The sequence below is a fragment of the Primulina huaijiensis genome, chromosome 4, assembly GCF_012295235.1.
Source record: "Primulina huaijiensis isolate GDHJ02 chromosome 4, ASM1229523v2, whole genome shotgun sequence".
Lineage (NCBI taxonomy): Eukaryota > Viridiplantae > Streptophyta > Magnoliopsida > Lamiales > Gesneriaceae > Primulina > Primulina huaijiensis.
In genome coordinates, this window is record NC_133309.1 from 3,249,540 (window position 1) to 3,309,045 (window position 59,506).

The 59,506-nt window shown below is 37.8% G+C and overlaps 2 protein-coding genes across 2 annotated transcripts; both read left to right on the forward strand.

Moving 5' to 3' along the window:
* The first annotated feature begins 17,833 nt into the window (after nt 1-17,833).
* LOC140975881 (uncharacterized) lies at nt 17,834-19,777 on the forward strand. The gene has a single exon (XM_073439806.1). The coding sequence runs from the start codon at nt 17,834-17,836 to the stop codon at nt 19,775-19,777; it is 1,944 nt and encodes a 647-aa protein (XP_073295907.1).
* A 13,370-nt stretch (nt 19,778-33,147) lies between these two features.
* Nucleotides 33,148-37,612, forward strand: LOC140975244 (uncharacterized). Its single transcript, XM_073438840.1, has 11 exons — nt 33,148-33,794; nt 33,885-33,939; nt 34,064-34,163; nt 34,260-34,467; nt 34,712-34,765; nt 34,861-35,000; nt 35,237-35,807; nt 35,980-36,094; nt 36,180-36,229; nt 36,414-36,557; nt 37,130-37,612. The coding sequence occupies exons 1-11, from the start codon at nt 33,291-33,293 to the stop codon at nt 37,364-37,366; spliced, it is 2,178 nt and encodes a 725-aa protein (XP_073294941.1). The 5' UTR covers nt 33,148-33,290; the 3' UTR covers nt 37,367-37,612.
* Nucleotides 37,613-59,506: the final 21,894 nt, after the last annotated feature.

The window sequence follows — 59,506 nt, forward strand, 5'->3', positions numbered from 1 at the left end:
TTTATGATATGTTGGAACATTTCATGTTCGCAATCTTGATTTTGATGATAAAGAACTTGTTATTTTGTTTCTAATGATTTACTTTAGTGCACAGGAAGCTAAAACTGATCAGGCTTCTAACTAATCAGTTACCGAGCCTAAACTGAAGCTTTCAAAGAACGAACTGAAGGTGCCAACTGATTGCCCAAACTGAATCAGTCCATGATGTATCAATGACCAGTTCCACTGATTGATCAGTTGATAAGTGATTCAGCTGAAGACCTTCAGAAGCCCGGCCAGCTGATGAAAAGCTCAACTGACCAGTTCAATTGAATCAGTGAAATCCGTTCAGCTGACGAGCCAACTGATTTCATCGAACCAGTTCAGAGCATTAGTTAGGAATCAATCAGTTTGCAGAACACGACAAGCTTATTCAATGGAATTCAGCTATGCATACTGGGTAAAGCATCTGTACTATGGATAGTGCAATAATGGACGTTGCAGCAAAGATTAAAGTCGATAGGTTCCTGAATGAGTGTCGGAAAAGTCGAGACACAAATTTTAAGGAACACGTTCAAGCTGCAACAGATACAATAATTGAGTCTCGCTGTACGATCAAGCCTTCATGCCTATAAATAGAAGATCAGTGAAGACCAAAGAATAATTGAGAAAAAGAAGATATGGCACGTTTACTGCTTACCAACTTACAAGAAGCAATCAGCCCAGAGGAAATACACAAGTCATATTAGCTTAGTTTAGAAGCACTTTTCCCTCAGTGTGTGAGAACTCTTTTCTGGTGTATTCATTGTTCAGTTCTTACACACACTCACTCACCTCCACCACCCAAAATACAGTCTGGCACAAAGACATTAAACTTGTGTATGTAGTCGTTGACACACAGACGTTAAAGAAATGTTGGCGGAAAGGCGCTGCATTCAGTCTAGGCTAGGAGGTCAGATTAGGCAGTAGCGGAAGTCTTAAGCTGGATGGGTTAGTACAAGGTGTTGTATAAATCAAAAACTTCTATCCTACTCGAGGACGTAGAAAAGATGACGTAGGAGCAATTGAAGTATCCAAACATCCATAAACATATCTTGTGTATTTTAATTTTTAACTATTGTTTTCAAATTATTTTGATCAGTTAAAGCATCCGTCAGTTCAGCTTTCACTATAACTGAACTGATATATGGTAGAACTGATCTCTTGCTTTTCAGTTATTTAGATTACACAAGTTAAGGCTTCCAAATATAGCAGCTTTCTTCAAGAATGATTACTTCAACTATTTTCCGCTTGGTACTTTAACCAAACTCGATTTAATCATCGGTGTTAACATTCTTAGAAGACGAGATATTGCTGCTCTTGAAGATATTGTGTTTGAAGCACCTTTGATGCCCAACACACGATCCGTCGTGATATTTAAAATTTGGAGATAATAAATTCAAGGAGTTGAATTTATAAAATTTGAGAATTTAAATTATTAAACTCAAAATTTGAGTTTATTAAATATTAAATTAAATATAGTGGGAAGTATGTTTAATGGGCTTGTAGGTGTACAAGTCCAACATACTAAATAATTAAAGTTCATTAACTAGTCCAATTAATTAATCAAGCTCTTTAATATTAATTATGGAACCTAAATCTACTTTTATGTAAATTAGATCATGGTTTGATAATTAAGTAAAAATGCCACAAACCCTAGCCTCCAAGCTTCAAATTTTCGAAATTATCTCTGCTCTCTTCTCTCAAATTTTCGGCCATCCCTTGAATAAAATTAAGGGTTTGAGCCGCCTCTTGATTTTTCATATCCAACGCAAAACTTCTTCAAAATATCTAGTGCAATTTAGAAGATGAACAAATATTCTAGTCATGGATCAGATTAAGAGATCGAAGAAAGGAGTTCTTGAAGAAAGCTCGTAGGAAAATTCTACAAGAGCTATATATGCTAATACCGGAATAGTTGGAGTCGAGTAAATTATTCACTAAAGGTACATTACTAAACATCCTATGTATATTTATTTAATTTAAACCATACTAGTGTCCGAAGAAAATTTAGAATATCAAAATAAAAATTTTAAAACTTCCGCTGCGATTTGGACACGAGAAAATCGATAACCCAACAATGGTATCAGAGTCGGGTTCTAATTATCGTATGGTTTATTTCATGTTGAAGAATTAATTTCTAAACACACAAGAAAGTTTTTTAGAAAATTAAAGCACCATACAAATTTTCCTTTTAATCAATATAAAAAAATTTATTAGATTACCTGAATAGTTCCAGGCAGTGCGCGCACACAGTGTGCGCACAGCGACCGCTCGCGATGTGTGGAACGTCCGCACATCGCGCGGCGGCTATGCGCGCATGGAGTGCGTAACATCCGCACGATGCGCACAAGGTATTTTACTGTTTTAATTAGTTTTGTTGATATTCGATATTATTAAAGTAGGCTTGATTTATGGCCCGTTTCCACCCCATGAGATGTATTACTTATGTGTCATGACTATTTAAATGTAATTATTAGAAATAATGGGAGATCAAGACTGGAATATTGTGGGCCGATGCACAAGATGAAGACATGTAAATATTGGAAGCTCTTATAATAAGTTGCATTTGCTTCTCTGCATTCACCTAGGTTACGGACATTAATCCATGTCTGGCTCAAATGGATCTGATAGTGTTGGTGATCGACCATCCTTATTTATTGTTGAATGTCATATTATGATATGTATGCGATATATAGTAGTATGCATGTATGCATATTATTAAATAATATAGTTGCAGGAATCTGACAAACAAACAAACTCACGGCACATGATTTTAAATTAAAATGATGAGACAATTTTAAAATTAAAATCTCTCATTTTGAATAAGATTCAAAATTTATATCAAAACGCAAAAATAAAAATTAAAAGAATTTAATTTATTCTTGCCTTCCATCAACCGTGGCTGCATGATGAACGCTACCTGCGGCCAGTGTCTGGCTCATATTATTGGGGATGCCTGGACGACGGAAATCTGTGATTTCCACCGGACATATGATTGAATTGAGTGGAACTCCCATGACTTCAGCTCATATTATTGGGGGAACTCATGGCGACCGTCCACCACAATTCGATATTGATGGGTTGGTTTGACACGTGAAAATAAACAGCGTCATATTATTGGGTCCTTATTAAATGTGATGCGAAACACGGAGAGGATGCATAGGGATCCAATTGGATTCTACTTTTTAGAAATTATAATTGGCTAATATTATTCGGGATCATAATTGTTTAATTAGACTCTACGTGCCCATTAAAAAAATACGATTCTCTTTTCATCATAAGGTGGTGGAGATGTCAAAATAGTGGGATGAAAATTTATAAAATAAAAATCCATATTTTATATCTTAAAATTATTTTAAAATAATCAGTAACCATTATCTGTTTTCGTTTTCAGTATATTTACGATGATGACTCGTAACCCGCTTTCAATCGATCTCGATCAAAACAAGTTGACTGGCCCTACCTATAATAACTGGTTTCGACATTTATAGATTGTTCTGTACTCGGAAAAGATTTTTGATGTGTTTGATAAGAAGCCACCGAGAGAAGAACCTACGGACGTCAATGAGACTGAGTTGGCTAAGTTTTAGAAATGGTGAGACCATGATCTTCAAGCTACAAGCTACATGTTGGCTTCTATGTCGAATGAACTTCAAAGGAGGTTCGAGGAGGTGGTGCATGCTGCTGACATTCACCTTCATCTAAAAACTTTGTATGGTGTACAAACTCGCACAAAGAGACATGATACTGTTAAAGAACTCATGACTAGACGCTTGCGAGATGGGACTTCGGTCCATGAACATGGTGTTAAGATGATTGAGATCATTGAGAAGTTGGTGGGACTCGACATTGATATTCCTAGTGAGCTCTCTACTGATACTCTCTTGCTATCATTGCCCCCCTCGTTCGATGGATTTGTGGTGAATTTTAATATGAACAAGCTTGAGGCCACCCTTTAAGAGTTGGTCAACATGCTTACTACTTATGAGGCAACAATCAAGAAAGAAAAGCATGTTCTTCTAATAGGCTCATCGTCTGGTACGAAAAAGGAAGCCCAAAATAAAGACAAGAAGCATCCTTCCCCTCTGAAGAAGAACGAGCCGAACATGAATCCGTACAAGAAACCAACTCCGGGGTCCATAAAGTCCGACAAGTCAGAACTTGTCTGTTTCCAATGCAACAAGCCGGAACATTGGAGGCGTAACGGCACAGAGTATCTTGCCCATAAACGTTCTGGTCATGGTATGTTTTACATAGAAGTAAATATCTAAATTAATTCATCTTCTTGGGTATTGGATACCGAATGTGGTTCTCATCTATGCAATGATTTGTAGGTGATGGTAAGAAGCAGGAGACTTAGAGATGGCAAGACATTTCTAAGATTATGGAATGGAGCAAGGGTTGCTGCAACTACCATTGGAGACATTACTTTGATTTTGAACAATGGTTTCAAGTTACTTTTGAGAGACGTTTTATATGTTCTTGAATTGGTTTAAAACATTATTTCTATTTCTATGCTTAATAGAGATGATTATTCTTGTATTTTTGCTAAAGGTGTTTGCAATATTTACAAGACTGAATGTTTGATAGGAACCGATGAATTAATGAACGATCTCTGTAACTTACAATTAAAAGATATTCCGTTGAACAATATCCAAGCACAAAAGAAAACAACAACAAACAAAAGAAAATTAGATGATCCAAATCCCGCACAAATATGGCACGCTAGACTATGTCACATTTCTCAAATAAAGATGCACAAATTAGTGGGAGAAAGTATGTTTGACTTTTCAGACATAAATTCTCTGCCTACTTGTGAGTCATGTCTAAAAGGAAAAAATGACCAAGGCGCCCTTTAAAGAAAATGTGGAACAACACATGGTCTATTGGATTTGATCCACATAGATATTTGTGGCCCGCTAAGTGTTAGCACAAAATATGGACAATCCTACTTCATTACCTTTACTGATGACTATTCAAGGTATGAGTATGTCTATTTGATGAGACACAAATCTGAAGCATTTGAAAAGTTCAAAGAATTCGGATCAAAAGTGGAAAACCAACTAGAAAGAAGTATTAAGACACTTTGATATGATAGAGGTGGAGAATACTTGAGTACTGAATTATTGGATATCTAAAATAGAATGAGATTCTCTCACAGTGGACTCCACCAACAATACCACAATAGAATGGTGTTTCTGAACGTCGTAATCGTACTTTGATGGACATGGTTCAATCTATGATGGAATTAACATAATTGGCTACATCATTTTGGGGCTTTGCGCTTGAAACTGCGGCAATGTTGTTGAATAATGTCTATACAAAAACAGTTGATAAAACACTATATGAGATATGGATGGAAAAAACTCCCAAATATTCTTACTTAAGAATATAGGGATGTCCTGCTTAAAGCAAACAGTGGGAGACAAACTCGATAGTCGATCAATTTTGTGTTATTTTTGGGGTATTCAAAGAATTTTGTTGGATACTATCTCTATCATCTCAATAAAGCAAAAGTGTTTGTTTCAAGAAATGTCACCTTCCTAGAGAATGAGTTTCTATTAGATAAAAAGGGTGTGATGATAGAACTTGAAAAAATTCAAGATACTCCCTCAACTGTAGAAGTTGGACCTAATCTCCAACAGCCATTAGTTGAAGTACACGCACCTAGAAGGTCTGATAGTATTATTAGACCACCTTATTGGAATCAGAATTTCGGAGTTTGACAAATTGAGCGTTTAAAGATTCCCGAACTGATCAACTCAACTAAACATAACTGAACTAAAATGTCTTGAACTGAAGTTGCCTAATTGATAATTAATGCGCTAAACAATCAAAGGCAATTGAACTTATTAAAGCTAACTGAAACTGTGTAGCGAACTGAACCATCAGTTATAACTAATCACTTACATAGTCAGTTCATCGAATCGACTAAGAGTCAACTGAGAAACCAGTTTGACACGTCATCAGTTAAGGAGCGTAACCAACAACCGACAATTTGTACAAGAGTAGACTGAAACTTGTAGTGAGAGCACCGCATATCAGATACCACAGTATACGATTGTCAGAAGAATGATGACGTGTCTACTCAGGACAAATCAATGGATATATGACATTTAAACGCATTCAATATTACCGTTGGGAGCAAAGCCTATAAATAGCCGAAAAGATCCGTTGAGAACCAGTTCTAGCAAGTTACAACAATTATAGACAATAAGCAAGTGAGAAACAACAAGAAAATTCTCAGTTACAAAAAGCTCACGCCTTATCAGATATATTCATAGCTTTCAGGCTATATTTCGAGCACTAGCACAAACATTTTTGTTATTATATACGATCTTTTAAGATTAGTTGTGCTTATCAAACATATCAGTTGCGTACTGATAAAATTGTAAGGATACTAAGATTTTCAGTTTAGCAGTGTTTAAAACCAAACTGAAGTGGGTTATTACATTTTCTGTAATCAATCAAAGTCTTTTAGTAAATATCATATCCTTGAGATAGAAGGGGTGACGTAGGAGTATTTGAAGACTCCGAACATGCCTAAATCTTTGTGTTGTTTATCTTTCAAGTATTCAATCTGTCCTTCAGCCGCACTTTAAAGTTAATTGATTGACATTGACAACAAGATTATCGAATTCAGTTTATCACTAAACTAATTCACCCCATCGAAAAACTTCAAAAATCGCAAAGTGTTTATTCAACCCCCCTTCTAAACACTTTCACTTACCCAACCGATTCTAACAAGTGGTATCAGAGCTTGAATCCATCTTGTTTCTGAATACTTTCTATCTTTACAATATGATTACCATGTCTACTTTTAATAAGATACCCATGTTTTCCAGAGAAGAATTTGATGACTAGAAGATAAGAATACAGGCTCACTTAGCTGCACAGGATGATAACATGTGGTACGTCATAACTGACAGACCAATGAAGATATTAAAGGCAAATACAGCAGTTGCCGTAACTGATGGGGCACCCCATCGTATCGAGAAACCACGTGAAGAGTGGACAAATAAAGATAAAAGGAAAGCCAACCTGGATAATGTGGCTAAAGATATTCTGTACAAAACCTTGGATAAGGTTACTTTCAGTAAAATCAAAATGTGTAGAACTGCAAAAGAAATCTAGGAGAAACTAATCTAGTTATGCGAAGGAAATGAGCAAACTAAAGAAAACAAACTCTTAGTAGCGGTACAGAAATTTGACAATATCAAAATGAAAACTGGAGAGTCAATGAATGAGTACGACGAACGAGTAAGCAGCATTATCAATGAACTGAATACACTTTTCCAAGTGTATTCAAACAAAGAAGTTGCGCTAAAAGTGGTTCGGGATTTTCCCAAAGAAAGGTAGAATTACATGACTTATTTGCTGATCTCAAAGCTTATGAGTTCAAACTGCAGACAAGAGAAGGAGAACCTTCAACTCCAACAGTCACAGCTGCTCTAAGTGCCATCAAACTGGAACCAACTGGTTCAGTTGAGAAGACTGCTGACAAATGAGTAATGACGTGATGTCATCATTTGTCAAGAAATTTGGAAAATTTATGAGAAGAAATCAAAGATCTTCCCAGCGACAATATCAGAAGAACAATTCAAAGGAAGTGCGAAATGCTTGCTACATCTGTGGCAAGACATGACACTTTATTGCTGACTGTCCTAAACCAAAGAAGGATAGTCGACATTCAGATTTTATTCAGGCGAAATATTAGCTTAGTGCATTTGGAAAAGAAATCAGCTTGACATGAGCAGTTACGGTGTTTTAGTTATATCTCTCAAATATATAATAGAAATGGAATCATTCAATATGTTTACAAAGATACGACAATGTTCTACAAATATATTCAAAAGTCAAAGGCTGAATCAGAACCTAAGCATGAGAATAATCATGATGAAGTTGCGGGTTGTGCACTGGTTCTGTACAAAATGAAGAACAAGTTACAACTTGTATACAATTTGATATTTCCAACGTCTTTCTTCGATTTTTCGAATTAGGTCCACAATCGAAAAATGGATTTCTCATCTAATTCGCACTAAAAACTAGATGGAGTTTTGCGTTGAGAATTGGTCACCGGAAGTTGGCATAACCACGACGGCAGCGCGGTGACGCGACGATGGTGTGTTGGTGTTGCGGATCTCGGCATTGTGCTTCACCAAGAATGGTGGTGTTCGAGATTATGGAGAGGAGATAGAAGAGAGATTGTGTGGAGCATTTAACTCCTAATCATTATTACAATGCAATTTGATTAAAGTTAATTAATTACAACGAAAAACGAGTAAAAATTTTATTTACAANATACATATATATACTGGGATAGACCACTCAACCTCAACTCAGATGTGACTCACTTCAGAAGTACCTTCTCCGGTCTCCTGATAACCTTGAGTACCTGTCATTGTCCACACACAAAGACAACAACAGCCCCCTTTGGAAGTGAGCAAAAGCTCCGTATGGAACAACCATAATATATACATGTATCTACACAATGATATATGATATGCAATACATGCATGTCGTGGAGATATCAGGTCAAATTCCCATCCACTAAGCAAGTATCGGAACCAATAGAATCACTGTCAAATCAATGCTCGAGCTGCCACACCGGCCTCAGTCAAGTATAAGGGATGATCCGTATGATAGCAACGGCAAAGTGCCATCAAATCCCAAATCTCAACCAATCAATCAGAGAGACAACAAATGGCTATGTTTTATGGGTCACATAATGCCAAACATAGTATCGTGCTCAAAACCACATAATCAAAATCAAATGATATCAAGGTATCCAATGATCATAGCTCAACGTGCATGTCATGTATCGATGTATGTATAAAATGATGTGTGTTAACAAAATATTTATTTTATACATCGATCTACTAATCATGAATGTCGTGTATGACACATCAACTCAACAAATAAGGCATATATACACATATTTTCACTCAAATCAATCAAGCATATATTATATGACACAAATACCTGTCGTATGTTACTCGGCTGCAATAGCTCGTGTTCTAAAAATGTTAACATCGATAAATTAAATCGAGTTTGGTTTAAAACAAAGCGTAAGAAACTCGAACTAATCCTTCGTGAAGAAAGCTGCTTATATTTGAAAACATCTTAACTTATGTAAACTGAATAACTGAAAAACAAATGATCACTTGTCGCATATATCAATTCAGTTATAGTAAGAACTGAACTGACGGATGATCTAACTGATCAAGTCAATTTGAAAACAATAGTTAAATAGTTAAGTACACAAGATATGTTTATGGATGTTCGGAGACTTCAACTGCTCTTACGTCACCCCTTCTACCACCTCTCGTAGGATCCACTAGAAGACTTTGATTTATACAACTACTTGTACAAACCCACCCGACTTAGAACTTACACTACTGCCTAACTGAACTCCTAATCTAGACCGAAGGCAGCACCTTCCAGCCAACACTTCTTTAATGTCTATGTGTCAAAGACTACATACACAAGTTTAATGTCTTTGTGTAAGACTGTAATTTGAGTGGTGGTGGTGTTCGTGTGTGAGAAATGAACAATGAATACACCAGAAAGGTGTTCTCACATACTGAGAGAAATGAGCTTCTAAACTAAACTGATAATACGATGAAGTATCCCTCTAGGCTGAATGTTTCTTGAAAGCAGATAGGCAAATAAGCGTGCCCTTTTCTTTTTACCACACTCTCTCTGGTTCTCTCTTCTACTTCGTCTCCACTGATCTTCTCTTTATATAAGCGGGAAACTGAACGTACGGTGAGACTCAATAATTGTATCCGTTGCATCTTGAATTTGTTCCTTGGACTTTGTGTCTCGACTTTTCGACTGCCCTTCTGGAACGTTTGTCTTTAATTCTCTGATGCAATGTTTATTATTGTCCTTTGACTGGACAATTGCTTTGTACCTTTGTGCATAGCTGAAATCCACTTGAATGAGTTTGTCTTGTTCTTCAACTGAAAGATTCTAACTGATGCTCCGAACTAGTCAGCTGAACTGATATTCAGTTGGGCTAGCGAAATCAGTTGACTCTTCAGTTGAACTGATTTCGCTCTTGTTCAGTTGAACTGATCAGCTGGGCTCTTCATCAGTTGAACACTGTTTCGGCTGGCCAGGCTTCTAAGTTTCTCCTGCTGAACCACCTATCAGCTGAACAATCAGCTGAACTGCTCATTTGACATATTAGTTTGTCTGATTCAGTTTGTGCGATCGTTGGGTCTTCAGTTTGTGATTTAGACAACTCGTAACTGATCCTAGCTTCTGCACAATAAGATAAATCATTAGTAACAAAAATAACAAGTTTTGTTTGCATCAAAATCAAGATTACGAAATTGTCGAAAAGTTCTAACAAATGTATCAATTCGTTTTACGCTATTTAGTTTAACCTTTACGTTATTAGGATACTTATATCGTATTATAAATCCTAATAACTTATTATTATACAATCATTTACAATCAAAATTTCAAGTTTCACAATTGTTTTGAAACTTTGAAAATTCATATAAAATAGAAATCATAACATAATTCAATTCCGACTTTGAAAGTTAATTTCTCGTCGGTTATTATATTGCATATAGTGAGCTCGAATTCAAACACAGCTATTCCAACGATTTAATAAATAAAAATTCTGAATCGAGAAGAAAATTACCTCAAAAGAACGCTCTTAACACGAGGATTCCGAATATATAATTTGTTTCGAATTTCGACAATGTTTCGAGGTAGATTCGAACGATAGAATTTGGTTTTCTTGTTTTTCCTTCGTAATTTCAGGCAGAATGAAGAAATTTTTTGAAGGAAACCCATCCTTATCGACCTCAAATGTTGTGTAGCTAAGCAGTGCGCGCATAGGGACGAGAACTGGCGCAGCCATGTGCCTAGTTCTGTCCGGAAGTAGTTTTACAAACCTGTGCGCGGGATCCTGCACGGGTACGCACATTTTTCTGTCCGAAACGCTATTTTAAGTTTTGAATTAGCAAAATTGGTCAACATAAAAGTTGTAGATCTATGTCTTGAATTTCATTTTCCACCAACCTCACTCAATTTGGATATTGGACACGAGAGTTTTGCTCATTATCTCAAACCGTGTCATTGCAGAAACTTCAATGCACACGATATACTTTTGGATACTTTTGCCCCTATTTTCAAATGGATTTGGACAAAACTCGAAACATAAAAGTTTTAGTACTATGTATGATCTTTGTAATGAATTTGGTTTTATTTCATTTGAACTAATACTCAGATAATTACGTTGAAAACCGTAACATGTGTCACTTCTCTATTGCGGTTCAGCACACCATTTAAACACAAATCAATTACTACTACAATATTTCATTATCACAACATATTTTCTTACTTTCATTGTCAATTATATACTTCATACACTTAATAATATGACAATTTCATGAATTATCGAGAATCAAAATATGATTTACGATAATACGATGCGAAGTCCTTACAGATTGAGAGAGTCTAGACTTAGATTTTCTCGCGTCTGTTATCAACTTTTGATCACATGAATATATTGATTCTTAAAATCCGATTAATGATGTTACTAGAACTCTTATAGATCAAGTGTTTATCTCTTGTTAAATATCTCATGTAGTATCTTCAACTTTTGACAATGATTATATAATTAAATACATATTATTTAATTATAAACCCTTCTAGAATATTCAAAGTGAATTTTATATAGTAGTCAAAATTACTTAATTAATATTTAATTAGCATATTCTAAATTTAATAATTAAATAATTGTGATTTTATCATAATCTCGATCGACGATCAGACAACATTGATATGACGAGAGTACACATCTCATTATTATAATGAAAAATGATTTTTTGTAGTTGCCTATTTTGTTTTTGTTTTGGGCAACTTGAGTATCAGTACCCAAAGTTTTTTAACTTTGGATTTAATACCTAGTTTTCAAAATTTTCCAAAAATACCCTTCAGCCTTAATTTTTAATTAAATTGATTTTTCTTTTTGAATTAAAGGTCCATCATGCTTCCGTAAAATAAATTAAATCTTTTACCTTTTTGACCAGAATGCCGCCGGGTTATATCCATCGTAATTTACGAACTGCTCCTCACAGTCCAACCACGCGATCGCAACCGATGGTTTCCGATGCAGATTCCTTCAGCAACACTTGGCACAACCCTAATTTGTTTCCTATCTTAGGGTGTACAATAAAAGATAAAATTTTGAAAGTAATACATGAGAGGGACTGAGAGCAAAGATCTCTTTATTCAAACACAAACATTTATTATTACATTGAAAACTCCTGCAGAGGAGGAGAAACTTGTTTAGCTACTTATAGTAGCCGAACTTGAAAAACACATAAAGATAAAATATTACAATTGGTTTTGAAAGAAATGAGGAAAATGTTCGATGATCTTCACTTCCTTCTTCCTGCCTTATTTATAGAAGGCTTCTTCGGATTTGAAACTCGAATTCCAAATATTGATAAGCCTTTACAGCTTGCATATGGACCATGTAGTGGTTGAGTGGTCCATTGAGATGGTCCTTCCATTTGAAATGTCTTTTTCTAGATCATTAATCTAGAAATCAACTTCTCTTCCTCTTTTATTTCTCTACAATACTAGTAGAGATGAGCTTGTAAGATATCTACTGAAATCTCATCTCCTTTTTCTTCGTAATGTTTAATTATATATCGGAGAGGTTCCAGCTGTTCTCTATATTTCTTGATTCTTCTTTTCGAAACTTTTAGATATGTGAAATACATCCTTAAGTTTCGTTCTGATGTGGTTTCACTGGTTCCATTTACCCTTATTTATAGTTGGGATTGGGTACAGTTTTCTTGTTTTATTGGATTTTCTTTATTAAAGATAAGATATCCAATGTTACTTTGTCCTTTACCACCTATTATTGGTGGTACTCGTGTCTTTTTACTACTCATTAGTGGTGGTCCTTGTTATTCCACTCACATGGTGGTCCTTCTTTTCTTAGTGGGTTTGGTCACCTGTCTTTTTTAATTTTGTCGAGGCATCTTTGGCTTTTTGTTTCCTCGAGGAAAATGTGATTGTGGTCCTTCCCCACTTGTCCTTGTTTCGGTAAAATGTTTACGATCAGATCTCGGTTTGAATCCTTTACCGAACTCCGGTTTTTTCTGATTCTGGCATTCAGGACAGATGTTTTCTGACCCTCTTCCTATATGTGCCATATTACAGAATTTTCGGCGAGTCTCTTTACTGGCCGGCAGCTTACTGTTCCATAGAAGATTTCTTTTCTTCTCAAATAAATCTTCTGCAAAACTTGTTGTCTTTCCTGTCGTAGTATTTAACAGGAATGATCCATTTAAAGAATTTTGATAAAACTTAATGAAAACTTGATTTTGTCCATCTCTGTGAGACAGACCCATATACCCCAAGCTCTTTTGGTAGAAATATCATCATTGAAGCGACCAGGGGTGTTTCTTCTGTTGGAGGATCCTTGATAAATTTCTGAATATTTGTATCTTGCCTCCTTAACTTGATGAAATGAAAGGCTTCATGTGAACCTTTCCCTGCAGGTTCTGGTGCTGCACTGAAAAAGTATAGCTCCAAAACATCTCCTCTGGACAAATAATCATTATTCGCTCAAGTTTCATGAACAGCTTCCTGAATCCATTTGGGTAGTCCTGAAATTTCTGGAAAGCTGGGTGATGTGGTATAAACTGAGGCAAGGGCCCTGAATTCGTACCAGGCTTTGACCTCCTTGGGATATGAATTAGGTTTCATCCATATCTTAGGATATTTTCCTGAAACATCAACCCGGTTGGTAGCTGGGTTAATGCCAATTCTTGTTTTAAATTTCTCCCAATTCTGTTGGTAAACATGAAATGGAGAAATTACAGTTTAATTAGTACCAACCTTAGTTTTGCCTTTATCAGTACGAGGCCTAAGGTTGATCTCTCTCTCTTAAATCTCCGAGGTGAAGGGTTGACTTGAGGACTCAAGATAAAGATCTGGGGTCTCAATTTTTGTTTCAGCCTACTCATCTGGAGATGATCCCGACTTAACACTTGTGCTAGGGATACTTGAATCCCCTGCTCCAGGTATAGAGTCCTGTACTCGAAAACTCTCCATTTGAGAAACCAATGGCTTATCAATGCCTTGGAAGATAGACCTTTGCATTACAAACCATAATTGAGTATATGCCTGTAAACATCCTGTAATTCGATCAGAGACAATTCTCTTATCAGCTTGTTGAAGCCTTCCCGCAACTTCTGCGTTCAGTGCTAACTTGTTGAACTCGGTTTGAAGCATTTCAAGGTGTTCCCTCAAATACCTCTGCATCTTGATGATAGCATCAATGTCAATGCTGTCCATCAAAAGTAAAAAAAATCTGCAAGAATGTTTTCATGAGATTTAATTATCATAATATCAAAATTTTAATTTTGACATAATGCTTGCCATCTTAATAATCGGGCCTTCTCAGGTTTAGACTCAATTCTATTCCTTAAGAAACCTTTTACCTGTGTGTTATCAAAATGAATTTCTTTGCAAGTAAAAATAATGGTCATTTCTCAAAAGCCCTTTTTACTGCATAAAATTCCTTTTCGTTGATATGCCATCTGATGGCTTCTGCATCTGAGAATAAACCACTACAATAGCTGCATGGTTGTTCTCCATCTGGTGTGAGCTTAGTAAGAACTGCTGCCCACCAATGATATGCCACTAAAATTCCTTTTCGTTGATATGCCATCTGATGGCTTCTGCATCTGAGAATAAACCACTACAATATCTGCATGGTCGGTATACAATACCAGATCATCCTCATCTTGAGGAATATCCATCTTTGGAAGATTCTTACAAATCTCATTTAATTGGCATAGTCCTTTTGTGTGTTCATCCGTCCATATAAATCTAGCATCTTTTTTCAATAATGGACTGAACACTTTCCTGTGTTTTGCTAGGTTCTTGATAAACATCCCAGCAAAATTAACAACTCCTAAGAAACTTTGAAGTTGCTTCTTGTCTTTGAGACTTTCTGGAAAATTCTTCACTTTTTCCACTATGTGTTCTTGCAGAATAATTCTTGACTCATCGATTTCAATTCCAAGGAATTCAATCTTTCTTGTGGCAATGACTGCTTTCTTTTCAGATAAAACCAGTCTTTCTTTTTTACAAACATTAGAGAAAATCTCCAAATGTTTCACATGTTCATTCATATCTTTAGACGCTATTAAAACATCGTCAATATAAACAAACATAAATTTAAAATAATCTTTAAAAGGATTATCCATCTTCCTTTGAAATATCTGGGGTGAATTAGCCAATCTCATTGGTAATACTTCCCAAATATAATGTCCCTGAGGTGTGGAGAAAGCTGTGAATTTCTTGCTTTCTTCCTGCATCCGAATCTGATAAAATCCGGACGTACAATCGAACTTAGAGAATATCTTAGCATTGCGTATGCAACTTATTAGATGTTCTATACTAGGTATAAAATACCCATCAAACTCCAGAATCTTATTAATTTCTTGATAATTAATAACTAATCTGGGTTTTCCTCGTTTTATCTCACCATGATTTCTTACCAGAAAACCTGGACTGCTATATGGTGACATTCCTGATTTGATTAAACCAATGTCCAAATGTTCCTTGATTATAATCTGCATATCCCTTTGATCAATGATATTCATTGGGATAGGCTTACAACGGACAAATTCATACTCTTTGCCTTCCTTAATTTTAAGGCAAGCTTTGAGTTGATTTCTGTCCCACCATGCCAAATGATCTTCATTGTAATTTTCTTTGATCCTTTTCTTGACATCTTCTAAAGATACCTTAGATTCAAACTCTACTTCATTCTGATGCAGAGTTATCTTCAGGTATTCCATATCTTCTGGTTGGAGCGTTTTATCTGCTCTCAACTGGAGCATTGTTTCTCCAAACCTTCTTGAATCTTTCATTTTTGGGTTCAGAAGTTGTCCTGAATCAACACGCTTGCTGCGAAACTGGATTGGCAATTTTCTGTAAAATGCCTCTCTTAGTCTCTGGACTATAATTTTGTGGTTACAAGGAATTGTAAAAATTAATCTTCTAGTCTCATTTTCTTGAGTATATGACTTGAACATTTGTAGGAAATTGTTTCCTAAAAAAATATCAGCTCTTGTATCATGAAAAATAAATTGGTGGTGTCTTCACCTTGTACCAAGGTGTTTGCCCAGCACCTCCAATCATTATTTCAGTCATCTTAATTCCTTTACATAGGATTAAGATTCTTCTAGAAAAATCTCGTCCAGCAATCTTAGGTAATTCTTCTTCCAAATTATTTGGAAAAACTCCTCGTTTTGCTATACAGATTCCAGCACCTGAATCAATATAAGCAGCAAAATATTCTGCCTTATATTGTTCGTATAACATTCCTACTGGAATGTATATGGAGAATGGACTTGTGGTCATTGGATTTTCCACATCTTATCTTCTGCCATAAACTACATTCCATACTCTAGTCGTTTCCAAGGTTTATGTTCCTCGAGAAACTCTAGTCCCAGAACCAATTGATCTGATTCTTTTCCTGGAATTCCTGTGATATGAACTTCCAATTTTCCAACTTGGATCATTCCTTGGTAAGTTCTTATCATATGTTGTTCTAAATAGTAGATGGTATTACAAGGAAATTGATTCCTTTGTTTCGTAATATTAAATACTATTTCGACTTCCTTCCACCCTTCTGGGCATCTAAGCTTTCTTATTGTTGAAAAACTTTTTAGCTCCTGTTGGGTTTCTTGGACAGGGGTTTTTTCCCATCTGTAGCTTGTAATTCTATCTCCTTGAAAAGATAGTCTTCTTGATTCCAATCTAAAACTCTGATTCCTTTGTAGAATCGGTTGGTCTTGTATTTGGATATCTGTTTCCTGTATTACAGGAAATTCTATTCTTTCTGGATAAATTGCCTGAGCAACTTTTCCAAATATCTCAGGTATTTCAATGAACTCATTTCTAATAAACAATTCTGAATGATGTGTGATACCCCGGGAAGGTCCGGGGGTCATGGATAGTGCCCGGGTCAGGGAGGGTGATTATTCATGAGACGTAGTAAAGTCGGTATGGGGGAATAGGTCGGCAAGGAAGCCCGGTCCCTGGAGGGCCTGGGACGATGCAAGATGAGCTCGACAGAGACATTCCAACGAGTTCAGAAATGTGCCGAGCCATTGGAATAACCGGGACATAACCTCCTCGGGACATTATATGCCCGGGTCTCCTCGATATAAGTGCCACATTAATTACGCCGGCATAATAGGGTGTGAACAGCCGACCTATCTCTGACAATGATATAAATGGTTGACAAAATTAAGTGGGCTGGATGTGACTAGTATACGATTTAACATGTCAGAATATAGGGTATAATCAGCCGTCCTACTATAATTAATGATCAGCACAAAGAACGAGGTCGTCATTACGTTCTCTTACTATAAATATCAGGGTCTTCTTTGCATTTATGATCCATTGACACATTAAATACTCTCATTTATTACTCATTTACACCCTATCTCCCACACCAATCACACAGCCCTCACGGGGTTACGTTGGTTTTCTTGCTTGAGTTCATCACTGACTTAAGCATCGGAGTGGTCACGCCGGATACCCCTCCGGCGCCCATTCACGTGGTTACTTTCTTTGTTGCAGATCCTGATATTATTGTCCAGGAAGCAAGCTTTTGATCCCGATGTCTTGTTCTCATTTTCCTCCATTATTTCGATAGTAGATCCGGCATAGCACCCGACCCGGCTCATCCATTTTACCCGGATCACATCATTGGCGCCGTCTGTGGGAAATAGAGTTCTAAGACGTTGATATGGCTCCTACCAGAAGGACGAACCAAGACACCTCTCGAATCCAGGAAAAAAATAACACTCATCTTTCTGGTGCAGGTGGCCCGCCACCCACTGGTCCCCGGCCTACTATTAACTTGACACCGGAGGACTTGGCTAAAATTGTATCCGATGCCGTGGAAGCAGCCTTGGCAAAAAAGCCCCTTGTTAATCATTCTACTCGGCCCGAACAAGAACAGGGGCATGCACAAAAGGAGCAGGAGGAAGCAAGAAGGGGGGAGGAGAGGGAGTCAAGTGCAGGCTCTAAGTCTCCCACTGTGGCAGAAGAATTGGAAGAGTTGAGAAAGAAGGTGAGAGTGTTGGAAGGGCAAGTTGTTTCTAAGTGCAATGCTCAAATTGTCAAGGGTTGCCCATTCTCTGATGCCATCATCCGGGAACCACTTCCCGGGCATTTCAAGTCAGCCAAGATTAAGGACTATGATGGAAGTTCAGACCCTGAAGAACATCTTGCCAGATTCGAAAACATGGCCATGCTACACTGTTATGGGGATCAAATTAAATGCAAAGTATTTCTGACAACCTTGATAGACTCAGCCCAGAGATGGTTTGAAGGGCTAACACCTCAAAGCATTCATTGCTTTGAAGATTTTCAAAAGGTATTCTTGCATCAGTTTAGCAGCAGCAAGAAATACAAGAAGACTGCCTTTAGTCTATTTGAGGTGAAGCAGGGCCAAGATGAAACTCTGAGAGCCTACATCAAGAAGTTTAATCGAGTAGCTTTGGAGGTCTCCGCCTGTGCTCCAGAGACAAAAGTCACAGCTTTTATGCAAAGATTGTGGGAGGGAGATTTCTTCCGATCCCTGACCAAAAAATTGCCCGTGGACTTTGAAGATCTTTTATCCCGGGCAGAAAAATATATCAACATGGAAGAGGCGCAAAATCAAAAAAGAGAGACCTTGAAAAGATCGAGGGGAGACCGGGTTGTTAGACCCGAGGAGAGAGCCCACAAGAAAAATTGTCCTGGACATTTCTCTCATGTACCGTTGAGAATTGCCCGGGATCGAGAGATTCAGGAATGCAGTTCAGACATAGCCCCGTCTCCAAGTTTGATGGCACGGGCACCAAGACCAGAGAAAAAAGGGTTCTGCACCCTTCACAAAGAGTGTTCTCATAACACGAATGAATGCCAAACTTTAAGAAAAGAATTCAGTAGATGTTCTACGCCAGCATCTCATCCTCTTCGAGACAAGTTTAGACAGCCACCTTGGTTGTCTCGACGCCCCGGACCTAATACTCCTCAAAAGTCAACAGACACTCCGAGTGGAAGTAGAAGGGAAGACACGAGTTCCCGGGAAGAAAAGAGTAGACAAGCAGAGAGGAAGGGCCCTTCCCCAAGCCGAGGAGAAATAAAAATGATTTCGGGAGGGTCCACAGATGGTGATTCCAACCGGACTCGGAAGGCAAGGAGCAGAAGAGAGTGCTTGGAGGTTGATGGGAGTGGGAGAAATGAGCCAGCGATCAGCTTTGGCCCAAAAGACCTCAGGGGAGTCAGTCCACCCCACAATGATGCTCTTGTTATCCAAGCCCGAGTAGCTAATTATGATGTGTTAAGAGTATTTGTTGACAATGACAGCTCTGTCAATGTCATCTTTAAACAAGCATTGGTCCAAATGGATTTGCACGAATATCAGTTAGAGGCGGTTGAGACTGCCCTGTTTGGTTTTGCTGGACATGCCGTGTACCCTGAAGGGGAAATCACCCTGCCACTGACCTTGGGGACCGGGGATTTGAGGAAAACGGTGATGACAGTCTTTACAGTAGTGGATGCCTCGTCCTCATACAACATCATCTTGGGGATGCCAGCTATGAATGAGATGAGAGCTGTGGCCTCTACTTATCATCAAAAAATTAAATTTCCTGTACGCGAACGGGTCGGAGAAGTCAAGGGAGATCAACCTTCTTCTTGAAAGTGCTATGGGGAAACTGTCCGGGTAGATCAGAAGAAGGCGAGAAGGGAGGGGAAGGGAAAAGAGAGTCAAGAAGAGATGACCAGAGAAAGAGAAGTACATTTTGTTGCGGAAGAAGAGCAAGAGGTGGTGGAAATTGAGCCGGGAAACCACGTCCGGGTGGCCCGAGACATCTTGTTAAGATCGATTGGGGGCAATCGTTGAGCTACAATAACTCGGTTCTTGAAATATTGAACACCGATGAACTAAATCGAGTTTGATATGAAATCAAGCGGAAAACACTCGAAATAATCCTTCGTAGAAACCGATTAAATATTTTGTAAAACATTTAAAATATATGCAAGTTGAATGAGTAAAAATATTTTAGTTGAACCATTTTATCAAACACTTGGTATGCAATATTTTGGTATTTGAAGAACACATAAAATGCTTCAACAATTCATATTTAAAACTATGAAAATGATAATTAAATGCAATAAAAAAAATAGACACAAATTTGTTTATGGATGTTCGGAGACTTCAAATGCTCCTACGTCACCCCTTCTTCCCCTTGGGAAGGATTCACTAGAAGACTTTGATTTATACAACTCTTTGTACAAACCCATTCAGCTAGGACTTACCCACTGCCTAAACTGAACTCCTAGCACTCAAGATTGTAGGCAGCACCTCACAATCAACATATTGTTTAATGTCTCATATGCAAAGACTACATACACAAGTTTATTGTCTTTGTGCAAGACTCACTCAACTAATCTTTGAAGTTCAACTCTCTTGTATATGTGTGAGTGATTGTGTGTGAGGAATTTATCATTTACAGTGTACATCTCAAGTATCCTCACACAAGGGCTTGTGCTCTCAACTAGCTGATATATTCATACTAACTGCCCATGCTTTGAATCCCCTTCAAAAAGCTCTTGTTTGATCTTCAATATGTTGTATTTATAAGCCCCAACAATGATATATACGTTAGACAAAATAATATTACCGTTTGGAAAGTTTCTGTACTGTTTCTGAAATTGCAACGGTCAAATTCGTCTTAGTGGGCATTTTCCCGACTGGTCAACTTTGGTCAACCGGTCAACTCTGGTCAACTCAATTGGTCGTTCAGTTCAACTGGTCAGTAGCTGGTTCAGTTCAGTTGGTCTGGTTCAACTAGTCTTCAGCTGGTCTGGTTCAGTTCCAGCTGGTTCAGTTCAACTGGTCTGGTTCAACTGGTCTTCAGCTGGTCTGGTTCAGTTCCAGCTGGTTCAGTTCAACTGGTCTGATTCAACTGGTCTTCAGCTAGTCTGGTTCAGTTGGTCAGCAGCTGGTTCAGTTCAGTTGGTCTTATTCAGTTTCAGTATGTGTGTTGAAATCAGCCTAACTGATTTCAGTTTGTGCAAAACCAGTAGATTCATCGTCATTTATCAGCATCTTAAGCTTCGATTCAGACTTTGACCTCTGAAGATGATTTGTAGATCTTTGTCGTATCTTTCCAACGCATACTGAATCGCTTCGTTTCAATAACTGAGCTGAGAGATATGACCAAAATACCGCAACTGCTCAAACCCAACTGATTGCTGTTTTCGTGTGATCAGTTCGGTAATTCAGCGATCAGTTAGACCATGATAACATCCGATTTTTCCCAACTGACGTGAAATACGACTTGTTCCAAATTGAGTTTTATGATCAATTAACTTGGCGGATTATCATTTGGATCATCCAATTGAGAGATATAATTAAAAAACCGAAGCTCGCCAGAAATTCAGTTTGTGCAGAATTCAGTTTCAGCTTGCTTCTTGTGTTAACAACTTCACACTTAAGTAAATATGTTAGAAACACAATAACAAGTTTTGTTAACATCAAAATCAAGATTGCGAACTTGAAAAGTTCCAACACATCTGCGTGTCCACCCGAGTAAATCTCTTAAATTGTTTAAAAGCTAATGTTAGTATTTTTGCTTGGTCTCAACAGGAATTAGCCGGGGTCTCACCCCAAGTGGCTGAGCATAAATTAAATATCCTCCCGGGATCTCGGCCTGTGAAACAGAAGAAGAGGCACTTCGGCTCTGAAAAAGATAAAGTAATTGAAGAGCAGGTGGGAGAACTACTGCGGGCCGGCCACATCAGAGAAGTCCAATTTCCTACTTGACTCTCAAATGTGGTCCTCGTTCCAAAGGCCACAGGAAAGTGGAGAATGCGCTTCGATTTCAGGGACCTGAATAAAGCCTGCCCCAAAGACTGTTATCCACTCCCCCGGATTGATCAGCTGGTGGATTCAACCTCCGGATGCGAGTTGTTAAGCTTTCTGGATGCTTATCAGGGGTACCACCAAATCCCCTTGGACCTTGAAGATCATGATAAAGCCAGTTTTATCACTTCCGGGGGCACCTTCTGTTACGTTGTTATGCCCTTTGGATTGAAGAATGTTGGGGCCACGTATCAACGCTTGATGAATCACGTCTTCCAAAAGCAAATAGGTCGGAACATTGAAGTATACGTGGACTACGTTCTGATCAAGACCCGGGAAGTCTCCTGCTTCATTGATGATTTGACTGAAACTTTCACCAACTTGAAACAATATGGAATAAAGCTCAACCCAGCTAAGTGTATCTTTGGGGTAAAAAGTGGTAAATTTTTGGGGTTCTTAGTGACTGATGGGGGAATTGAAGTCAACCCCGAAAAAATCAGAGCAATAATGGACATGCCTTCCCCTCAATCTGTTCGGGATGTACAAAAACTGACCGGGAGAATTGCAGCCCTGTCACGCTTCATTTCCCGGTCTGCCCATCGAAGTTATCCATGTTTCCAAGTTCTAAGAAAAGCGCAAAAATTAGGTTGGGACGACAAATGTGAGCAAGCTTTTCAAGACTTGAAGAAGCATTTGGCCGAGTTGCCTGTTTTGGTAAAACCAGAGCCCGGAGAAAAATTATGGATTTATTTATCTGCTACTGAGTATGCTGTTAGTTCGGTGCTTGTCAAAGAAGAGAAAGCTGATCAGAAACCAGTATACTATGTTAGTCGTTCCCTCCGAGGAGCCGAGTTAAATTACAGTGAAACAGAGAAAATAGCCCTGGCCCTGGTGGTAACTGCTCGGAAGCTGAGATCATATTTCCTTTCCCATCCAATCGTGGTCCTCACTAACTCCCCACTCGGGAGAATCATGACACATGCCGAAGTATCGGGCAGAATGATTAAGTGGACAATTGAACTCGGGGAATATGACATTGAATATAAACCTCGAGTTGCTATAAAAGCCCAGGCATTGACAGATTTCTTAACAGAAATGATTCAACCGGGAGAAGAGGAAGTGTGGAGAATTTTTGTTGATGGTGCATCCAATTTATCTGGATGTGGGGTGGGGGTGGTTTTGATTGCTCCATCAGGAGAGAAGATCAAGTTGGCTCTAAGAATCGACTCCAGGGTCACCAATAATGAAGCTGAATATGAAGCCGTTCTGGCAGGATTACAGGCTGCCCGGGAAGTTGGTGCTTCTCGGGTCATTATCTATTCTGATTCTCAATTAGTGGCCCAACAAATCAAAGGAACATACGAGGCGAAAAATGAAAAAATGCTCAAATATCTAGGGCTCATCACGGCCCGGGCAACATCTTTTATCGATTGGAGCATTGAGAAAATCCCTAGAGAAGAGAATGGAGAGGCTGATACCTTGGCCAAATTGGCTGCCTCGATGTCAGACATAAGCACTCGAGAAATCCTCTGTTTCACCCGGCTTGTGCTTTCTGTTGATGAAGAAGTACCCCCGATTCAGAAGAACTTATGGATGACTCCTCTCATTGAATATATAGTCCATAGCAAGCTCCCAGAGGATCAGGCCCGGGCTGCAAAAATCAAGAAACAAGCACCCAGGTTCGTCTTTTTGAATAATATTTTGTACAGGCGATCATATCAGGGCCCTTTCCTCAAATGTTTATCAGAAAATGAAGTAGAATATGTTCTTTGAGAAATACATGAAGGTTGTTGCGGTGAACATCTCGGTGGAACTGCCCTGACTCGGAAAGCTATATTGGCCGGACTCTGGTGGCCCCAAATGAATTCAGATGCTGCCCAACTTGTTCAGAAATGTAAAGGTTGCCAACACCATTCTAATTTTCATCATTGCCCATCTGCTAACATGCAACCTATCTCACTCTCATGTCCGTTTGATCAATGGGGGTTAGACATCGTGGGACCCTTCCCCATAGCTCGGGCACAGAAAAAATTCCTTCTAGTGGTCGTGGATTATTTCTCTAAATGGGTAGAGGCCGAGCCATTGACTAAAATTACTGAAGAAGAGGTCATGAAATTTCTATGGAAGAATATTGTCTGCAGATTTGGCATACCGAGAAGATTAATTTCAGATAACGGAAGACAATTCCAGGGGAAGACAATTACATCTTGGTGCCAAAAAATGAAGATAGTTCAATCTTTCACTTCAGTAGCCTACCCCCAAGCCAACGGCCAGACTGAAGTGACCAATAGAATTATTGTACAAGCACTGAAAGCCAGACTTCATGGGAAGGACAAAGACTGGGTTGAAGAATTACCAAATGTCTTGTGGGCGTATCGAACTACACCTAGAACAACTACTCGGGAAACTCCTTACAGCCTAGTCTATGGTTCTGAAGCAGTCTTACCTGTGGAGATCGGACAAATCTCCCCTCGGATAGAATCTTATCCGATCAATAACGATCAGACCCGGGCCATGGAACTTGATTTGGTCGAAGAAAGAAGAGATCGGACAGCCATTCGAATGGAAGCATATAGAAGCCGGGTAATGAAATCCTACAACAAGCATGTTCGATTACGAGACTTCCAGGTTGGTGATTTAGTCATGAAAAAGTAAAATTAGGCGGTGATGTAGGAAAACTAGAAGCACGGTGGGAGGGACCTTTCAAAGTAATTCAAAGAGTTAGCTCGGGTGCAGTCTATTATTTTGAAGATCCTTAGGGACATGCTCTGAAAAGTCCCTGAAATGCATTTCATTTGAATTAATATTATGTATGATGAATTGTACCTATTATTTGTTCTCTTAATAAAGGAATCATTCAACAATTGATCTACCAAGTCCAAGGATCCGTGCCTTGGCCAGGAGACCCGTACCCCGGTCATCTACAAAGTCCAAGTACCCGTACCTTGGCCCGGGGACCCGTACCCCGGTCATCTATAAAGCCCAAGGACCCATACCTTGGCTCGGAGACCCGTACCCTGGTCATCTATAAAGCCCAAGGACCCATACCTTGGCCCGGGGACCCGTACCCCGGTCATCTACAAAGCCCAAGGACTCATACCCTAACCCAAGGATCTGTACCCTGATTATTCATCAATACCGGTTATTAAACTTAAGGGATCATGCCCCGACTTAAGAATGTTGACTGGAGGTTGAATTTTACTAAGATATTTAAAAGTCAATACTTGGAAATATTAAGTGCAAGAAATGAGAAGACATGATATTCTCATTAAAACAGTGAAAATAGTTGATTACAGGGTACCCGAAAACCCGGGAAAAAGAAAAAGAAAAAGAGTAACAATTATAAAGCCCTAATCTACTTGAGGGTCCTTCTCATCTTCATCCTCATCATCTGGGAGGGCCGCAGCAGCCTTCTCCAAATCCAGAAAATCTTCCCAGTCTGCTGGGACAAGGCCCGCCTCTTGAAACTGCTCCAGGCACTTGTTGAAGCCCTGCTCAAAGTAGGGGAAAGCTTTGTCAGCCACCATCTTCTTGAGCTCTGGGGACTTCAAGAATCGAGCCATTTGTTCCTCATGAGCAGTCTTTATCAGGCTTCCAGCAGCCTGGAAATCTTCGGCCCGGACTCGGGAGGACTCTGCCTTTGCCCTAGCTGCCTTCACTTCTGCCTGGGCCTCAGCAAGCTCCGCCTGTGCCAGGTCCATTTGCTGCTGCCAACAGGCTTTCTCTCGGGCCAAGATATGCTCGTGAAGGTCCTTCACCCGGGCCACCTCCTCTTGGAGTTTGTCATGCGTCTCCCGGGCGGTGGTGGCTTTATCATTGGCCCTCTTGGCAGCCTGAGCCACTTGCTCAAAAGCTGATATGAGCATTTGCAGGCCCTGACTACAAATAAAAAGTTAGGGACAGATGTATGGTTAAAGTAAGGGTTAAGATAAGTTTAACTTACAGAAAAAGACCGGGCAACTCCTTCGCATAATTTCGCGTTGGGATGGAGTCCTCTCAGATGCTCCACCTCGTCGGGCCGCAAGAGACCCCGGATCATCTTCACAAGATCCGAGCTGACGTCTTCCCCAAAGATGTTAGGGAGGACCCAAGACCTTCCGCCTGAGAGGCCGGTAGACGAACCAGTAAGAGGAGGGGATCGGATGATTTCCTCAGGCTCATCCTCCACGACCACCGTTTCTGTAATCGGCTTGGTCACGGCTTTTCTCTTGCGATGATTCAAAGGCGCTGGGTCTTTCTCATTGGCCAAGGAAGTGGTCTTCTCCTGGGCCTTAGCTTCTGCCTCGACCCGACGCTCCTCAACTTCTCGGACCTCAGCCTCTGCCCGAGCTCTACGCTCTTCTTGCTCTTGAGCTTCCCGGGCCCTCTTCTCTGCTCGGGCCTTTTTCTTGGCAGCTGCCTCCAGAAGGCTCGCCTTTATCATATCTTCTTCAGCTGCACCGGAGAAACAGTTAAAAGATTCACATAATGAATAAAAAGAGAAACCAAGGAGAATCATTTACCGGCCTGCGACCCGGCTTGGTCGAATTCATCTATTATCTGATCCACGGGATCTTTAGGATGAGACCCGAGCCCGTAATAAATTAAGTTGTCCCCCCTATTAATACTGAGGATAAAAAAGATTGATTTTCTAGGGTATCCCAAGCTTGGGTAAAGGGGGGAAGGAACTTGTAATCTCGAGGGAGCTCGGGTTGACTGGGCAAAGAAGGAAGAAAACCTAAAGCACAAGTCGGAAGAGTCGGGAATTGCAAAAAGAAAAATTTTGTTTTCCACCCCTTCAGGGAGGAAGGGATGTCAGTCAAAAACCGATAATGCATCCGGGCCATGAAAGAAAAGACCCCATCATTAAATCGGCAGGAGTAAAAGTAGTGGAAAATAGAAGAGTTGATCAGAAGGGATTTCATGCGAAATAAAATAAAAATGGCAGTCATAATGCGGAAAGCATTAGGGTAGAGATGATTGATGGGAAGCCCAAAGAACCGGGCAATCGCTTCAAAAAAGTAAGGGATGGGGAATCGAAGCCCGCTCTTGAGTTGTTTCACAAAAAAAGGTGTGAAAGCCCGGAGGCGGGGTATCCGGATGATCATTGGGCTTGGGGATTAATATTTTATAGGTGGAGGGAATGGATCCTAAAGATCTAATTTCCTCTATATTGCCCGGACGAAGAGTAGAAGTCACAGTAGAGAACCACAAAGGCCCTGCTACCTTATCCTTCCCCTTGCCAGGAGTGCCAAGAGTACGGGAAGAAGTTTTGGGTTTTTGGAGAGGTCGGGAAGAGGAAATAGGTATGCCTATAGGAATATGAGCAGATTGCTCGGAAGGAGTCGGTGAGTTATCCTCTGACCGACCCCTAACATTGTTACCAGACGTGGAAGAGGTGGAATTTGACATAATGAATAAAATAGTTTATAGAGAAAGGTACTTACGGGAAGAGAAGTGGAGATGGTAATTGGTGGCTGGAAAATCGTCGGAGTAGAAGCTTGCGCGTCGGAGAAGTTTGAGAGGAAATTTTAGCAGGGTTTGGCCGTTAGTTCGAATTTGCAAATGATTTTCGAAAAACTAATAAACTACTATATATATGGGGTAAGAGTTGATCAGCACCGTTGATCTAAAATAAATCGGACGGATTAGAGTAGTATCGGAAATCGGGCGGGGTATTTGAAAAGACAGGCGCGGGAATCGAGACGTCATGATGTTTATCTTCTCGTAATACGAAAAGATTCTGACAATTTCTTCTAGGGCTTACGTCAGTACTGAAAGTATGACATCATCCTTATCATCTCGGGAAGACTAAACGACAAATTATTTTCCTGACCGGGCACACAAAACTAATCGGGACAGCGAGTTTGACTCTAGCCCGACTATTTACGGAGGGAGTGATGTTACCCTAGGAAGGTACGGGGGTCATGGATAGCGCCCGGGTCAGGGAGGGTGATTATTCATGAGACGTAGTAAAGTCGGTATGGGGGTATAGGTCGGCAAGGAAGCCCGGTCCCTGGAGGGCCCGGGACGATGCAAGATGAGCTCGACAGAGACATCCAACGAGTTCAGAAATGTGCCGAGCCATTGGAACAACCGGGACATAACCTCCTCGGGACATTATATGCCCGAGTCTCCTCGATATAAGTGCCACATTAATTACGCCGGCATAATAGGGTATGAACAGCCGACCTATCTCTGACAATGATATAAATGGTTGACAAAATTAAGTGGGCTGGATGTGACTAGTATACGATTTGACATGTCAGAATATAGGGTATAATCAGCCTTCCTACTATAATTAATGATCAGCACAAAGAACGAGGTCGTCATTACGTTCTCTTACTATAAATATCAGGGTCTTCTTTGCATTTATGATCCATTGACACATTAAATACTCTCATTTATTACTCATTTACACCCTATCTCCCACACCAATCACACAGCCCTCACGGGGTTACGTTGGTTTTCTTGCTTGAGTTCATCACTGACTTAAGCATCGGAGTGGTCACGCCGGATACCCCTGCGGCGCCCATTCACGTGGTTACTTTCTTGGTTGCAGATCCTGATATTATTGTCCAGGAAGCAAGCTTTTGATCCCGATGTCTTGTTCTCATTTTCCTCCATTATTTCGATAGTAGATCCGGCAGAACACCCGACCCGGCTCATCCATTTTACCTGGATCACATCAATGTGTATTAGATAGAGCATATGAAATCTGATAAGTAATAGAATATGGTCTATTACCTTCCTTCATCAGTCTTTTTTCCTTGAAATTTTGATGTAATGTCAAGGCTCGACTGAAATCTCGATCTGCCAGGTTGTAGGCTATCCTTGGATAGATTACTCCTACTATTTTTCCTGCCTAGAGATTTCCTGAGATAGTTCCCAGTACTGAATCTTGAAGGGTCCCCATTCTTTTATCATATATAGCAATATCAATGGGTGAATCTATACCTTCTTTAAAAGTAGCTTTTATCATAATTTGGAATGCTCCAATATGAATCCATGACATTGTCTTTGCTACTTCTATCTTGAATTTTTGTAATTCCTCCTTAATTTCTTCAGAAGGAATTAATTGCATCTCCATTCTATTTCCAGTAAGTTCCATTGGGATTGCCATTTCCCTTCTGAAGATTTTATAGATTAGATGATGCTTTCTATTTCTTAAGCCAAGATTTCCTAAGAACTTTTCTACATGTCCTGCAGAGAATTCTTGATATCTCTGTAGACTAGGATTTTCTTTCATGATCCTTTGGACCATGTTATAAGATATTGTTGTCTGGCTAAAGAATCCAGACAAATCCTCATGTGTTTCGTGTCGAAACACCTCGTTTTCAGTCAGATTCCTATTCAGTTCCATCGGATTCTCCCTGACTGAGGACTTCTTCTTCATATATACTCTCATCTGAGGCAATGTCCTCAAATCGGTATACCTGAATAAGATCTTGGTAATAAACTGCTTATTCAATATCCGGAGTTGGATCGAATCGTTTAATACCTCTTTTTTCATTTTCTGGACAGTTAGTCGAGATATGACCTCTTGCTCCATATGTCTAGCAATTACAATCCTTAAAACTTTCATTAGCTCGTGGATGAGCCCTTCTGAAAGTTTTCTTTGTAGGTGTTCTTCTTGTGCTTTGAGATGTACTCGATGTTTGGGAGGATGTCCTATTTCTGGATGGTCCGCTTCTTTGTCCAGATTTATAAGATCTGGCTTTTTGTCTAGACCAAACGGTTCTTGATTTCCAAGAACTTCTTCCACTTCTATCATAAGGATGAGTCCTGAAACTTTTCCTTTTATGCTTTTGTGGTTTACTTCCAATAATTGTTGGAAGATCATTTTCCTTACAACACAAATGAGTACGTTTGTTAATACCCCTTAATCGTTTGTAATTCTTTTGTAATGCTGCCATATGGCACCATTCCGCCAATTTTCCTTTTAGAAAAGAGGCTCTTCGTGCAAATGTATCTGGATTTCCAGGTACATATTCCCTTATGAGCATTTCTCTCCAGAGACTTGGCATTTTTGCGAAGAAAAGCTGCATTTATAGCTATGTCTTCTTCGACTCTTGAATTTCATCTATATTTAGTGAATAACATAATGTATTCATCTACTAAACAGATGCCATGTAATTCAAGACTATACAGAGCTTGTGTATATTTCTTCCTCTTCTCTATATCCTGACTGTTAAAATAGTCTACCTGTGGGGACCCGAACTTAATTCAACACTTAATTGTTATTAGGATCAAATATAACAACTAAGTAATGTGGGACATAACATTTTTTTTTAATACAAGATATACAAGTGCGGAAACGTAAGGTAATCAATTCTAATACACATATACATCTAATGGTACAAATCCTGTACACCATTTATTTATTTCAGCTAAAGTTTAGTTACTAGATCAAGTACTAAACCACTCTACTCTAAGTCCGGATCGCCACGCTAATCCTGAATCTCTCATCCTCTTCCTGCTCCAGGTCCTGCCCCACCTGTTGTCATGCACACATACAAAACAAGACAACAGCCGGATAACTCCGGTGAGAACTACATCCCAGTATAAACAATGTAGACATGCAATCATATAAAAACATATATCAAAGCATATAACAACTATCATTAACATGTAGCAAATCAACAAACATGAATGATATAAAACTGTAAATCAACTTGTCATCTCAGCCTCGATTCAATCGACGCGTCATCTCAGACTCGACTCATTCCTAATCTAGGGATCCCAGGGTCTGGATATTGACAAATATATCGAATCTCAGTCGATAGGAATGAATCAACCCTAAACGGCATCGATATAATGCATATATCCAGTATGTGGGCGAATCAGCCAACAGAATAAGCGAATCAACCAATAGCATAAGCGAATTAGCCAAGGACTCAACGAATCGGCCGAAGAATAGGCGAATCAGCCAAAGACTAGGCGAATCAGCCTATGACTCAATACATCCATTATCTATGAATCAATAGATCACACACATCAATTCTCATAAATTGCAAGTATCAATGCAATAAACTAAAGTATGTGATTTAGGGAAACTCGAGTCAAACCTCACTCGAGTTGTGCAATCCCAACTCAACATTAGTTTATACCTTTCACTCTGTTACTCTGACTAAGTCGAAGTCTCTGATTCAAAGCCTGTTAAAATCAATATGGCCATCACAATATATGGTATCAATACACCACTCAATCAATACTGGATATAATCAGAATTCAATCAAATCCCGTTTTAACAGCATAACGTCATAATCTCAATATACCCAGCAATACCATTTCAATCAGATCTCCATCCCAACACCTCATAATCGATAACAATTCAATTCTGATATCAAATCGACTCCCAAATTCATAACAATTTCATATGGTATCTGTTCCTCTATCCAGTTTTGATTATACGATGTCTAACATGTCAAGAACATCATATAGGAATCATATCAGATTCTGACCATATCATAATTTCAAAACATATCAGAACGTAGCAAAACTTACGTCCAGTTGTAGCCTACGTCGATAGGAACACAGTACCGAAGTCGGATTCAAAATCTGACGGACGGATCTTTCGCAAATCACAAATCTACACGACAAAAGGCGTAAGGATTTCTTCCGAAGATTTCTCCCCGTTTCCTTTTCTGATAATTCTGAAGGAATTACGTTTATATATCTATCCTTGCATGTAAATGAAACGTGTCACATTTTCTTATATTTCGGTCGGCGCTCGAGCGGTTAAAAATTACCGCTCGGGCGTGGCACTTTCTGTCCGAGCCTTCCATTTTTATCCACTGGCGCTCGGGCGGTAATATTCTACCGCTCGGGCGCCAGACGTTCTGTCCGAATGATAAACTTATGGTGCACTGGCGCTCGGATTCTCCACTCACATCTTACTCTGGTCCTTGAAATCTCAATGTTGTCAATTAATCAACGTCTGATTACAGTGATTAAATCTCGGGCATTACACTACCCCTATAAATTGTGCTTTAAATAGGGTAGCCATTCTTCCGGCTATCTCGCTTAGAGATTCTCCGGCTAGGACTGACTCTTTAGTTTCCACCGAAGTCATGTCCCAAGCAATTTTCACTGATCACATAAGACTCATTTCCAAGAGTTTAATGAATCCTTCTCTGTTGAGATCAAGTGTTCATGTTGCGATTCTCATAGCAGATGTCCAATCGTCTATGAGTTCTTCTCTGTTTTTGAAATCTAATACATCAAGGTTAATCATAACCCCGTAAGGATGTATAGGATCTAAAACAGTTTTCCCATAGGGTGTTTGGTGCAAGGAAATTTGATTTCTCCTTGACCTTGTTCCCGTAGGGTGTGATCCTCCACCAGTATGAAAATCAGTTTGAGATTCTCTCATGTTTATATTTTGAGATCCCACACTTTCCCTTGGTGGTTCCTGAGAAGATGCCCAGGTTATAGCAGGTGTTTCACCTCCTGCTGTGTTCATCTTTAAATCTACAACTTTGAGATTTGCAAAAGATTCCGCAAGTTCTTGTAGATCCTGCAGACCAATCCTTTCTAAAGTTGTCATCAGATTAATTTCTTTTATGAGACAGACTTAATTAGATTGATCATCTTTTCCTCTTCAGTCAGAGGTTTCGACATCACTCTGGCTTTCCCTTGTTGATGTAACAAAGGTTCAGTACCGAATGATGGTGGTAACCAACCTCTTGAAGTTCTTTTACTAGAACTAGGTTGTTGTTCTAATTTTTGAATTCTTGTTTGAATGTCCTTTAATTTTCCAAGAATTTCTTCTTGGTTTTCAAGGATTTTCTCAACTCGTTGCGGTACAAAGTATAACATATTGCCATAGTTTTGTACTGTTTTCTGAATTTCTCTAAGATCTAAAGAGAGCTTAGAGGAATCTGGTACTATTTCCATAAACTTATTTGATTGAATCATAAGTTTACCTGAGGGTGCTGAGGATTCCATTTCTGCTCTGGATATCTAACAATAGTTAGATACTCTTGTATATATTCCAAAATGGTATCAGAGCCAAAGGTTACTTTATTCCATTTTGGAAAGCACATGGATCAATTAAATCAAAATAGCTGATAAGGGCATATTTGGTATTTTTAAAGAAAGTTTCTCTCTCCAAATACTAAAACCAAAACTCTTTTTCAAAATGTACTGATACACAATTAACCTTTTGTTTTTTTAAGAAACTAAACTATACCCTTTAGCGGTTTCAAGTAGTCCGGCCTTCTCGAAATTTGAACATTTTGGCGCTCAAAATTCAGAACCCTAAATCTCCCACCATTTCAAAAAGATATCCACCCAAATCTGCCAATCGATCAATCAAAACCCTACTTCTTGCTGCTCAACCACTCTCCCGATCATCACTGAAATGGACAGTGATGAAGATTTCCAGTCAATCCCACCCCACGAGGAACCATCTCCGCAAATTCAAAGCCGGAGGCTTAAGCGATTAAAGAAAGCCAATCCCAAATCCCCCGCGAATTCCTCACTCGAACAAACGGGTGACCCCCTTCTACTTTCTTCAGTTGATTTCTCGAAGTTGGACCTTGATTCGAATGATTCGAATTCTGCTGACGATCTATTACTACATCAAGAATCAGTTCCCCAAGGAAATATCGACGAGAATGAGAATGCGAGCAAGGATAATTTTGATGTTGGATCGAATGCAGGGGTCAAGAAGAAGACTAAACGGGTTCTGGAATTTGATGCGGAACATGTAGGGGATGTTGGAGAACGAAGCATTTATATTGAGCTGGAGAAGGAACAATCTGCTGAAGAGATTTTTCCCGAGAGAAAAGGGGGCAAGAAGAAGAATAAAAGAAGAAAGAACCATGATACTGACAAGCCTGTAAACAATAAGAGAGAAGAGAAGGTAACAGCATTTTGTGCTTGCCACTCTTTGGTTATGCTAGTTTGCGTAGAATTTAAGTTGGAAACTCTTTTTGTTGCTTTGATTTTACAGGAAAGAAAGGCTTACCTAAAGGAACTTCAAGCTGAATCTCAGAGACTATTACGAGGTTTGACTTCTTTTTTAGTGTGTTGGAGAGCTATGCTGGCGATATTACTTTCCCATTCTTCTTTAATTAATTTGTATTTTTATAAAAAAAAATTGATTTTTGTTTCTTGTTGATGTCCGCTTAGAATCAAGTGGTGCGGCATTTAAACCGACTCCAGTCACAAGGAAGCCCATATCATCAATCCTGGAAAAAATTCGGAAGCGAAAGCTTGAATTATCAAAAAAGTAGGTTTATTTTGTCATGCTCTCCTGCAAGAATCTTTAGATTACATTATCTGTGACGGCCATTATGATTTTTTGACATCATTTATCGTGTGGCAGATTCAGCATTCCGAATGACCAGACTCGCACTGAAGATGACAACAGTTTGAGAGAGAAAGTAGATTTTGAAGTTCCTAATATAAATGAAATAAAAACAGTAGAGAAGGACATGGTAACATCTGGTGTGGATGTGCAGAGAAGTTTAACTCCTCCCAAGTTGGATGGATGTGATGATGTGAGACCGATAAACCATGAGGATGTTAACCAGGTTGTGCAGATATATTAGTGTGGCATTATATATTATTTGAAAAATATATGTTTAAATTTTTTTTTGTGAAGCTAGTTCACTCATGCACGTGGCTTCAGATAGAAAGTACTCCACTTTTAGTCCCGTAAATGTATGAGAATGAAAATGGGAAGTCATTGTATGATGATGATTATTGACAGTTTTGTGCCTTTCATGTGGTCAAATCATGTGCTGTAAAGAAATTGTTGCTACAATTTTGCTGCAGGCATTAAATCAAGATCCTATGCTCCCATTTCGAGCTCCATTGCAAGATACTGAGGTTAACGTCAGAGTGTTTCTGTTTGAAAAAGCTAAGGCTTCTGTTGAGACTGTTTTTACAAAAGTGTTGAAACACATTTTGGTTTCAACTTGCAGGATCTTTCTGACGACTCACAACCAAATGATAATGCAGTTGAACCAGATTCAGAAAAGCAGAGTGGTCCTCTGGACGAGGAATTTGTTCCATCTGTACTTGATATAAACTTGAAATTTGATTCTGTTCCTACGGATGATAGGTAATTGGGTTTCAGGGTGTCCTTTTTTACTGGTTGAGACAAATGGGATTTGATAAATTACTTGTCTGGTGGTTCTAAGTTTTATTGTACTTTGTGGAGTAGCACTCTTGAGCCTTGATGCATGGATTTTTGATATGGCATGTTCTTGCTGTATTGCCTCTTAATTGTGCTACTATAATAAAGTTTCTAAAACTGGATATTAGCACCCAAATAGTAACTGTGATTAGTATTTCCAGTTCTTCAGATGATGAAGACAATGACAAAGAAAATGTTGATCCCATTCATGTATTTCCTGGTGGCTCTTCTCCAATAGGGGATTATGTTAAAAACTTTGTTGATGATGAAGCTGAGGAAGAAGATGACAGTGATCATGACCCAGATCACTTGCATGAAAATGAAGAAGGTGAAGATGTTGAAAATTACGAGGACCTTGAAGATATGATAGCAACTGAATATGAAGAGAAGCCAATTGATAAGGAAACACGCAATACACTGCATCAACAGTGGCTTGAACAACAAGATGCAACGGGAACTGATAATCTTCTGCAGCGATTGAAATGTGGTCCGGGAATAAGAGACACAATTTTTCCAGACAAGGAACCCGAAAGTGATGAGGATGATGAAGGATTTGATGATGATGAGGATGATGAAGCACAAGAACAAATGGTCCCAAGGAATTCTGCTCGAGTAACTACAAGAATGGCGAAGCAAATAATTTTACAGATGTTTTCTGATAAAGAAGATGTTTATTTGTCAGATGATGAGGATACGCACGGGAGAATTGCAAAAGAGCGCTTCATTAAAAATGTGAGCATGTTTTTATATGATAAAAGTGGTTAACAGATTTCAAGAGTTTCCCTCTCCACACTTTGAATGATAAAATGTACTCATTACATTCAATATTATCATATTTACTTCGTTTTCAGCTATATTAGTTTGTTTCGATTAAAAGTTGCTGGGATTTTTTAAACATCAACAGGAAGAGAAGGCCACATCGGTGTCACCAGTTGATGATGAAGATTCCTGTGAAGTTTTTGGTATCATAAAGAAACTTGATATAGCGACTGGGAATAAGAAAAAACCTAAACCATCATGTAAGACGTGGACTTCAAACGTCAAATATCATTGATATTTCTTAAATTTTACCTTGTCCCTTTATTAGTAATTTATTATTTGCAGCGTATTTTGATACCGTACTGAAAGGAGGAAACAGTAACTCCTCATCCAAGGTAACCTTATTTTATGCCAATCCGCATAAACGGATGCTATAACCCAACAAGAAAATAAGGTCATTATATAACAACAAAACCGTTAAGCCTTAAGTGGTAGGATGTTGTCAAACTTTCTTGTTCGTGTTTTTTTTTAAATAAGTTGCAAATATATAAGAGTACTGATCACAACTTTTTCATCCAGTCATCTTTCCTAGGACGAGTATCAAACCATCCAATTCCATCATCCAATAAGCAGGGGTCTGGAACAGTTCGATCTTTCATATTTGGTAGGGACGACAGTAGTAGTCGGAGTTCTATCACTGTGTCTGAAGATACTTCAGATTCAGTAAGTATATTCATTCTCATGAGTTATACCAGACTCGCTGCCAATTTTACACGCAGTTAACTAGAAGGCTACATTTGGTCAATTGAGATTTCTTCCTTATCTTACTCCATTTCGACAGTATTAGAATATAATGACTAAATTTATTCAGTATAGGGAACATTAGTTAATTTGCACTTCGATGTATTAATGATTGAAAGCAGTCTAAATAATTCATATTCGATGGAATTTAGTTGAGATTCATTTTAAAAAATCTCTTTTCACTAGTTCAACAAATAAAAATTCTGTTATGAACTCTTGTTTTCAAAACACAATTTACTACAAATAAAGAAACATGAAATTTTATGATGAAAAAATTGTACCGTGATGTAAAAGCACATACTCTAATGGTAGAGTAGTACGAAATGCCAATACTTTAGAAGCCAAAATTCCAATTTTCTATCTGATGTAATTTGAAATTGAGCTTTTCATTAGTAAATAAAGTGCATCAAATATTTACTTTTGCTTAATAAATTGCGCACCAAAATCAGCGTCATTTGAGTTTCAATGATTTCGATTTTTTTCTTGCCTTGCAGGTTTCTCGAGAGATCCAACCGACCAGGAGTTTTGCAGCTAAACTTAGCAGCTCGCAGACCAAGTTTAGCAGTAAAAACATAGACGCTGCTGCTTCTACGACCTCGTTGCTCGAAATCTTGAAGCGACCATCATCGCGATCCAATATCTGTAACCAAGACACCACAGTTGATCTCTCAAAGAGTATTTTTTCGATGAAAGTTCCGAAGAAAACAATGAAGATACAAGGAAGAAGTTAACTCAACAAGGCTGAACTCTATGCTGCACTGGGTTGACACAAATAGTATAGTTTTTAATCCATTAGACATTATTTTTCTTTTTTCCTTCCTTTTTCTAAATTTTGTCTTTAATATTGGTGGTCCTCTTACTCTACCAATCATATAACAGTGTTTATATTTTATTTGTTATTAGTTCGTTAAAAAAAGTCTTTTGGTTCTTGCCATTTTAAAGTAACCAGTGTTTCTGAAATATGGGCAATGTTAGTTTTCATTTTGAAGATGAAAAATAAATTTTTACATGTGTATTTGAGTGTATTCAAATATATTTGAAAGAGTTAATTTCAATCCTGTTTTCGTTAATCCAAAATTAATGAAAAGCATATAGTCACATTCTTCTATACATGTGTACCGTAGAAATTACCGCAAGTGTATGGAGTCGAGTTTTATTACTCAGTTAATTTCTTGTTGTGAGGGTACGGAGTCGAGTTTTAGTACTTAGTTGAATTTGAATATCGTCTAACATAGAATGAATGATTTAATCTTATGTTAAGTATTATAATTAAAATAATCTTAAATTTATATAGAAAATCAAATATAAGATTTAAAAAATAGAAACAAATGATTAATAATCGGAAAGAATAATAAAGGGAAAATCAATTAGAGATAAGTGCTATATATTTGATATCACTTGACAATTATGCTCTATTATTAATTTTTACCTATGTTTATACAATAAATTCTTCTAGTTTATTAGCTAAGAATTTTCAATCATTTCTACTTCATTTCCCAAGTGATAAATAGAAATTTATTAGCAATATCGATTCTAGTATCCCTATTAAAAATCAAATATCAAACAATATAAATAGCACAATAAATTTTGTGATGGCTTCAATGGAGTTATATGCTTCCTGAATTCTATAAACACCAAAGATATATTTTACAATATTCTTATTCAAAATCTCTTTTCTCGAGTGCTAGATTTCAAAAAAAAAAAAACATAACGATTCATTTAGTAGTCAATTAATTGAATACAAACAAGTCAAGAAAACACAGATAAACTGAATGAAAGATCAAAATGTATAAATCAAAAGATCAAACCTTAATTCAAATCAAGTTATGTCTTCCTTCTAGACAGTAGAATTAGTTCATATAGGGATGTAATCGAACCAAGGCGCTCGCGAACTACTCAGAGCTCGACTCGGTAAAAATCTCGTTTGAAACATTTGTTAAGATTATCGAGTCGAGCTCAATTTGACAATTTTATCGAGTCGAGCTCGAGTTTAAGGATATTTGGCTCATGAGCATCGAGTAGCTCACGAGCTTTTTACCTAGCGTAGCTCGAGCTCGACTAGTTTGTGTTAGAATAGATGCCTTGCAAGCCAACGTTTGGCTATGGAATTTATTGACTCAAGTGTAATAAACAATCTTTATTTTAATATAATTTAACTTTTCATGGTTTTATTTTACTTTATCTGTATACTCATGTAATCAGCATAGATAAAGTCCTTGATTATACTTTAATACAAATGAATCGTAATTCGATGTCGAAAATCATTTGTAAACACTGTATAATCTAAATTCGTTCTAGTCGATTCAGCCGCCTAAAACATGGATAAAGGTCGCTTGAGCTCGAGACTAGTATCTGTGATGTTGTGTATCGCGTTTCTTGGTAAAGGCATAGAGATGTCCAAACATGCAGATGAGTAGTCATATAATGATTATACCGAATTGCTCTCCCTAGGACTTTCCAAATGGTTATCATTCATCGAGATGATAAAGTCCGTGGATATAATTGTACACCATTAGTCCTTACGACCCGGGACAACACTGAGGCTCTATATGCTAGGGCTGTGCTTTGACTCGTTTACCGAGTCCAGGAGGGTCATCAGGTGGCGAGATTGGGTACAGTTGCGACGCATGTAAGAGCCAGTGCATTGTAGTCGGGAATTCACTTCTCACCTACGGGTGTGGATATCCTGTGTGATCTGATGAAATAATAGTGCATGGAATCTATGGCCAGAGTATGAGATGTACATTAGAGAAGGAGTTTTCCAATTGTACATGTGACGCCACTATTTATTATCAAATGTGTGTCACACAGTTATCGAATTCTTATGCAACCCTCGATGAACCAATGGTTGCAGATTCGATCGGGATATATGAGATGAAGGGACCGTACTGTACGTTAATCATAACCGACTGGTTCTTGCAGGCACTATCAGTGATACCTAGGAAATCATGGGGCGATGCTACTAGATGCTCTTACCATGATTCGATGGGTTTAATCAGAAAATGGTTTCTGACATACTCATGATCAAATGTTGGTGCATGTAATGGGAGCATGGATCACGGGCTTGTAAGAGTATAAACTCATCATGTAAATTTATTAAAGTTCCAATGGGATTTAATAATTAATTATATTTTAATTGAGTTAAAATATAACCCATTAAGTTTTTATAAAATATGGTATTAATTTAATTAATATGAAAATATTCATGATACTGTAATTTTAAAAACTTTCACACAAAGAAAAATGATATTGCATGATTATGATTGTACTATTTTCGAGAGACATATTCTCATTGAAATCCTTTAACTTAATTAATGTGATTAATTAAGGAAACTACAATTAGTTAATTGAATTAATAATATATATATATATATGTATTACTTTGATGAGAATAAAAGGCATGACCGATGCTTTCACAAAAAAAAAAAAAAAAAGGAAGGGCCGAAGCTTTTGTAGGGAAAAAGAAAAGGGAGAAAGTCTCCATTGGCCTTCTTTGCTGTCAAAAGGTTTTGAACCAATTTTGTTTTCTTGATCTCGAATGTAAAATATCTTCTAATTTTCTAGTGCAAGTTAGAAGATGAATAAGTAATCCGGTCGTGGACCTGATTCGGAGATCAAAGAAAGAGGTTCGAAGAAAGTTCGTAGAGATTTACAACAAGAGCTACGTTCGCTAGGACCGGAGTAGTTGGTGACAAGTGAAAAATTCACTAAAGGTATATTCTTTAACATCCTATGTATGTTTATTTTATTTAAATCATACGAGTGTTCGAAGAATATCTTGAGTGTATAATAATAACTTGCATTGTCCCACGTCAAAATTTGAGTGTAAGGAAAGTGATTAAAAGCCTATAAAATGAGAAGACTATACCCTTAAATTCTCATAACTTAGTTGACCTATTGACTAAGAATGCTCAACGATATCGAAAACGAGATTTTTAACGAGCTCAAAAATCATTTTGTTTAACGAACTCGAAAAGAAGCCCGCTTAATGAGCCGAACTTGAGCCAGACTCGTTAAACATTATAAATGAGCTTTTAATGAGTCGAACTCGAGCTATTCGCGAACTTATTAATTTTAAAAAAGTCTGAGCTCGAGCATTATGATAAAAGCTCGAGCCTATATATAACTTAAACAAGCCGAGCTTATAAGTTAAACAAGCCGAGCTTGAGCTTGAACTTGATACTGATATTGTTTGGTTCGGATCGGCTCATTTACATATCTAAGTTAATAACATAATTAAAATAAAAAACAAAATATGTTCTTGAACATCATTCAAATATTTAGAGAAGAGACAAATAAAACGAAGACAGATGTCGCTTCTTCATCTCCGATGTTGCACCGTCTGTCTTCTTGCCAAGTCATTCTTCAATCTCTTCCTCTCGTCTCTCGCTCGCTCTTTCATAGTTGTCTTCTGAATATTTTCTTGCTTTTCTGGTGAATAATTTGACTATGCCACCAAAATCCCTTAAAAACACCTAGGGTTTGTGTTTTGACAAAGTAAAACTCTAAGTCTTTCTACTCCGCATGACTTCGGGAACTTAGGTGCCGTATAAGTGGCGATGAGGCAACTATTATTACTTTAATAATTAAAATATCAATAATATTTTGAATGTTAATATTAAATAAAGTTTAGTAATAATTACGATATTATTGTTTTTTTAAAATAATTATAAATATTTTTCAAATAATTTGAAAAATAATTAAATATTTATAATTATAATTTGCATTTATTAAAATTAATTTAAATCATTAAACAAAATAAATTAGAATTTAATAAATATTTATTTTCATAAAATAATTAATTAATAAGATTACAAATTTATAAAAATTTAATTTAAGATAAATTTGCATTACAATTTATTTTCTTTAAAATGATTAAAAATAATAAAAATATATGAAATTAATTTATAGAAAAATATAATAAAAATTTAAATATTATATTAATTACTAAAATTTCACTAATTTTAATTTTCATATTATATTGAAGAAAACAATTCAAGGATATTATAGTCAATATACAATCTTATCATGATTACTATTCAAAAATTATACATTATCACACCCTTTGAGGAGGGATATTTAATCATACAAATAACATGAATAGTGTGGACTTTTAATCATCACTACCAAACATAGCCCTATGGTTTGTGTTTTGACAAAGTAAAACTCTAAGTCTTTCTACTCCGCATGACTTCGGGAACTTAGGTGCCGTATAAGTGGCGCTGAGGCAACTATTTTCTTTACTGGATCCAAATTTTGCAGGCGCTTGTCTTCTTTCATTACGGGTGCTTGGGCGCCTATTGTTCAGCGTTGAAGCGCCAGCTCTTCGAATTTTCTTCTCACTTTCGTAGCATCAGACTCTGAGCCTGAGGCGCTTCTCTCTCGACCAAAACAGTCTTTCAAACTCTTTCTCTTATCTTCTAGTCTTTATCTTCTTATAAACGTCTAAAAATATTATTTTTGCTTTTATTCCTGCAAACATAAAGCAAACGACAAAATGCATAATATTTCTTCAAACTAACATAATTCAAATAAATTATCATCACAAAGTGCAAAAATCGCACTTATCAAACCCCTCAAACTTAAACTTTTGCGGGTCTCGAGAAAAATAAAAGAAAGACGAAACAAATATGAACATAGAAACAAAGGGAGAGAATACTAGTAACAAAATAAGTCGTGGAATAATTTAATTGTTATTGGCCTTTGAGATAAAGTTTTCAGTCAAATTTATATCACAACAACTCAAGAGTTCATGTGTGTGTGTGAATTGTCAATCTTATTTACCTATCCGATGCTAAGATAGATTCACACTACTTGATCACTTCACAAATTCATGAATTTATCAATCTAAGATTCAAATCACAGTTCACCAAAATAAAAATTCACTCACACATATAAAAATGACTTTTTTGGTTGAACATTTGGTTCATGAGATATTAAAGAAGAATGTACCAAAATGTAATGTGATGTCATGAGGTGTATGTGTAAATGATCATAATATATACATGTTAAAAGTGTTTTCAAGTGTCCGCTGACTTAACTATCACAATTCTTCTCCACTAATATATTGTATAAATATGTCATGATCAGTAGATCTTTTAAGCTTATAACGTTAGATTATGACTCACGATTACAATAAAGACAAAGATATCAAATATGAGAAAAAAAAAATAAACAATCTAATAATTCAGCACACTCTTTCGTTTTTAGAACTCCATCTATTATTGAACTTTAATCATCTTGAACCGTAATACCTTATTTTTCTTTTTTTACCATCACTTCTATCACACTCATTTCTCCAATTTTTTCTTTCATCATTATTTTCCATCCTCTTCTTCATTTTTTTTATTCAACTCCTTTAATATTCTTTTATTTTGTAACACATGAGAGTTAGGGAAACTTAAAAGCGCTACAAGGCTTATTTCTCTCGAAAATTAGTAGGAATTATATAGGCTAAATTTTTGGTAGTTGATGCGGAATTTTAGTGCTACTTGTGTGCCTTTGAACCCACTCCATTCGATTTTCATTGAGCTCAAAGTGACACTAGGGATAATAAGATGTATTATGTAGGCTCGAAAGTCTCAAACGATCCAAAAATTGCTTAGATCATTCATAACTTACATATTATTAGTATTTCATCTTGAAAAAAGCTAAAGCAATGTCTAGACTACTTTAGATTCACAAATCAACTCATACATATTGATTGTGTATTTCAAAAAAAATGAATTGTTGGTCCAATTACCTATTCCAAGTACATAAATGTTCTTGGAATAATTGCCTAAATAATCAATAAAAACAGGCCCAACAAATTCGAATAATTGCCTAAATAATCTCCGTGCTTGCAAAAAATTATCTTCGTGTTACGTGAAGATCGCCTAAGCCTCAGAATCCAATTACCTATTCCAAGTACATAAATGTTCTCTAAGCATTGATAGCATCAATGATCATGGCAAAAGCAAGTCTACTGGGTGTGAAATTCAAAGCTATCATAAACACATACATAAATTCCATAACTTGGTTTTAGAAATGGATTTCTTTCTCATCATCCACCACACAATTAAATCTTTCACAACTTTGACACAACGAGATACTTAAAACAAAAAGACTAACCTAATATTTTTTTTTATTTTTTAAACGAAAAACACGAAAATAAGAAACAAATGCCCACAAAAACCAAACAAAACATAAACACATGAATATGACTAAAACAATTGTCTCAAAGCAACAATCAACCAACACAATCAAAAGCAAACCCGAAACATAGATTCATGCATTGTCTCCAATATAAAAAGTTGTTCAGCGTTCTCTTGCTCTATCTCTTTTACAAACTCCAGTTCTTGCCTTGGTCCCTTAGGCCGGTCCAATTTCTTCCAACAATCCGACCCTAGAAAATTCAACAACCATAATAGCTCAACTTGAGGACATTAGGCATTGCATGTTTGATCAACATAATCCAAGATAGCTATAATATGATATATTGACAATAGAAGTACAATTGGACAGTCTGATTGATATCCCATAGATGAGCCCATCCAAATTGAGCGCACACCGGATCATGGGCCCCGACCATCTCTAGCCAAGGTAGAAGGCCCATGACAGGCCTATGTATTCTCCTATAAATATCGGATTTGAGTGTCCAACTCCTTCATATTCAATATACTATTTTTCATCAGCTCCCTTAGCTGCTCTCTCTTATATCCGCAATCTCTGACTTGAGCGTTGGAGGGACTACGTCGAGACACTCTCTCGGCCCCCTTCTAACGGTCTTCTTCGTGATTTCAGGCTTAGGGAAAATTTGAAACCTGCGTCTGGACTAGTGTCACTTGCTGGAATCTGATCCTAAATTTTCAGTGAGTATCACTTAGTGCCGTCTGTTGGAAACTTTGAGTTGAGACGTAGAGATGATAGGCAGGAGAGGGAGCAGAAGAGCTAACTCAGCATCATCGCGTCCTCAGATGGGACCTGAACAATCTCATGTTGAGACGATACATGAACAACTGTGTCTTGAGACGAGGCATGAACAACCCCGTCAGGAGACAAGAGCCGAGCGGCCCCGTCACGAGACAAGGGTCGAGCAACCCCGTCCCAATGAGAATGTGGGGAACTTGACCCTGGAACAGTTGGACCAATTTATTACTCGGACAGTGGACGAGGCCATGAAGAGAAACCAAGAGTCTATGTTTGCTGAGGAACATGCCACTCGCCAGGAGCGATAGGAAAATGCTGAGGGCCACCAGAGCAGGGTTGAAGAGACACAGCTCCTCCCAAACGAGGGGGATATGGAGATGGGAGATATGTGGAAGGAAATACGGATGTTGAGGAAGCAGTTGGGAAGCAGAGCGTCTACATCCAAGAGAGAAAGTCCTTTTTCACTTGCAATTTTGAAAGAAGGGCTTCCTCCAAGTTTCTGACAATCAAATGTGGGAGAGTAAGATGGACGTACTGACCCAGAAGAACATTTGGGAAGGTTTGAGAATGTAGCTCTGTTGAATCAGTATTCAGATGGAGTTAAGTGTAAGGTGTTTCTGGGCACGTTGGTGAGACATCCCAGCAATGGTTTAACACCTTGCAGCCCAACTCCCTACGATCTTTTGAGGATTTTTCCGCTGCTTTCTTGCACAGATTTGCTAGCAGGAAGAGGCACCAAAGAAATTATTTGAGCTTATTTGTGAGGAAGCAGCAAGAAACTGAAACTTTGTGAAAATTTATTCGGCGTTTCAATGATGCAGCGCTGGATATACCAGATGCTTCCCCTGACATCATGATAAGTGCCTTTACCCAAGGACTGATGTGAGGGGAGTTCTTTAAATCGTTGGTCAAGAAACCTCCACCAAGTTATGATGGAGGTGAGGGAGCCCGAGGGGAGGTGTGAGAAGTCGCAAAGGGTTGAAAGCAGTGCTAGATTGCATTCGGGGGACAGACGAGAAAGATCCTCATCCGGGAGTAGACAGAGGTCTCGCCCGTCCCCTAGGCGTGGTCAAGGCCCTTCGTGGATAAATAAGAGGGTCGGAGAGCATAGAGGGGAAGGTCGATGTCAAGATGTCCCTCAGGAGCCCGTTGAACTGAGGAAGGGAATGAATGAGAATAAACACCCTATGAGAGGAATGATTCATATGATCTCGGGGGTGCTACTGATGGAGACTATGGGCGAGCTTGGAAGGCACATGGGAGAATGTTGGAGAATTTTGAGATATCTAGGGGTGCATGCTTACCACAAGACCCAGTCATCAGCTTTGGGTCGGAAGACCTCCGAGGCGTTGTGACTCCACATAACGATGCCTTGATGGTGACGGCCACCATTGCCTATTATGATGTGGCGAATATATTTATTGATAATGGAAGCTCCGTAAACGTCTTGTTCAAGAGCACATTGGATCAAATGAAGGTGGAAGGATTTGAGTTTGAGCCAGTCTCCAACCCGCTGTATAGGTTTGTAGGACACGTCATCCCGCCTTTGGGTCAGATTGTTCTTCCCCTATCATTGGGGACTGATCCTCGGTGGGTAACAAAAATGATAGCCTTCACGCTGGTGGATACCCTGTCAGCGTATAATGGAATTTCAGGACGGCCATCCCTGAGGAATTTTAGAACTGTAGCTTCCACTTATCATTAGAAGCTTAAGTTTCCCGTGGAAAAGGGAGTTGAGTCTTGTGCGAGGACAAAAAGTCGTGCGTCGGTGTTATGAAGGGGTAGTGAGGGAGGAGGGAAAAAGAGCGCGTGTGGAGGTTAACAGGATTAGGAAAAGAAGAAGTGGGCCACTTGGTCCTAGTGAAGGTACAAGAAGAGCAGAGGAGAAAGTTGGACCCAAAGTAGGAGGGTCTTTCAGAGTGATCGAGAAATTTAATTCTGGAGCTTATTACTTGGAGAATGCTCAAGGCAAAGCCTTAAAGAGGCCCTGAAATGCTTACCACCTTAGGAAATATCATTCTAGATTTTATCATTGATGTATTTCATCTTTGAATTTTCCCATGTGATCAGTTGGAATTCAATAAAATCTAGTTTTTCTTTTCAGTTCATTAATGTTGTATTATGAAAGTGAGAAAACTTTATTTTCCTACTATGACATCGCCTGATAGAGGAGCAGAGTGAAGGAGAAAAAAATTAAATTTTCCTACTAAGACAACGCCTAGTAGGGGAGCAGAGTGAAGGAGAAAAATTAAATTTTCCTACTATGACATTGCCTAGTTGAGGAGCAGAGTTGGGAAGGAGAAAAATAAAATTTTTCCTACTAATGCATCGCCTAGTAGAAGAGCAGAGTTGGGAAGGAGAAAAATTAAATTTTCCTACTAAGACATCGTCTAGTAGAGTAGCAGAGTTGGGAAAGAGAAAAATAAAAATTTTCCTACTAAGGCATAGCCTAGTAGAGAAGTATAGTTAGGAAGGAGAAAAAGAAAATTTTCCTAATAAGACATCGCCTAATAGAAGAGCAGAATTGGGAAGTAAAAAATTAAAATTTTTCCTACTAAGGCATAGCCTAATAGAGGAGCAGAGTTGGGAAGAAGAAAAATAAAATTTTCCTTACTAAGACATCGCCTAATAGAGGAGCAGAGTTGGGAAGGAAAAATAAAATTTTCTTACTAAGGCATCGCATAGCAGAGGAGCAGGGTCGAATCCACAGGGAACGGGGGATGATTTCTTTCGAGTAAGAATGCAAATAAAAGGGGGGATTTTTGGATATGAATTTAATAAAATACTAAACTAAATTTATCTACGAAAGGAAAATAATAAATTAAAATGATAATTAATCAAGTAGAATAAAATGAAGAATTTAATATGAGAAAGATCTGATTCAAGGGAGTTATACTATTTAATTATATCACTGTTCATCGACAAACAAATAATTTATTCAAGTTGTTCCAAGCAATTAACCTTAGAATTATAGGGATAGCCGCTAAAATTCTTGTGTTTTCCTAAATTAATTGACCGAACCCAACATCCTGTCAAAACTTATCTATAACCAACTCGGCACGATAGCGTTCCATATTAATTAACGATAGCTTTTAGATATGTGAAAACAGTTAATCCTGAAATCTAACAATCGATAGAGCTACAATTGATAAATCCAATTTTGTTGATTTATTTAGATTAAATATATTATGATAGCACAACACATCTAATCTATGCTACTCGTGTACCAATCATTCATGACAATTACGGATCACTGAATTCATGGTTAGCAGTAGAAAATCCTATATCGAATTAAATTGTCAGATTAATCGATATGCAATATTCATATAATTAAATTATAAATTGACAAATACTTGAAATAACAAGAATATTAAATCTAAGAACGAATACCTCACAATGATAAATTAAACAGTAAAAACAACCCTTAAATCAGAAATAAAACTTAGCCTAGAGTTGAGGAGAAATTCCTTGCGCCTTTCTTGTTCTTCTTTCACGTGATTTGTTGGTGGAAGGAATTGTGAGTTGTTCTCTTTGCTGCCGCCTCCCTTCACGTGAGTCTCTTTTTTTGGATTTGTATTGATGAGGAGGTCTTCTTTATTTTTTGACAATTGAAAAACATGGCCAATGATCTACACTTTTGTAGGTATATAGATAAAAAAAATATTTTTATTATCAAACATATATTATATTATTATATATTTATCATGTTATTGTACTATTGTATATATAATTATTTCTTTCTTATATCTTATTGTGATACTATAATTTATTACTTAATTAGAAATTACACTAAAATATAATTAAAAAATTGCATTAAAATCATAAAATAACATGTAGAGAGAAAATTAAAAGAATAAAATATTTAAAGATAGTATAAAGATGGATTATTTGAGAAATTTAATATAGGAGTTACATTTTATTCTTGAAGTGATATAAGTTACTACAATCAATATATATTGTTGTAATGATTCATTAGCATTTGTTAGACTATTAATTATGGCAAAAAATTGTGTGAGACGGTCTCACGGGTCGTATTTGTGAGACGGATCTCTTATTTGGGTCATCCATAAAAAAGTATTACTTTTTATGCTAAGAGTATTACATTTTGATGTGAATATGGGTAGGGTTGACCCGTCTCACAGATTAAGATCCGTGAGACGGTCTCTTATGAGACCCACTCATCAATTATATATTATGTGGAATAATTAGGCTACTAATTAATTATATATTAGGTGGAATAAATAAAAAATTTTGAGAAATGGGCTGAAAAAAATTCAACCAGCAAGAGTTTAAAACAATAGTTGAAAATTAACTAAAAAATGGGCTGAGATCCATCCATAGCTGCATAAATATATGTGAAAAATAATTTAAAATATTTTTGTAGCAAAATATTAATAAAGAGTCCCACAATTTTGGACCTTGAATATGACTTATTTTCAATTTCAGGATAATACTTATCAGTTTGTTGATGTAATGGGTAGAAAAACATATTTCTTATCTCTTGATTGCTTAGTTCAAATCCTTTTATGTCATTCTAGATGTATTATTCTGTTTAATTCATTTATACTTAAATTCTTCTGTTGTGGTCTCCTCAATCCACGTGAGTTTGTGTCTATCTCTTTTTGAATATTTTGTTGGTTACAAAAATTTTATCTTGCCATTCTAAAATCTAAAAGATATTATGAAACATCCACTAGAATATTGAGTTTTTATGGGGAAAAAAATATATCTTGTATTTATTCCTTGATATGAAATTTCTTGATTCTCCCTAGGCAGCTGAAGAATCGTTATAAGGCATGATCACGCCTTATCCAAAAACATCTTCTGAATTTTTCTGCTCCACGATTCCCACTAAGATCATATTGGCAACTTTAATTGTGATATAAAATCACCATTTTTAGCCCAGATTTATCGCAAGAGTAGAAAACTTCATTCTACAATAAAATCACACAAAAATGTGTCAATTAAGCACATTGAACGTGGCAACAATGAGAGATGTGACAACAAAAATGCAAACTAATGTGTGCCTATCAAATCTCCCACACCTAGACCATGCTTGTCCTCAAGCATAAAAGAATTCATTTTATTGTTTCAACTCATTATCCTCTTTCTGCTTCATTTACTTGTCCCCAAAATATTTTGGCATGCACCAAAGCAATTTTATTTTTAAGCACCTAACATACCAACATCATGAACAATTGCTTCCATCCGAATGTGTAGAAATAAAAAAAATGCACAGGGTCCAAACACTCCTCACAGGATTCGCTCAGTTCACTCGTAAGTGTCTAGGTATGTATCAAGGAGCTCTAATGTCAAAACACTGAAAATTTTTACCATAAGCTTGCAAATATATCATATCCTCTACCAAATGAATGAATTAAAATGCACAAAAAAGGGCTATAAATGGGTTGTACTGTGACTAGAGATAAGGTAGGAAAGAAGTACCAACGGTTTATGGAACTGAAGAACACATACACACTTTCTACAAAGACAATTGCATCCAGTTAGCAATACATTTTCAATCTTATTATAACCCAAAAGTGCAAATTTTTTTTTCTTCGTTGCTCTTATTTTCCTTCTCATTCCTTCTTTTTTTTTTTCTTCTCTTTTTTTCACATATATTTTTTTACATTCAAATTTTTTTTTGTGTATAAGAATTTTTTTTGGAGACAACGATTACGAGCATGAATCACTCGATCTTAACAATTTGCACTTTCTTGGCTCCAACCGATGCTAAATGTGAAAAGTTTGTATGATTCTCCAATTCAAGGTTCAATTACAGGGATAACCAACAAAAAAGATTTATCATAGCTTGTAATGTGGTTATTTCCAATAAATAGGTTCAGGCTCGAAGTTGGCTCACTAGGGGTAAATGAATCAAGGTAGGCTCAAAAGAACGGCACTGATGATGCTAAAGAAGTTTGAACCTAATGCCCTTCACTTTGTTTATGCCTCTAATTCATCACAAGGTGTCAACAAAGACATGTATAACAATGTAAGTTCTAGAAAAATCAACAATGCATGACCAACACACAATCAAATAAAATAGAGCATGATATAATTTTTGCTCATAGGCTCAAAGCTCACCAAAGAAAATGGTATGTGTGCTAGACCCCATACACTTATCATTTCAATACATCATCAAGAGCAACTTCTCATAAATATAGCAGTAAGAATGCAAAATCAATTGAACACAAAGAAAACATCAGTTTTTTCATAGACTCGCATCAGAGGCATTCAAGATTCAAGTGAGAGAGATAACGAATAAACACTATATGCTTTAAGGATCAAACAAAGTCACTCTACCATGTTGTTGTTGTTCTTTTTTAATTAAACATGCAAAAAATGAGAAAAATATAAATTGAAACTAGAAATAAGGTTATATACCCCTCCCACACCTATATGTGGTAATGTTCTCAATGACACAAAAATCAGATGCACAACATAGACAATAAAAGCGAGCAAGGGAAGTTAGAGAACTCCCTTGAAAATTGTTGGGCATCGTAGAGCAAAGCTTTCTATTGTTGTGGCGGGAGAAATTGTTGATTGATGATGGAAGCTGCTGAGAGAAGATGTGAAAATGGTGAGAACAAATAGGATTAAATAAAAGAAATGTAAATTCTTTTTTAAAAAAATAAAAAATTTATTTGCCCTTGAGACAACATCAGGAGATGTTTTCTTATAAGGCGTGATCACGCCCTGTTAAGAGACATCTTCTGCGTATAGGGCCAAAATTTTTCAAAATCAGAAGATGTTTTCTCACAAGGCGTGATCACGCCTTGCTAGGAAACATCTACTGTATGTATGCCAATTTTTTTTTTCAGAAATGGTTTCTTTATAAGGCGTGGTCACACCTTGTAAAAAGACCTCTTCTGCACAAAAGTAACAATACTATAAATATTAAGAACAAAAATTTGGGTTGCCTCCCAAAAGCGCTTGGTTTTTAGTCGTCAGCTTGACCCTCAGAAGCACTCATCAAAGAGCGGTTGACGCCCAAAGTAGGTGTCATATAACACCACATATGGGTTTTGGATCCATGTGTCCTCAAGTTTGGCTTGATGTATACAATGTAAGATCGTCTCTTCAACAAAACGTGACTTTAAATAATAGGCATGGGGTGAGAATATCATCGTTGGATCTTGAAGAACAAAATCTGTTGAAATTGGCAATGGAGAAAGACAAAGATCTCCTAGATGTATGTATGATAATATTATCGACGAGCTCAAATCGATAGTCTCAGGAGCTTGTTTGTAAGGCCCGAGATTTTATCATTTTAATCCGAGATTATTTAATTTATGAATTTTGGAATGATGAATTAGATTACACGGTTTTTGTAATTAATTAGGATTGAAATGGAATTAAAAAGAGTTGTGAGGACCAAATCGCAAATAGTAAAAGTTTCAGGGACTAAAGTGCAATTATGGAATTGGTGGTACACTTGTCCTCACCATGCAATATATGTTGAAATCCTTGTTTCTTCCCTTCGAGAATTCCAGCCAAAATCGAGAGAAAATCTTCAAAAATCCCTCAAGCTTTTATTTTCTTTAAAATTGCGATTCGGCAAGATCCGTCTATCAGAATTTGAATCTGAACACAGTACCATATTCATCTCGTCAACAGCTATAACTGGACGTAAGTTTTATTGAGTTCTGTTATCATTTGAAATTATGATATTGGAGGAATTGTTATTTGATCATTATTATGTGTTCTGGAAATACTATACATCGTAGAATCGAAGTCAGATAGAAGAACAGATTGATTATGGAATTGTTACGAGTTTTCAGATTATGTTGATTTAAATTGAATAGATTTGGATTATGGATTGATTTCAGATTGTATTGGATATGGGTTATGATTAGTAATTGATATCTGTTGATATTGTATTGACGGGGATATCGGGATTGTGCCGTTATGCCGTTGATTTTGAACTAGATTCAGATTGATCAGATTCAGTATTGAATTGGGAATGGAATGTTGATATTATTATTTTCAATATGCCATTTCAGATTGATGGAGACAAACTTGAATTCAGAACTTCTATTCTTCAGACCAAAACTACGAAACGAAGGTATAAGTCAATGTCGAACCCGGAAGAATGACTCGAGTTAGATATAACTTGAGTTTCCCTAAACCACATACTTATTGTTATTATATGCATTGATTTGAAGTGATATGCTTGTTCTATTGATTTATAGAAAGCGTGATTAGACGATTGGTCTTGTGACAGAGGTGCCAGATTGTGATAGAGTAGTCACTGGCCCATTGCACATGGTCACAGAGGAGTTATTGGCGGAGGTGCCAAAGTCTTTGACGGATAGGTCAAGACACTAGATGTTTGGTTTATATCGACGTNGAAAGGTATAAGTCAATGTCGAACCCGGGAGAATGACTCGAGTTAGATATAACTTGAGTTTCCCTAAACCACATACTTATTGTTATTATATGCATTGATTTGAATTGATATGCTTGTTCTATTGATTTATAGAAAGCGTGATTAGACGATTGGTCTTGTGACAGAGGTGCCAGACTGTGATAGAGTAGTCACTGGCCCATTGCACATTGTCACAGAGGAGTTATTGGCGGAGGTGCCAAAGTCTTTGACGGATAGGTCAAGACACTAGATGTTTGGTTTATATCGATGTTTGATTAGGAGTGGATTTACTTCTATTACTGAGATTCGATATAGTATGCCAACGTCTGGAAACCGGGATCCCTAGACTAGGAATGAGTCTAGTCTGAGCTGTAGAGTCACGAGTTATTTACAGTTTTATATCGATTTATGTTTTCAGATTTAATACATGTTATTGATATTTGTTTCATGCTTTTATATCGATTATATGATTGCATGTTTTGTTGATTTATACTGGGAGGTATTTCTCACCGGAATTATCCGGCTGTTGTCGTGTTTGTATGTGTGCATGGCAACAGATGGGACAAGATCAGGGTTCAAGAGATGAGGAGAGATCGTGATTAGAGTGGAGACTACGGACTTCGATGTAAATAGGGTTTGAACACTTGATAATTAGTTGTTGAACCTTAGATTTAGATGAATGTATGTTGTACAAGACTTGTACCTTGATACTGATATGTATAATTAGATTGATTCCATTATGTTCCGCAGCGCATTTTAAAAAAAAAAATTTTAAACACAGATTAATTAAATTTATCCAATTATCCCAATGACAATTAAGAAGATGATTAGCGTCCGGGTCCCCACATTGTTCATCTCTCAACTTCATTGGTGCCTCCTCTTCGCTTGATATTTCTTCCAAAACTTCTTCAGATTGAAGCTCAACAGTTTCCTCATTCAATGCCACGCGCTTGTTTACCATATCATTCAATCGACTTATGATTATTTCAAGACTATATCCCTCATCTTCTTGATGCTTGAAAGGTCGGTCTGTAAAATCAGATTGGCTAATTTCTGGAGTGTATTGGTGGCTCCAACTCTGCAGCGAAGGATCTCAATACTGATGGTAGTCAAAGTCGGCCATATCATTTAGTAAATATATCACATTATTAAAATGTCGATCAAGTAGTGGACTACCAGTTGTCAGTGCTCCATTAAATACCCATCTTCGTGTAACTGCATCCAAACCTTTAAGGAAAAGTCAAAGAAGAACATAGTTAGAAAAATTATGATTCCTGAATGTTGTTGCTAAATAATTGAATCTCTCCCATGCTGCGTAGAATGACTCTTCGGTTTGTTGGGCAAAACTTGTGAATACTTGTCGATGAAACATCTCGAAATATTTCACAACAAAAAATTCTCAAATTCTTCTTTTCTCGATGAATGAATCATCTGTACAAGAAGAATGAGACATAAAAAAATAATAATAACAGAACTCGATAAAAACTAACATTGCACCGTTCCTCGGCAACGGCGCCAAAATTTGGTGTGCTATCGTTGTGCCACCAAACTTAAATTCCTACTCTTTAAATAAAATTAGTGTAATGGGTGAGCAGGGTCGAATCCACAGGGAACAGAGGATGATTTCTTTCGAGTAAGAATGCAAATAAAAGGGGGGATTTTTGGATATGAATTTAATAAAATACTAAACTAAATTTAACTACGAAAGGAAAATAATAAATTAAAATGATAATTAATCAACTAGAATAAAATGAAGAATTTAATATGAAAAAGATCTGATTCAAGGGAGTTCTACTATTTAATTATATCACTGTTCATCGACAAACAAATAATTTATTCAAGTTGTTCCAAGCAATTAACCTTAGAATTATAGGGATAGCCGCTAAAATCCTTGTGTTTTTCTAAATTAATTGATCGAACTCAACATCCCGTCAAAACTTATCTATAACCAACTGTGCACGATAGCGTTCCATATTAATTAACGATAGCTTTTAGATATGTGAAAAGAGTTAATCCTGAAATCTAACAATCGAGATAGCTACAATTGATAAATCCAATTTTGTTGATTTATTTAGATTAAATATATTATGATAGCACAACACATCTAATCTATGCTACTCGTGTACCAATCATTCATGACAATTACGGATCACTGAATTCATGGTTAGCAGTAGAAAATCCTATATCGAATTAAATTATCAAATTAATCGATATGCAATATTAATATAATTAAATTATAAATTGACAAATACTTGAAATAACTAGAATATTAAATCTAAGAACGAATACCTCACAGTGATAAATTAAATAGTAAAAACAACCCTTAAATCAGAAATAAAACTTAGCCTAGAGTTGAGGAGAAAATCCTTGCGCCATTCTTGTTCTTCTTTCACGTGATTTGTTGGTGGAAGGAATTGTGAGTTGTTCTCTTTGCTGCCGCCTCCCTTCACGTGAGTCTCTTTTCTTGGATTGGAGGGGGATTCTTCTTTCCTTTCTTTTTTCTTAAATACTTTTGTTGTGGTCTCCTCAATCCACGTGAGATTGTGTCTATCTCTTTTTGAATATTTTGTTGGTTACAAAAATCTTATCTTGTCATTCTAAAATCTAAAAGATATTATGAAACATCCACTAGAATATTGAGTTTTTATGGAAAAAAAACTATATCTTGTATTTATTCCTTGATATGAAATTTCCTTGATTCTCCCTAGGCAGCTGAAGAATCGTCATAAGGCATGATCACGCCTTATCCAAACTTATTTTCTGAATTTTTCTGCTCCACGATTCCCACTAAGATCATATCGACAACTTTAATTGTGATATAAAATCACCATTTTTAGTCTAGATTTATCGCAAGAGTAGAAAACTTCCTTCTACAATAAAATCACACAAAAATGTGTCAATTAAGCACATTGAACGTGGTAACAATGAGAGATATGACAACAAAAATGCAAACTAATGTGCACCTATTAGCTGTGCCTAGTAGAGGAGAAGAGTTGATGAGGATAAATTAAATTTTACCTACTTGGACTGANAAAAGATATTATGAAACATCCACTAGAATATTGAGTTTTTATGGAAAAAAAACTATATCTTGTATTTATTCCTTGATATGAAATTTCCTTGATTCTCCCTAGGCAGCTGAAGAATCGTCATAAGGCATGATCACGCCTTATCCAAACTTATTTTCTGAATTTTTCTGCTCCACGATTCCCACTAAGATCATATCGACAACTTTAATTGTGATATAAAATCACCATTTTTAGTCTAGATTTATCGCAAGAGTAGAAAACTTCCTTCTACAATAAAATCACACAAAAATGTGTCAATTAAGCACATTGAACGTGGTAACAATGAGAGATATGACAACAAAAATGCAAACTAATGTGCACCTATTAGCTGTGCCTAGTAGAGGAGAAGAGTTGATGAGGATAAATTAAATTTTACCTACTTGGACTGAGCCTAGTAGAGGAGTCAGGGGTGAGGAGGTGAAACCTTTATTTTCCTGCTGAGCCATCGCCTAGCAGAGGAGTCAGAGGGTGAGGAGGTGGAAGTTAAATTTTACCTACTTGGGTTGAGCCTAGTAGAGGAGTCATGGGTGAGGAGGAGAAGCCTTAATTTTCCTGCTGAGCCATCGCCTAGCAGAGGAGTCAGAGGGTGAGGAGGTGGAAGTCTATTTTCCTGGTCAGGCATCGCCTAGCAGAGGAGTCAGAGGGTGGGGAGGTTGAAGTTTGATTTTTCCTACTAAGGCCCGGCTTAGCAAAGGATTTACGAGATGATGAGGCGAGAGTTTTATTTTCCTGCTAAGGCATCGCCTAACAGAGGAGTTAGAGGTTGAGAAGGTCGAAGTTTTATTTTTCCTACTAAGGACTATTTTAGCAAATNTGAGCCATCGCCTAGCAGAGGAGTCAGAGGGTGAGGAGGTGGAAGTCTATTTTCCTGGTCAGGCATCGCCTAGCAGAGGAGTCAGAGGGTGGGGAGGTTGAAGTTTGATTTTTCCTACTAAGGCCCGGCTTAGCAAAGGATTTACGAGATGATGAGGCGAGAGTTTTATTTTCCTGCTAAGGCATCGCCTAACAGAGGAGTTAGAGGTTGAGAAGGTCGAAGTTTTATTTTTCCTACTAAGGACTATTTTAGCAAATGAGTCAAGGGCGCGGGGAAGTGGAAATTATTTTCCTTCAAAAGCTTAGTATTGGACCTTGAAGATGAGGGCGACGCGGGCATACCGTGTTAGAAAAATTTATTTGATTTGTCGATAACGAACGATGTTTACCGCTGCGAAAATTACGGGGATTGACCTGCCCAGTCAGGTTGTAGGGGCAGGTCGTGGGGGCTTGGGGGCAACACCCCCAAAAGCTTTTCAGAAAATACACAATCATTCGCAAGGGAATACCTACATTGTATCCTATTCGAAATAAAATTCTCAACATATTGGGCGAGGATGTGCAGGCGGAGGGCGAGGTTGGAATGGCGAGCATGGGCATGCGGGCGAGCACTAGGACGTGCTGGGCGAGACGAGCAAAGGTGCTCGGGGTGTGGGCAAGAGCCCGTGCGTTCACTCGACGAGGAGGACGAGTGGACGAAGATTAGGGCTCGCGAAGGCGTGGGCGGAGAAGCTAGGCGAGTGTGCAAGCGCATGATGGATCGAGAGGAGGGCAAGGCGATATGAGGGAGGGCGAGTGGGCAAGGAGGAGACGAGGCTGAACGAGGCGAGGAAGGCTGCAGGCGAGAGGGCGAGGAGGGGAAACGGCGAGATGGCTGTGGGCGAGGCTATTGGTGGGACGGTGTGTGGCTGGAGGCGAGGGCGAGGGCGAGGGTTGGTGGAGAGGTGAGGCGAGCGTGAGGATTGGCGAGGGTGGTAGACGAGGCGGAGAACGGCAGGCGAGGGAGAGGGTTGGTGGAGAGGCGAGGCGAGCGTGAGGATTGGTGAAGTTGGGAGGCGAGACGGAGAACGACAGGCAAGGGAAATGGGCGAGCTATCGAAGGGCGTGGACGAGATCAGATGGGCAGGAGGGACGTGGCGAGGGCAAGAAGGGCTGCGACTGGGCGTGGGAGAGACGGCAGCAGGGTGGGCTAGGGACGAGGCTGACGGCGAGGAGATGACGAGACTATGTGTGGGCGATGGCGAGGGCGAGGGCGAGGGCGAGGGAGTGAGCGTGCAGTATGGGCGAGCGCGCGCGCGGGGCTCTGTGTGGGCGAGGCTAGGGGCGAGACGATGATGGGCGAGTGATTTAATTTATTTCCAAATTTTTGGAGACTAATGAGCGGTATGAGAAGAATACACAACTCACATGTTATAAGCCGAGAACCATACAAGTAATCGAACTTCGAACCTGTGATTCAGTTTGACTTGGGAGGGGGAGACTGGTGATACCCCATGGATGAGCCCATCCAAATTGAGCCCACACCGGATCATGGGCCTCGGCCCATCCCTAGTCAAGGTAGAAGGCCATGACAGGCCCATGTATTCTCCTATAAATACTAGATTTGAGTGTCCAACTCATTCATATTCAATATACTATTTTTCAGCAGCTCCCTTAGCTGCTCATCCTTATATCCTCAGTCTCTGACTTGAACATCGAAGAGGCTACGTCGAGACACCCTCCCGGCCCCCTTCTAACGGTCTTCTTCGTGATTTCAGGCTCAGGAAAAATTCGAAACCTGCGTCTGGACTAGTGTCACTTGCTGGAATCAGACCCTAAATTTTCAGTGAATATCACTAATCAAACAATGTCGTGCACTGGATAACTGATTGAAGAAGTTAAGTATGATCAGCTAATTAAGAAACAAAGCATAATTTTCCTTTTTCAAAGAGAGGTGGGTGAAATATATTTTTGCCATAGAAAAAAGTGTAGAGGATCTACAACTTTCTATTGGTAAGATTAGAGACAATTATGAAGATACGATGTCTACAATCATTTTATCTCAATCATCTCTTTCGGCAACAGTTCAAGATCTACATACCAAAGTGAATATGTTGAGTGCAATAATTATCTCTGTTTGTTAGAGCGATCGAACTGTTGTGCTTGAGCTGTTGTGGAGATTAAAAGATTTGTGTTACACCATTACCACCAGCTATAGCTTTTGATAAAGCAGCAATTTCTCGGTCCTACAATTGGTATCAGAGCCAAGGTCACGTGTTTGATTCTCATTGATTGCAAGGAATGCAATTATTGAGAGAGAGATTGTTGGATGCAATAATTGTCCATGCTTGGTACAACGATCAAACCGTGGTGCTTGAGCTGCTGTGCAGTTTAAAATATTTGAGTTACAATATTACCACCAGCTATAACTTTTGGTAAAGCCGCTCGATCTTACATAACAAAATTCAGAAAATTTATGAGAAAATAGACACTATCTAAGTGTGTGTGACTTTGTAGTTCTCCGAAAATATATAAAGGATACTAATGTAAAAAAAAGGTAATAGGTGAATGTAGAGGCCTAAAAATCCGTGCTTGAAAATTTGCGAAAAATTTAAAATTTTTCTTTTAAAATAAATGGAGTGCCTCATTCATACCAAAAACTGATAAAATATTTAACGTTCAAAACGGCAGCGGAAGAAATTATTACTTGCCAAAATAACAAGTTAAAGTAT

What these genes read in the sequence shown, in the direction of transcription:
- LOC140975881 (XM_073439806.1), top strand. Translation starts at nt 17,834, where the DNA reads ATGGCTCCTACCAGAAGGACGAACCAAGACACCTCTCGAATCCAGGAA.
- LOC140975244 (XM_073438840.1), top strand. Translation starts at nt 33,291, where the DNA reads ATGGACAGTGATGAAGATTTCCAGTCAATCCCACCCCACGAGGAACCA. An exon ending in ACCATGAGGATGTTAACCAG is followed by an intron (nt 34,468 to 34,711) that starts GTTGTGCAGATA and finishes ATTTTGCTGCAG; the next exon opens with GCATTAAATCAAGATCCTAT. An exon ending in CTGAAGATACTTCAGATTCA is followed by an intron (nt 36,558 to 37,129) that starts GTAAGTATATTC and finishes CTTGCCTTGCAG; the next exon opens with GTTTCTCGAGAGATCCAACC.